Genomic DNA, 72,089 nt, shown 5'->3' on the forward strand with positions numbered 1-72,089 from the left:
GGTATGGTCTTAGACAGGTCTAAAGAAACATGATATGAAGAAAATGTAGTCTATTCAGAGGAACCGAACAGCATATTATGAGTTGTCCTTCTGTTTGGCCCTGATCTAACTATGCCATAAGGCTATGAGCAATACTAGTTCATTTAGAAGACAAGATTTGCTTAAAATTCTGTGCCACTATTTTATAGTATGAAGAATACAATTGAACATAAATGAAAAAAACAGAAAGGATATTTTTCCAAACAATGAGGGAGTGCGCACGTCCGGCTATTCTGTGTTGAGCGGTTAACAAAGAAACAGGTAGTCGTTGATCAAATCTTTCTCACAGGCTACAAGTGAAGACAGACCAATCGGGGACGCAACTGCGTGTGTCCTTATCCAATTCCGAGGCACATATTGAAGATATTCGAAGAACTGTCCACATTTACTTTTTGTCAGCCAGTAAGATGAGCAGGCCTAACGAACAGCAAAAGCACTAGCCTATGTCAATGTACTTTCCCCCATTTTTCCAAAAGTTGACCCATTTTATTCTGTGAGAGAAATACATTTTCCCAACATAGTCTGGAACAGGTTTGGTATACGATAGATCCCAAATTAATACAACCACTAGCATAAAAAAATCCTGTTTTAAGCAATGAGCCTGAGCAAAAGATGAGAACGTTTAGCTTAAAAATGTTGATAAACTATTAGGCTATTTCTTCACATTATAAGCGCAGCAATGCGCACACGGCAGTAGGCTATAAGCACTAATGTTCCATTAGCAGGAAAACACCATTCTCAAAAGTGAACACAAATGTGATTATGCATGTAATGCTTTTATTATAAAGATGCTTTTTTATGGTGAAAACGTTCTTCCCCAAACTTGAAACTCACGTATGTATGTATGTATGTATGTATGTATGTATGTATGTATGTATGCATGTATGCCAGTTAGGCAAAACATCCCTTGTAATGTGGATTAATGTGCTTCAATTTAAGAAGTTATTTGGCCACTTTAGTTGTGATACAAACTTTAGGCCTATGGGCTAGGCTACATGAGGTGTGCGTCTATGCACTTGAAAAAGTAGCCAAAATAAGCATGCGCTGTTTCTTGCCTTAAGCTGGGCATCATTCACAAGTGATAATACAGTATACCATTCACAAGTGATAGGCTAATATTGTCACCCATCACACTATTCTTGATTTAATCTTGTCTTTACATACACTAAATAACATATGTGTGAAATTTGTTTTGATTTAGAATGGACCATTATCATGCACCTGTCTCGAAACAGGGGCAGCGGGGAAAATACATGTCATCTATGCACTTAAATAGCGAACGAGGACACGTTTCCCGTGATTAATGTTCATGCCAGCCAGGTGAGAATCCCGAAGTGTGCAGTCCGGGGCCGGGCTCAATGTGGGCGGAGTCAAACGTCGGGCCGGGCTCAAACGCGTTTAACCCGAACCCTTCCCGTCTCCTTCAAGGTCACCCAAGTTGAGGTAAACGTTGAATCTTAATCGAACCTAAATGAATATAAATATAAACCATGGAAGTGAGACTGTCATTATGCATAATGTACTTTGTAATATTCATGTTATACCAGTGCAGCGGTATATTTTATATGACCAACTACCGCACTGATGTTAGCATAGCGTTAATTAGCACCCATTTGCACGTGAACTAGCTAATTGCTCACAATGAGGGAATCTTATTTGGACAAATCTGCCTACTTGAGCAGTAAGCCTAGGTTTACATATACAGTTATGTAATCGACTTGTTTCTTCAATGTATGCCTTGTTCTGTTTGGCTGGCTCTAAATGTGTATCGTTGATGCCATTCCCTTAGTTCGCTATAGAGAGTGTACACAGCCTACACATAGTATATACAATAATGAAATCACCTGGTCCCAACATACATGGCAAGTCAAGAAAAGTAATTGTAATTTGTCCACACTGCAAACTGAAGTTAAATAAGAAAAACTTCAAAACATATTTACGAAGAAAGCATACACATTGCTTTGAAACAGTGTCCAATGAAAGATTTTTGGCATGTGAGTACATTGATGTGAGAAATGGTGTGTTTTCAGTCAAAAATACATTTTCTGGTCCAGCAACACCCATACATGTTGTGAAAAATACTTGGGCTAATTCAGTTCCAACTGTGTTCAAAACTGTTATGCATGCTGAAGTATAAAAAGCTGTTGAATTGTACTTATTCTTTACTTTCACATACACCGTGTTCACAGAAACATTGCTCGGATCTCGTTTCCTGGACCTTGGAGGACTTTTGGTGTGGATGATGTTATTCCACTGAACTGTACCATTTGATTGTCATTCCTTTATTGAAAATTGTACCTTGTTCACACGGCACGGCCTACCAAAGCAAGGTTTCTCAAACAACTGTGGGGTGTTTGTTTTGATGGTAAGATGCTGCCTATTCAGTATATTATATTAGTCCTATTTTCTGTTATAACATATGAAAAGTTATTATTTATGTGCTTGCAGCATGCAAAGCACACTTGTTATTGCTCATACTTTTTCTTGTTTATTATTCTTGACACTTTTTGGGACCTATTTCCTACAGTTTTTACACTACATACACAATTCATACATCAAACTCCTGGAGAGCTGGATTCTGATGTGACAACTTGTTATTATTAATATTTACTATTACCATTATTGTTGTTATCATAACTATCCAACTTAACCTACTCTTTCTTAACTTACAGTACGCTCTGTACATTGCATGGTAGTATTGTGAAAGTGGGGTGTAATTTGTCTTGATCACCCAATGAGGCACGACTCTTAATATTTATTCTTCAAGGAAGCAGATGTTTTTCTAAGGGACACCCTAGAGGCAGCAAGGTGACGTGAACTCCAAACATTTAAAGGCACTGTTTCCCTCCCTAGTGTAATTGAAATGGACAGGGAAGACCACATTACAAGCCTTAAAGAACTACGGTTGTATAATGGCCTGGATGAAGAGGAAAATATTCTCCTCTAGGAACCATTCATGTTCCAGTTACAGAGAGATAAGATGTCCTATGTGGAGGCAGTTGACAACAAGACAATTACTGTCTTTGCTTCTTTTGAGGAGCAGGAGTGAAGCCATTTTTGAGGAATGGTCAAACCTTGTTTTTGTCTGCTGTGTTAATTGTTTCAATTGTTAATTGTGTTATGTTGTTCAGTAAAGATGACGTAGCATGAAGTGAAAAGTGTTACAACCCACCTACTGGTACTTTATATAATATTTCTTACGATCTTCAAAAATTAAATATGTTTGTATTCAACGTGTGCCTTACGCAAACGTGTGTGTTTGTATTCAGTGTGTGACTGTCAAACCTCAGATGGACAAAAAAAGGTGGGCGGGGTCAAACATTTGACCCCCCCCCCCCACATCGGCTTCCTATTTCGCAACAAAGCCTCCTTCACTCATGCTGCCAAACATACCCTCGTAAAACTGACTATCCTGCCGATCCTTGACTTCGGCAATGTCATTTACAAATTAGCCTCCAACACTCTACTCAACAAATTGGATGCAGTCGATCACAGTGCCATCCGTTTTGTCACCAAAGCCCCGTATACTACCCACCACTGCGACCTGCATGCTCTCGTTGGCTGGTTCTCGCTACATATTCGTCGCCAAACCCACTGGCTCCAGGTCATCTATAAGTCTTTGCTAGGTAAAGCTCCGCCTTATCTCAGCTCACTGGTCAGCATAGTAACACACACCCGTAGCACGCGCTCCAGCAGGTATATTTCACTGGTCATCCCCAAAGCCAACACCTCCTTCGGCCGCCTGTCTTTCCAGTTCTCTGCTGCCAATGACTGGAACGAATTGCAAAAATCACTGAAGTTGGAGACTTATATCTCCCTCACTAACTTTAAGCATCGGCTGTCAGAGCAGCTTACCGATCGCTGCAGCTGTACACAGCCCATCTGTAAATAGCCCATCCAACCAACTACCTACCTCATATATATATATTTTTTTTTGTTGTTGCTCTTTTGCACACCAGTATTTCTACTTGCACATTCTCATCTGCACATCTATCACTCCAGTGTTAATTGCTAAATTATTTCGCCACTATGGCCTATTTATTGCCTTACCTCCTTACTTCATTTGCACACACTGTATACAGATTTTCTATTGTGTTATTGACTGTATGTTTGTTTATCCCATGTGTAACTCTGTGTTGTCGCACTGCTTTGCTTTATCTTGGCCAGGTCACAGTTGTAAATGAGAACGTGTTCTCAACTGGGCCTACCTGGTTAAATATTTATTTTTTTTACTAAAATTGAGCCCGGCCCCGAATTGCACACTGCAGTCAGGGGTACTTGAGCCAGGTAGGCAATACTCCTGTTGTAAAGATAAGCAATGTGACTAATATTAGGAAAGTTGAGAAATAAATATAGTAGGCCTAGCCTATTGAAAGCTGATGGGATCCTCCTCTTTTTAAGAGGCCATCACTCTGTATTTTTCTGTATTTTTCATGCAATTTCATAACCTATAGAAATGTTGCGCATCATGAGCTCATAGGCTCTCATGAAGTGTTTGATTAGATTTTCGATTATATTTGCATTGATGTCAGAGTGATTAGAGGGACAATAGAGTGCCAAGAACCAGGCAGATAGCAAGTTTGGTAGGCTACTAATGACCATGAGCAGTATCAGAGCTTGGAGAAGCCGTGACTAAACGGTCACATGGAATTTGACTGTTGTCATGACTTGTGACTGCCATTGTGGTGGTAATATGGTCACCGTAACAGCCCTAGGCTTGGCTGTGCTTTTGGCGTGTTCTCTTCACTACTGTCTGCCTGGTGAGAGACAGGGGTGTCTATGGGTTTAATAGTGAGGTGTTAAAAAGGTTAGTCTTCCAGAGTTTCACCTGTGTTGGATGTAGCTTGTGAGACTTTCCACACATGGATCCTGTACATTGAGGGCAGAGAGAACCTCTGACTGAATGTGCTAAGTTTCTCCACATCTGACAGAGAAATACACAAGTAAAAAGGCACAAGGTAAGCAAACGACACAAGGAAGGCAAGGTTAATAGCATAGGCCTACATAACAATGAAGGTAGAAGGTGGAAGCATCAGTACTAACAGTAATAGTTATTGTGGTGCACTTGTTGTAACAGTAATACTGTGCTGTCACTGTGGTAATAATCCAATGTTTATGTTGCCCGTACCCAATGGGTTTTCTTTCATAAGTATCTCCAGTGATTTATTCTCCTCCACCTTCTCATAATAGGCAGAACAAAGTTCCTCTGGGGGTCTTCTGCCATACTGACACCTGGACAAATCACAGAAGGGTATTGACGTGTCTCCGGAAAATCACATCAACATCACAGCACAGTTAATCAGGCAGACTGATAAAGTTTATCAGGCAGGCTAGTTGACAGTAATGCTGCGTTTACATGGTACAAGGCAGACGGCGAACCGGATGTCATTGTTTTCAACGAGAGCACGACGTCAACTTTTGCCGTCTGCCATAGTAGTGTTGTTTTCTACCGGATGTAGATTTACACTGAAATCAAGATAGCAGCGCTTGCTTTTGCCGCCACCTTCTGCATATCGACTGGTATGGCGGTTTTGCGTCCCTCGTCTAAACGCAGCATAACGAACACTAAAGAAAACACTGATAAACATTGAATCTACCTCTACAATAAAAAGTGATATAGATTGCGAGACAACATCAACATTGATGATAATCAATCCAGGTTAGCTTTTTTGACAGGGCTATCAATGACAGTCAACAGTTACTATAGTTTCAGCAGGTGTTTATTCCACAAATTACCACCGGCTAAATCTATGAAGTTAAAATGTCTATTTACTCTGTTCCATCCCACTGCCTCATCAACACAGTCTGGCAATTTATACACTAAGATCTACACTGTAAAAAACATCTAGACATTATCTCTCTTTTCTTTTAAACTAGCATTTGTTTTTTAACAGCGGAAACTTATATTAACCTTACTGTGTGTCTTCGACATTTGCAATATTGAAATTAGATCTCCAGCTGTCCCATAATGAACGTGTCTGGGTTCGGGACGAGACAAGACAGGCCAGCAGCTTTTCTCAGCCATTCGAAATCATGAATCAGCTAGCATCATTTTTTATGGACATATACAAATAAATGTCAATAGAAAACACTTCAAACGAAACGAAATCCAGGTAGTTTGCGGTCTTTCCAGCTTCAGTTTGATTGTGTTAGCTGTGTTGTTGGCTAGCTCCTCTGAACATGTGTCCTGACGAGAGCACATGTTCTATGCCAGGTGAAATTGCGCATCATTACATTAGCTCATTGTTATGGATGTAAATTATCAAAATAAATGTCACTAGAAAACAGCTTAAACAAACGCAAATGCAGCTACTGTTTTTCGGATTGCACTGTTTGACGTGACTGTAAATTAACGATAGTTGGCTAGCTGGCAAGCGAGGAATAACAACGTTGCCAGTCAGTATGGCAATGGAACATTCAGAACGAACGACTGGGTCCGGTCCATACAAAACAAAAACCCTCAATGACTCGGTCGTGGCTCAGACAACCGAACCGATAGAATGAAACCTTAGATTTGTGTCGAGACTAGATGTCGTGGAAGGATAAAATATTATGAATACATTTATCAAAATAACACTAAAGAAAATGACGGTCAGTATTTGAGTATGTATAAAACGGATAATGCTGTTGTAGCCGGTATTTGGAAACGCCAGCTTCTCGAGCATTATCACTTAAGTTAAATGTAGCCACAGAACAATTGATGTAACTAGCTAAGCTTGCAGTTTCTAGTATTTTCTGTGACAGCATTAAAATGATAGTTTACCGACAACCATTGAAAACTGTGCGATGAATAGACCTACATACAGAAGTACAATTTATTGTTAAAATGTGCTTTCGGTAAAGCTCCTACAGCCTCCTACCCTGTTGCACCAGTGGGCCTCTGCATCCACGCCCTTTACAAGTTGCAGTCACTCTGAAGGCACGCGTCTTCAGCAAGCTAGCTAATTAGCTACGGTAACCACTATGGTGTATTGCTCATACCAATGCATAGCCGCGGAAGTAAGGGTGCTGCAACACCCCCTGATAAATCAAAATAAAATACATTTTTATTTTTAAGCAACAAAAAAAGTAGGGTACATCATATTATTTGCTGTAGTCACGTTTTGGTGTAGTGTAGCTGGGAGAAAAACTACTGCAGTGGTTCCCAAACTGTTTATAGTCCCGTACCCCTTCAAACAGTCAACCTCCAGCTGCGTACACCTGGGTCAGCGCACTCTCAAATGTTGTTTTTTGCCATCATTGTAAGCCTGCCACACACACACTATACGATACATTTATTAAACATAAGAATGAGTGTGAGTTTTTGTAACAACCCGGCTCACGTGAAGTGACAAAGAGCTCTTATAGGACCAGGCCACAAATATTAATATTATAATAATCAATAATTTTGCTCTTTATTTAACCATTTTACATATAAAACCTTATTTGTTCATCGAAAATTGTGAATAACTCACCACAGGTTAATGAGAAGGGTGTGCTTGAAAGGATGCACATAACTCTGCAATGTTGGGTTGTATTGGAGAGAGTCTCATTCTTAAATCATTTTCCACACACAGTCTGTGCCTGTATTTACACTGCTCAAAAAAATAAAGGGAACACTTAAACAACACAATGTAACTCCAAGTCAATCACACTTCTGTGAAATCAAACTGTCCACTTAGGAAGCAACACTGATTGACAATAAATTTCACATGCTGTTGTGCAAATGGAATAGACAAAAGGTGGAAATTATAGGCAATTAGCAAGACACCCCCAAAAAAGGAGTGATTCTGCAGGTGGTGACCACAGACCACTTCTCAGTTCCTATGCTTCCTGGCTGATGTTTTGGTCACTTTTGAATGCTGGCGGTGCTCTCACTCTAGTGGTAGCATGAGACGGAGTCTACAACCCACACAAGTGGCTCAGGTAGTGCAGTTCATCCAGGATGGCACATCAATGCGAGCTGTGGCAAAAAGGTTTGCTGTGTCTGTCAGCGTAGTGTCCAGAGCATGGAGGCGCTACCAGGAGACAGGCCAGTACATCAGGAGACGTGGAGGAGGCCGTAGGAGGGCAACAACCCAGCAGCAGGACCGCTACCTCCGCCGTTGTGCAAGGAGGATCAGGAGGAGCACTGCCAGAGCCCTGCAAAATGACCTCCAGCAGGCCACAAATGTGCATGTGTCTGCTCAAACGGTCAGAAACAGACTCCATGAGGGTGGTATGAGGGCCCGACGTCCACAGGTGGGGGTTGTGCTTACAGCCCAACACCGTGCAGGATGTTTGGCATTTGCCAGAGAACACCAAGATTGGCAAATTCGCCACTGGCGCCCTGTGCTCTTCACAGATGAAAGCAGGTTCACACTGAGCACATGAGCACATGTGACAGACGTGACAGAGTCTGGAGACGCCGTGGAGAACGTTCTGCTGCCTGCAACATCCTCCAGCATGACCGGTTTGGCGATGGGTCAGTCATGGTGTGGGGTGGCATTTCTTTGTGGGGCCGCACAGCCCTCCATGTGCTCGCCAGAGGTAGCCTGACTGCCAATAGGTACCGAGATGAGATCCTCAGACCCCTTGTGAGACCATATGCTGACACATGCACATTTGTGGCCTGCTGGAGGTCATTTTGCAGGGGTCTGGCAGTGCACCTCCTTGCACAAAGGCGGAGGTAGCGGTCCTGCTGCTGGGTTGTTGCCCTCCTACGGCCTCCTCCACGTCTCCTGATGTACTGGCCTGTCTCCTGGTAGCGCCTCCATGCTCTGGACACTACGCTGACAGACACAGCAAACCTTTTTGCCACAGCTCGCATTGATGTGCCATCCTGGATGAACTGCACTACCTGAGCCACTTGTGTGGGTTGTAGACTCCGTCTCATGCTACCACTAGAGTGAGAGCACCGCCAGCATTCAAAAGTGACCAAAACATCAGCCAGGAAGCATAGGAACTGAGAAGTGGTCTGTGGTCACCACCTGCAGAATCACTCCTTTTTTGGGGGTGTCTTGCTAATTGCCTATAATTTCCACCTTTTGTCTATTCCATTTGCACAACAGCATGTGAAATTTATTGTCAATCAGTGTTGCTTCCTAAGTGGACAGTTTGATTTCACAGAAGTGTGATTGACTTGGAGTTACATTGTGTTGTTTAAGTGTTCCCTTTATTTTTTTGAGCAGTGTAGTTTTCATGCTAGTGAGGACCGAGAATCCACTCTCACATAGGTACATGGTTGCAAAGGGCATCAGTGTCTTAACAGCCGATTTGCCACGGCTGGATACTCTGAGCGCAGCCCAATCCAGAAATCTGGCAGTGGCTTCTGATTTAAATTCAATTTTCACAAAACCGCTTGTTGCAATTTCGATGAGGCTCTCTTGTTCAGATATTGGTAAGTGGACTGGAGGCAGGGCATGAAAGGGATAATGAATCCAGTTGTTTGTGTCATCCGTTTTGGGAAAGTACCTGCGTAATTTTGCGCACCCAACTCACTAAGGGGCTTCGCTATTGAAAGAGATTTGCGTCAGTTCAAATCTGGTATCAGGACAAAATGTGATTCAGAGTCACCGAATATATTTTAAGTATTTTAATTAAAAACCCAAGCAATAAATGGTAAATGCAATTTTTGTATATACGGGTTCACTGTATCACCACGCAGGGTAAAGCAGGGAACTGACTGAAATAGTACAGACATCTTCTTTTATACTGTGTCAGTGGTAGTTCCAACTTCAGAGTTGGCCTGTCACAGTAGAGGCTTAGCGTGGTTTAGACGTGCTAGCCTATCGGTGGTGCCCAGACACAGCACTCAGGATTCAAATGTCCGGAATGTTGTTTGTGAAGATTGAACTGATTTGTTGGTTTCTACACATTCCTCAGTTCCTGTTTTCTTGTTATTCAGCATTTTTCCATCTTGTCTCAACCTTCTGGTTAGCACAGTCGACACCCTAGATTAACAACAGCTTTTCTGCAGTCACGCTATGTTTTGTGATTAACATGTCCTACTTCTATAAGGCATATATTTATGTTAAAAGAGAACAAAACCATCCTTCACACTATATCACATTTGACATTGTCCGTAAGCTTGAGTTCATTTGCACACAAAAAAATCATACAATGATGGAAAGACCTGTGTGATGTCCTTATTAATGCAGACAGAGAAGAGCTCCAACTTCTTAATCATTAGCTCAATTTTGTCCCGCACATTGAATATAGTTAATCCTAGATTCAAAAAACATTACCCAGATAGGCCAGTTGTGTGAGAAACTCGTCATCATGCAAGTGGTCAGACAAGTGAAAATGATGGTCAGTAAAGAAAACTTTAAACTCGTCTCTCAATTTAAAAAAAAAAAAAACATGTCAATACTTTGCCCCTTGATAACCAGCGCACTTCTGTATGTTGTAAAAGCGTTACATGATTTCTGCCCATATCATTGCATACTGCAGAAAATACCCAAGAGTTCAGGGGCCTTTCTTTAACAAAGTTAACCATTTTCACTGTAGTGTCCAAAACGTCTTTCAAGCTGTCAGGCATTCCCTTGGCAGCAAAAGCCTCTCGGTGGAGGCTGCAGTGTACCCAAGTGGCGTCGGGAGCAACTGCTTGCAAGCGCGTTTCTACTCCACTATGTCTCCCTGTCGTGGCTTTTGCGCCATCAGTAGAGATACCAACATGAGCAACAGCTACAGTGCCTTGCAAACGTTTTCATCCCCCTTGGCATTTTTCCTATTTTGTTGCATTACAACCTGTAATTTAAATGGATTTTTATTTGATTTTCATGTAATGACATACACAAAATAGTCCAAATTGGTGAAGTGAAAAAAAATATATACTTGTTTAAAAAAAATCAAAAAAATACAAAACGGAAAAGTGGTGTGTGCATATGTATTCACCCCCTTCGCTGTGAAGCCCCTAAATAAGATCTGGTGCAGCCAATTACCTTCAGAAGTCACATAATTAGTTAAATAAAGTCCACCTGTGTGCAATCTAAGTGTCACATGATCTCAGTATATATACACCTGTTCAAAAAGGCCCCAGAGTCTGCAACACCACTAAGCAAGGGGCACCATGAAGACCAAGGAGCTCTCCAAACAGGTCAGGGACAAAGTTGTGGAGAAGTACAGCTCAGGGTTGGGTTATAAAACAATATCAGAAACTTTGAACATCCCACAGAGCACCATTAAATCCATTATTAAAAATGGAAATAATATGGCACCACAACAAACCTGCCAAGAGAGGGCCCCCCACCAAAACTCACGGACTAGGCAAGGAGGGCATTAATCAGAGAGGCAACAAAGAGACCAAAGATAATCCTGAAGGAGCTGCAAAGCTCCACAGTGGAGATTGGAGTATCTGTCCATAGGACCACTTTAAGCCGTACACTCCACAGAGCTGAGCTTTACGGAAGAGTGGCCAGAAAAAATGTCTGGCGCAAACCCAACACCTCTCATCACCCCGAGAACACGATCCCCACAGTGAAGCATGGTGGTGGCAGCATCATGCTGTGGGGATGTTTTTCATCGGCAGGGACTGGGAAACTGGTCAGAATTGAAGGAATGATGGTGGCGCTAAATACAGGGAAATTATTGAGGGAAACTTGCTTCAGTCTTCCAGAGATTTGGGACTGGGATGGAGATTTACCTTCTAGCAGGACAATGACCCTAAGCATACTGCTAAAGCAACACTCAAGTGGTTTAAGGGGAAACATTTAAATATCTTGGAATGGCCTAATCAAAGCCCAGACCTCAATCCAATTGAGAATCTGTGATATGACTTAAAGATTGCTGTACACCAGCGGAATGCATCCAACTTGAAGGAGCTGGAGCAGTTTTGCCTTGAAGAAATGTCAAAAATCCCAGTGGCTAGATGTGCCAAGCTTATAGAGACATACCCCAAGAGTCTTGCAGCTGTAATTGCTGCAAAAGGTGGCTCTACAAAGTATTGACTTTGGGGGGGTGAATAGTTATGCACGCTCAAGTTTTCAGGTTTTTTTTGTGTTATTTCTTTGTTTCACAATAAAAAATATTTTGCATCTTCAAAGTGGTAGGCATGTTGTGTAAATCAAATGATACAAACCCCCCAAAAATCAATTTTAATTCCAGGTTGTAAGACAACAAAATAGTAAAAATGCCAAGGGGTTGAATACTTTCGCAAGCCACTGTACGTTTGGCTACATGGAATTCCCACGAGAGTAACAGTTAATGTGATTGGATGTTAATTATTTGACTAGGCTACCTGTATTTGACATTGTGATGTTATTCCGTTGAACACTAGATGGTTTAATTTTATTTTTGGCAGTGAAACGAGGCTACTCAGGTGAGAAAAAAACCTCACCCAAATGTATAGCTCCGTTGGAAAATATAAAGGGACTGTTTGAAAATGTGAAGAATTTAAAAAAAAAAAATAATAATAATTAAATGTGAATCACATTTTTATTGCGTATACCCGTTTTGGAATACCTGGTCTACTGCAATCCAATGTCCACTAGAATCCACTAGAATCTAGTGAGTTGAATTCAGAAATTCAAGTTTGACAGACTTGTATAGTTGAAAATTGGACGATTTATACGATTCATTATTTGAGTATGTTATTTATTCTCTAAACCAGATTTTGAAAACTCTCTGACCAGGAACATTTAGGTTTTATGTGAGAGCCATCTGGCACAGTCTAAACCAGGGGTGTCAAACTCATTCCATGGAAGGCCTAATGTCTGCTGATTTTTGTTTTTTCCTTTGAAATAAGACAACCAGGTGAGGGGAGTTCCTTACTAATCAGGGATCTTAATTCATCAATCAAGTACGAGGGTGGAGCGAAAACCCGCCGTCCCTCGGCCCTCGGTGGAATGAGTTTAACACGTATTCTAACCGATCATTAACAATTTCTGTGTTTATTTCACACAATATTTATGACTATGAATACATGTCATGATGCTCATATATTTGGCTTAGTGTGGTATTTTCATGTATTCGTACCAAAATCATCACAATCTTATTGACCATATGATATTATAGGCTATTTCACACAGACACACGTGCAATGATGTAACATTTTATTTGGAGAAATAGAAAAATTGTTACCATGTGTTAAAAGACAGCCCCATATTACACTAACAGTATAAACACTAAGCAATGTTATGACATCCCATGCAAGAAACACTACTGTACTTCCGAATTCAAAGTAAACATAACACCTATTAATGTTCTCCAAAACACACAAGACACTAACCCTCTCCCATCCAACCTTTTATACATTCATTACATTCTCTAATTATTGTCACCAAAATGAATCAAATTTAAACTGTAGTACTATGGAGTTTGGAAAAATAATGTCTGACAACGAAGTGGTCGTATCATGCTGTCAGAGTACAAAGCCAATTTACACTGAACAAAAATATAAATGTAATATGTAAAGTGTTGGTCCCATATTTCATGAGATGAAATAAAAAATCCCAGAAATGTTCCTTGTGCACAAAAAGCTTATTTCTCTCAAACTTTGTGCACACATTTGTTTACATCCCTGTTAGTGAGCATTTCTCCTTTACCGAGATAATCCATCTACCTGACAGGTGTGGCATATCAAGAAGCTGATTAAACAGCATGGTCATTACATAGGTGCACCTTGTGCTGGGGACCATAAAAGGCCACTTTAAAATGTGCAGTTTTGTCACACAACACAATGCCACAGATGTCTCAAGTTTTGAATGAGCGTGCAATTGGCATGCTGACTGCAGGAATGTCCGCCAGAGCTGTTGCCAGAGAATTTAATGTTCATTTCTCTACAATAAGCTACATTCAATGTCATTTTTAGAGAATTTGGCAGTACGTACAACCGGCTTCACAAGCGCAGACCACGTGTAACTACGCCAGCCCAAGACCTCCACATCCGGCTTCTTGACCTGCGGGATTGTGGGATTGTCTGAGGTCTTGTGTGGGGGGTTGCTGAGGACTATTTCTATCTGTAACAAAGCCCTTTTGTGGGGAAAAAAACTCATTGTGATTGGCAGGGCCTGGCTCCCCAGTGGGAGCACCCTTGCCCAGTCATGTGACATCCATAGATTAGGACCTCATTAATTTATTTACATTGACTGATTTCCTTATATATACTGTAACTCAGTAAAATCTTTGAAATTGTTCTGTTGCATTTTATATTTTTGTTCAGTATACATAAAATTTGACTTCAATTCAAACACCTACAAATGTGTTTTTCCATTCTTATCCATCTTTTACCACTTTAAACAGAAAAAAAAAAACATGTGATGGTACCTCTATCTAGGACAGGCACATTTCTAACTGACCAATAAGCAGGTTTTCCTTACATAAGTAAAGCAAAAGGTAATATGTCAAAACAAAAACTAAAAGTATGCAAAGTGTAAGACAACTAAGTTAATGAATTAATGAATAGTTTTCCCTCTTTCCCCTATGAAATGGAGCTAGAACTGAAGGAGGTGCGGCTGTAGGTGGAGCTGCTTATGACGCTGTATCGGCTGGAGGAGCTAGGCGACCCCAGGTCCACGCTGCCTCTCCGCGAGCCTGTCCTCGACCCGGTCCTGGAGCCCGAGGTGGACCCGGGAGCCGAAGAGAAGTTGTACGGACTACTGATCCCTCTGGAGGAGGTGGAGGCAGCCTGGAGCATCTTGACTCCCGTATTCTCCTCCAACAAGCAGTTATCCAACGCTTCTTTATAAGAGATCTTCAGCTTTGTCTTGGGACAGGTTAGGTTCTTGGCGTGGTGCCTCATGTCCTGGAGCTTCTGGGCTGCCCTCCCGTCCAGCCAGCCCACGTTGAGAGCTTCCTCGATGGTTCTCCTGCGGCCCAGCTCCGGGTCGTACAGGCCTCCAGTGACAAACTGGAACTCCAGGAAGCGGTGGCCCGCCTCGTAGGGAAGCCACTTCTCCCTCATGGCCTCGGCGGCGGACATCTTGCGTTTACACTTGACGTCTTCAAACCCAATGTAGGCCTTCTGGGCGGGCTTCAGCCTGGTAGCCATGTCACTCTCGATGATCCCCTGGCGGGAGGCCTCCTGGATGGACAGGCGCTTGCCATCGGAAGGGTTTACAATGCCTCCTGTGCAAGCCTGGGCCTCCAGTAGTCTCTGGGCAGAGATGCTGTCCACCAGGCCACGTTTGTGGGCCTCAGAGATGGAGATCTTCTCTAGGGCCTCCATGTCAAAGATGGCGCCCACAGGGCTTCGCTCCCCATCCAAGACCACAGCTTCAGCAGGGCCAGCCAGGGAGACCGAGATGCTGGCAATGTTCTTCAGGGAGCTGTGGGAGGGAGGGCCATCAGGCTGGGTAGAGGAGCTGATGGTGGTGGTTCTGAATGAGGTGGAACTGCCAAGGGAGCCACCAGAGGAGCTGCCAATGCTGGAGCCATTTATGGTGGAGCTGCCAGTGGTGGAGCCACCAATGATGGAGCTCGTCTTCTCAGCCTTGTTGGAAGTGATCCGCTGAGAGGTGGTGCTGGATGAAGACAGGGAGGATGCTGATGTTGCTGATGCTCTGGCTTTGGATGAGGATGTTGAGGAGGAGGATCTGGTGGAGTTGGTCTTGTTGGTGATGATTTTAGCAAACTGTGCGAGAGTGATTTTCTGGGATTGGTACTGGTCGTACACTGATTGGTCAATCACCTTCTTCTCTAGCAGCTCTCTGATGTCATACTGGATCTCAGTCTTCCTGTCGATGATGACCAACCGCGAGGATCCATCCTGGGCTGTGATCGTAATCTCCTCCCACTCACACTCCTGCTGCGACAGCTCCAGGAAGGTCTCGTAGTCGATGAGCCCCTTGTCGTATGCTTCCTTCACACTCATCTCCTTATTGGTGTCTGGGTCTACGATCACCACCCTCCTCTTCCTCAGAGTATTCTTCTGCGTCGTTGTCTGTGGAGGCTCCTTTTTCTTGTCCTTGATGGGCAGGAGAACCAGGCCAGTCTTCTGGTCTATGATGCAGCGTTTCTTTAGCTGGAGATAAGTCAGGTTGTCCTGGTTGTTGGGATCGAAAAAGCCCTTGGAGACATCCGCTTCGTCTGTCAGGATCTGGTTCATCTCCTTGCCGAAGTAGCCCTTCTTATAGGCAGTCTCCACCTCGATGCGGTGGCTGTGCCTGGGGTCGATGATGCCACCGCTGGCAATCTGAGCCTCTAGTAGACGGATCCCATGTCCCTTCTCCATCAGCCCCTTCTCTATGGCTTGGAACAAAGAGATGATCTTGTCTGTGCCTGGGTCTTTGTACCCGGTGACGGCCCTCTCTGCAGACAAGAGTTTGTCTTTGAACTCTGGCCCAGCCAGGCCGCTCTTGTAGGCATCGGCCACGGTCAGACAGAGGTTGTTGATGGGATCGATCATGAATCCCGAGGCAGCCTGGGCTTCGAGGAGCTCCAGGGTTGTGCCGGGCCTCAGTAACCCTTCCTTCATGGCCTGGTAAATGGATAGGGTCTTGTGGTTGGCCTCGTCATAGACCCCTGCGATGCAGGTGGAGCCTCGGAGGTACGACCTCAACTTGTCCTCGATGTCCTGGCTGGTCAGTTTTCCATCCTTCAGTTGGTCCATGTCTGATTTCTCCAAGAGGTTAGCATCCATCAGATCCTTGATAGACACCTCTCCCCTGAGACCCTTCACCATCATGGGCTTCTCTGGGGCAGGGAGGAGCAGGAGACCAGTGGTGGGTTCGGACTTGCATCTCCTCTTTAGGGAGACGTAGCTGGTTCCCATCTGGGTGTCTGGGTCCAGGTAACACTCAGGTCGTTGGTTTAAGGCCCTGTACAGGTCCTCGTCAATCAGGTCCCGGTCCATGGCTGCATCTTTAGGGAGGAAGACACTGAGGACAGGGTCTATGATGCCCCCAACAGACTCCTGGGCTTGCAGCATCCGTAGAGCTGTGTCTCTATTGATCAGGCCCTTCCTCATAGCCTGGCCTGCTGACAGGGGCTTGGTAGTATTGGGGTCGCGGTACCCCAGACAGGCGGCCTCTGCAGCCAGCAACCTCTCTCTATCCTCCTCATCTACCACTCCTCTCTTAATTGCCTCCTCCACCGACATCTTCTCGTTGGCTCTGGGATCCACTATGTGGCCTGTGGCAGCTTGTGCCTCCAGCAGCAAGATGGCGCTGTCTTCAGAGAGGATGTTGGCCCTCTTGGCCTCTGTGAGAGTCATTTTATCCTGACAGTCTCCAGCAACACCAGCAATGATGCCGGTCCCTTTCAGGTTCAGTTTGATGTCCACAGATACCTCACGGACCGTCTTCTGACCCTTCAACAACTGGCCATAGGTTGACTTGTCGATGACCCCACAATCTAGCAGCTGCTTGGCTGTCACTGTCTTACGGACACTGTCGAAAATCAGTGTGGCGGGGTCCAGGTCTTTCTTCCCGTTCTCGTCCGTCTGGGTGTGTTTTGCACAGGCGTTATGCCGCTCCTGGAGTTTCCTCAAATCTGCCTCCAGGGTGTCTCTGACAGAGGTCAATTCAGAGAGTTGGGTCTGCGTGATCAGCAGCCTGCTCTTATACCTGTCCTCCCCCTCCCTCAGCTCTCTCATCAGCCGCTCAATCTCAGTCTCAAGAGAGCTCCTCTCCCTCTCCAGTTTCTCCTTCACGGAGTCGAACTGCCTCACTGCACCATCCTTGGACTCGTACTGGCCCTTCCAGTACAGGAAGTCATTCTTGACCTGAATGGATGAATGTATGAAGGAATGGATAAAGGAATGGATGGATGAATTAATTTTATTTGACAAATTTAAAATAAATATATACATTAAAGTTGCTTCTAGACAGCAAAAGTGAAAACAACAATACAACACCTTCTCGTTCTCCTCCTGCAGACGCACTTTGAGGCGTAACTCGGACTCCAGAGAGAGTTTGATGCGGTTTAGTTCTTCCTCCAGCTTCTGGGACCTGGCCCTGTCCTGGTCTGTCTGTTTCAGCTTTAGCAGAAGAGCATCTCTCTCCACCACCATCTCACTGTACTGGGTCTTGGTGGACTGGATCAGAGAGGAGGTCTGGATGGGGAGAGATGGGGAAGAGGAGTTGAGGGATAAAGATGGGGAGGGAGAGAGGAGATAGGGGGAGGAGAGAGACAGAGGAAGGGGCAAAATATTAGTTGAACAATTTGTTTGAGAATAATAATTAATTATTGTTTAAAAATGTCAATATTTTGATTTGGCATTTACAATAGGAATGACATGTGACAGCATGCTTTGTTATTGAAGAAACACAACACAGCTCCAATAACTTACCCACACATGAGCATTTGTCAATTAAAATAAGAGTAAAGAGATTACCAGTTGAACCTCAACATGGATACATCAACACAATTCACACTCAATCAAGAATGAGTGCAATTAATGGCACATTTGTACATTGTAGGTTTCTAGAATGTACAAAGGAAATAGGCAGACAGTAGACTAGGACTGATATCTAGACTAGACAAAGGGACTTCAAGACTAGACAAGGACTTGAGGATGACACTAGAGAGACACAAACAGACACCACAGGACCAGTGATGATGTAGACACTGTGGATCATTGTAGACAAAACAAGCAATGGCAAAAAAGCATGCTGATTAGTCAATCACAGAAGACTCTTAAGAAAAAAAAGTGTTCTTTGGCTGTCCCCATAGGAAAACTCCTTTTAGTTACAGGAAGAAGCCTTTTTGGTTCCACGTATAACTCTTTTGGGTTCCATGTAGAACCGACTGTGAAAAGGGTCCTATATGGAACCCAAAAAGGTTCAACATGGAATCAAAAAGGGTTCTTCAAAGGGGGCCGAAGAACTATATTAGGTTCTAGATAACACCTTTTTTTCTAAGAGTATAGTTGTGGGCGGGACAACAGTTTTGTGAGAGAAGGCAGAAGGGGAAGCAGAGATTGCGTTTGCATGAGTTTTGTTTTTAATCTAACGATTGCAAATTCCATCACAGAAGAATACCTTGTATGTGTTTCACAATCTAATTAGAGCAAAAAACTAAACAAAGAACAATTAAAGGTATCAACAGGAGGTATTTCAGCATGCAAGAGAAAGCATTGTCCATAGCCAGCCTAAAGCCTATTCCACTAAGACTTACTGAAGGAGTATAGTTTGATTTAGAGAAACACAGAACAGTCCGACATGAACCTCTAAAGGTCCAAGACAAGTACCTCCATGGCCTGCCTCTGGACTTGATCTATCTCCATCCTGAGTTTCTCCCTCTCTGAAGAGAGCTCTGCCACGAGGATCTGGGTCTCCACGCTGCTTCTCAAGCTGCTCTTTAGCTGCAGCTCCAGAGCAGTGTTCTGGGACACCAGCTCGTCATCAGCCCCCTGCCTGGTTCTCAGCAACTCTTCTCTCTCGTGCTTCACTCCCCTCAGCTCCTCCTCGAGCCGCAGTCGCTCCTTGGTCAGTGTCTGGGTCAGGGTCTGGAGTCTCTCCTGTTCTACAGAGGTCTCGTTGAGTGCCAGGCTCTTTTCCTCGATGGTCTTGTAGAGTGTTTCATTGCGCATGTTTGCCTCGCGGACTTTAGCCCGCTCTTGGAGGAGCTGTTGTTGGAGAGACTTCAGCTCCGAGCTCAGGGATGTCAGGCGCTCAGTGGAGGCCTTGAACTCCTTCAACCTACTCTCCAGCTCCACTTGGAGCTTCCTGTGCTCCTCCTCTCCCCTCCTCACCGTGGTTTGGGCCTCCTCCTGGCTCCGGCGTAGGGTGGCGATGGTGCTGGTGTACTCCCGCATGGTGTGGGTGGTTTTCTGGAGCTCTGTCTCCACGTGCCTCCTCTTGGTCACCTCCTCCTGGTTGGTTCTCCTCAGGGCCTCCGCCTCCCCCTCTAGCCTATCAGCCGTGGCCTGCAGCTCCCTGACGTGTCCCTGTAACCTGGTTACACTCTGCTCTGCCTTATTCTTCTCACCATTCTCCTTCTTAAACTCTGTACTGATGCTAACCAGCTCTTCCTCCACCTCTCTCAGCCGGGTGACAGCCTGGGAGTAGGAGGCCTGCTTGGCCTGAATCTCCCCCAGGAGCAGCTCAAGCCTGATCCTCTCCTCCTCCAGGGCTCTCCTCCTCCTCTGCTCCTCCTCCAGGCTGTGTGTGAGGAGAACCTGCTGGCCGCTCCTCTCCTGCAGGGCCTTTGTGAGCTCTGACACCTCCTCTCTATACTGATTACTGTCCTCCCCTCTCTCCCTAACTAACATCTCCACCTGAGCCTCCAGCTCCCTCCTCCTTCGCACCTCCTCTGTGACCACAGATCTCTGAGCATGCGCCTCCTCATCGGCCCTCCTCCTCTGCTCTTCGGCCTGGCTCAGACACACCTTTATTCTCCTGAGCTGGTCCTCCTGGTCTCTCCTCTCGGCCTCTAGCTTGTCACACTGCAGTCTGATGCCCTGGTCCACCTCCTCCCTCTGGGCAGACAGGTGCTGGATGTCTGTCCTGCAGAAGGTGATCTGGGACTCGTAGTTGAGCTTTAGGTTACTGATCTCCACACTGCACTGGCTCCTTACCTTAGACAGCTCCTGCTCCAGGTCCTTGCAGCGTCGCACCTCCTCCTCCAGCTGCCTCCGTAGCCTCTCTGCCTCCCTATCCCGGTCCCCCACGCTCTTCTCCACCTCCATCTTTGCCCAGTTGGCCTCCTCCAGCTCCTTCTGCCTCCTCCTCAGCACCTGCTCGTGCTCCTCCTGCTGCTCCCTGTAGCGCTCCTCCGCCAGCATCCTCTTCCTCTTCTCCTCCTCGATGAGGGAGGTGAGGCGGGCCACCTGCTCCTGCAGCTCCTTCAGTTGGCTGTGGGTGGAAGCCAGGGAGTCCTGGGTGACGCTGCACTGCAGGGCCTTGCTCCTCTTCACCTCCTCCACAGTGTGGAGCTGCTCCTGTGATTGGGACAGCTCCAGCCGGTAGCGAGCTAACGCCTCCTCCAGAGAACTGTTCTTAGTGTTGCGGTACCTGATATCCTCTTTGAGGAGCCGTAGCTCCTCCTCCAACAGGTCGATCCTGGTGTTACGCATCTAGAGGAGGAGAAGGAAGGATTCGGGTCCAGGTGTGAGGTAGAGTGGAAGAAGTACATGCAGGGCTCTTAATTAAAAAAAAAAAAATCATTGGTAGCACTGGTGCTCCAAAATAGGGCTGTGGCGGTCATGAAATTTAGTCAGCTGGTGATTGTCAAGCAAATACTGTAACTGCCAGTCTCACAGTAATTGACCGATAAATTAACATAAGCACATCATACATGCTTAATTTAGAGTTATTTATGTAACTGTAGTTGTGATCCAAACATTGGGCTAAATGTTTTGAATTTTAATACATTCTAAGACTGCATGATGCAACTCTAATGATGATTTGAAAAAAAATTGCATGAAAGGCATGAGCTCTGCTTAGTTTTTTTGCAGGCTGTACACACTTCATCAGTCCCTCATTCACAATCTGACAAGCACTTGATAATGCCTAGAATTTCCCAGCGGCATCACTTTGTGTAAACGTAATGCCCCCTAAAACAATACATGCCTTTTGCGGCCAGTGGCCGTTGTGCCCTTGGGCTGAATATAATGATTATAATTCCCTTCTCCCGGCTGTATGCTCGAAGCACCTCTCACTCACATGGCTACCTGTCATGTGATCGGGTCTTTCTCACAGGCTACAAGTGAAGACAGACACATCGGGGGTGCAACTGTGAGCGTCCTTATTCAATTCAGAGGTGCATATTAAAGATATTGGAAGAACTGTCCACATTTACTTTTCGTCAACCAACAAGATGAGTAGGCCTAACGGACAGCAAAAGCACTAGCCTATGTCAATCTACTATCCCCCATATTATGAAAGTTGACCTATTCTATTCTGTGCGAGAAATACATATTGCAAACAGTCTGGGACAGTTGTGGGATGAGGTAGATTCCATATTAATACAACCACTATCATCAAAAACACTTTTTTATGCAGTGAGGCTGACACAACAGGTCAGAACTTTTATCTTAAAATGTTGATAAACTATTAGGCTATTTCTTCACATTATAAGTGCAGCAATGCTCCTACAGCAGTAGGCTGTAAGTGCAAATATTCCATTACTGGGAAAACACAATTTTCAAAAGTGACCACAAATGTGATGATTGCATGTAATACTTTTATCATAAAGGTGCATTTTCATGGTGAAAAGTATCTTCCCCAAACTTCAAACTCACGCGCCACATATGTATGCAAGATAGGCTCTACACCCGTTGTAAAGCCAATTTAATGTACTTAATTTATAGAAATGATTTGGCCACTTTAGTTGTGATACAAACCATATAGGCCTATGGGCTAGGCTACATGAGGTGTGTGACTATGATTAGAAAAAGTAGGGGGGAAAAGTATGCGTTTCTGGCCTTACTGCACACAAGCTGGGCATCAATCACAAGTGATAATATATCATTCACAAGTTATAGTCTGATGGGTGACAATATCAGCCTATTCTTGATTTAATCGTGTCTTTACATATACTAATTAATACATGTGTGAAATTTATTTTGATTTAGAATGGACCATTATCATGCACCTGTCTCAAATCAGGGAAAGGGGAAAAAATAAATGTAATCTATGCACTTAAATAGTGAATGGAGGACACTTTTCCCGTGGTTCATTTTCATGCCAGCCAGGTAGGCTATACTCCTGTTGTAAAGAGAAGCAATGTGCTTAATATTAGGAAAGTTGAGAAATAAATATAGTAGGCCTAGCCTATTGAAAGCTGATGGGATCATCCTCTTTTTAATAGAGGCCATCACTGTATTTTTCATGCAATCATAGCCTATAGAAATGTTGCGCAACATGAGCTCATGGGCTCTCATGAAGTGTTTGATTAGATTTTAGATTACATTTGCATTGATGTCAGAGTGATTAGAGGGACAATAGTGCTGAGTACCAGGCAGTTAGCAAGTTTGGTAGGCTACTAATGACCATCAGCAGCATCAGAGCTTGGAGAAGCCTAACTACCATGACTAAACAGTCACATGGAATTTGACCGATGTCATGGCTTGTGACCGCTGGTGTGGAGGTAATACGATCACCATAACAGCCCTATTCCCAACTTAAATAAGTTTAGAGCACACCATTAAATTTAGGAGCATCAGAAAATAGGATTTTTCTAATCAATTGAGAAACTAATAGGTAACCCTGTAAATGTATTTGTTTATTATGAAAAGCAAAAAAGTTGATAGAAATAACGGTCATTAAAATTTCAAAGTCATTTGTAGAATAGTAAGCTTTCTACATATAGTGCATTCAGAAAGTATTCAGACCCTTTTCCCTTTTCCACATTTTGTAACGTTACAGCCTTATTCTAAAATGTATTACATATTTTTTCTTCATTGTCAATCTACGTGCATACCCCATAATGAAAAACAGAAATACCTTATTTACATAAGTATTCTGACCCTTTGTTATGAGACTCGAAATTAAGCTCAGGTGCATTCGGTTTCCATTGATCATCCTTCAGATGGTTCTACAACTTGATTGGAGTCCACCTGTGGTAAATTCAATTGATTGACATGATTTGGAAAGGTACACACCTGTCTATATATGGTCCCACAGTTGACAGTGCATATCAGAGCAAAAACCAAGCAATGAGGTCGAAGGAATTGTCCATAGAGCTCAGAGACAGGACTGTGTTGAGTTACAGATCTGGGGAAGGGTACCAAAAAATGTCTGCAGCATTGAAGGTACCCAAGAACACAGTGGCCTCCATCATTCTTAAATGGAAGAGGTTTGGAACCACCAAGACACTTCCTAGAGCTGGCCACCCGGCCAAACTGACAAATTGGGGGAGAAGAGCCTTGGTCAGGGAGGTGACTAAGAACCTGATGGTCACTCTTGACAGAGCTCAATAATTCCTCTGTGGAGATGGGAGAACCTTCCAGAAGGACAACCATCTCTGCATCACTCCACAAATAAGGCCTTTACGGTAGAGTGGCCAGACGGAAGCGACTCTTCAGTAAAATGCACATGACAGCCCGCTTGGAGTTTGCCAGAAGGCACCTAAAGGACTCTCAGACCATGAGGAACAAGATTCTCTGGTCTCGTTGAAACCAAGATTGAAATATTTGGCCTGAATGGCAAGCATCACGTCTGGAGGAAACCTGGCACCATCCCTACAGTGAAGCATGGTGGTGGCAGCATCTTGCTGTGTGGATGTTTTCAGCGGCAGAGACTGAGAGACTAGTCAGGATCGAGGGAAAGATGAACAGAGCAAAGTAAAGAGAGATCATTGATGAAAACCTGCTCAAGAGCGCTCAGGATCTGAGGCTGGGGCGAAGGTTCACTTTCCAACAGAACAATGACCCTAAGCACACAGCCAAAACAGCACAGAAGTGGCTTTGGGACAAGTCTCTGAATGTCCTTGAGTGGCCCAGCCAGAACCTGAACTAACATCTCTGGAGAGACCTGAAAACAGCTGTGCAGCGACGCTCCCCATCCAACCTGACAGAGGTTGAGAGGATCTGTAGAGAAGAATGGGAGAAACTCCCCAAATACAGGTGTGCCAAGTTTGTAGCGTCATACCCAAGAAGACTCGAGGCTGTAATCGCTGCCAAGGGTGCTTCAACAAAGTACTGAGTAAAGGGTCTAAATACTTATGTAAATGTGATAAGAAAAATATAAATTAGCAAAAAAATTAAAACCTGTTTTTGTTTTGTCATTATGGAGTATTGTATGTAGATTGATGAGGGGGAAAAAACGATTTAATCAATTTTAGAACAAGGCTGTAACGTAAGAAAATGTGAAAAAAGTCAAGGGGTCTGAATATTTTCCGAATGCAATGTAGTTAGGGCCTTATAAAATCTGTGTTATTTTTTGCCTAATTCAATTTTGTCCCAAATATACATTTCAGTCATTTATTAGACGCTCTTATCCAGAGCGACAAAGGAACAATTAGGGTTAAAAGTGCCTTGCTCAAGGGCACATTGACAGAGTTTTCACCTAGTCGGTTTGGGGATTCAAACCAGCAACCTTTTGGTTACTGGCCAAATGCTCTTATCCATGCAATCCATTATCTTGGTTTTGTTTTTCCAGGTTTAGGATTTTCAAAAAAAAAATCAGGTTTTCGCTCTCTAAATAACACTTTTTTAAATCTGAAAATAACAAATTGGATGTTCTAAGTCTGAGGTCTGTGACAAATATAAGAAATGTGTATTTTTTTGTGTACTTTGGTCTTTCTATAAACTAGGGTTTATCAGTGAGGATTTCCTACACTGGACAACTTGTTACAGCTGTTGATAAGTTATTGATAATAACATGCCAATTTTTTTCTGTCATTATATTAAGATATATGGGGGGATCATAGCTATATTCAAGAAAATATACGAGTTGATTTAAACCATTATCATGGTTGGTGTCGTGACAAATTTGTCCAAAATCATGTGACATAAAACATTCCTTTTCTGTCCTTGCATTTACGGCAGTGTAAGTTGTCGTTACAGTTGATGTCGGAAGTTTACATACACTTAGGCTGGAGTCATTAAAACTCGTTTTTCAACCACTCCACAAATTTCCTGTTAAGAAACTATAGTTTTGGCAAGTCGGTTAGGACATCTACTTTGTGCATGACACATAATTGTTTACAGACAGATTATTTCCCTTATCATTCACAATTCCAGTGGGTCAGAAGATGACATACACTAAGTTGACTGTGCCTTTAAACAGCTTGGAAAATTCCAGAAAATTATGTCATGGCTTTAGAAGCTTCTGATAGGCTAATTTACATTATTTGAGTCAATTGGAGGTGTACCTGTGGATGTATCTCAAGGCCTACCTTCAAACTCAGTGCCTCTTTGCTTGACATCATGGGAAAATCAATAAAAATCAGCCAAGACCTCAATAATAGTAGACCTCCACAAGTCTGGTTCATCCTTGGGAGCAATTTACAAACGTTTGAAGGTACCACGTTCATCTGTACAAACAATAGTACGACAGTATAAACACAGTGGGACCACACAGCCGTCATACCGCTCAGGAAGGAGACACGTTCTGTCTCCTAGAGATGAACGTACTTTGGTGCGAAAAGTGCAAATCAATCCCAGGACAATAGCAAAGGACCTTGTGAAGATGCTGGAGGAAACAGGTACAAAAGTATCTATATCCACAGTAAAACGAGTCCTATATCGACATAACCTGAAAGGCCGCTCCACAAGGAAGAAGCCACCACTCCAAAACCGCCATAAAAAAGCTGGACTACGGTTTGCAACTGCACATTATTATTTTTTTACCTTTATTTAACTAGGCAAGTCAGTTAAGAACAAATTCTCATTTTCAATGACGGCCTAGGAACAGTGGGTTAACTGCCTTGTTCAGGGGCAGAAAGACAGATTTTTACCTTGACAGCTCGGGGATTCGATCTGGCAACCTTCCTGTTACTAGTCCAACGCTCTAAACACTAGGCTACCTGCCACCCCAGCAAAGCACATGGGGACAAAGATCATACTTTTTGGAGAAATGTCCTCTGGTCTGATAAAACAAAAATAGAACTGTTTGGCCATAATGACCATCGTTATGTTTGGAGGGAAAAGGGGAAGGCTTGCAAGCCGAAGGACACCATCTCAACCGTGAAGCACAGGGGTGGCAGCATCATGTTGTGGGGGTGCTTTGCTGCAGGAGGGACTGGTGCACTTCACAAAATAGATGGCATCATGAGAAAGGAAAATTATGTGGATATATTGAAGCAACATCTCAAAACATCAGTCAGGAAGTTAAAGCTTGGTTGCAAATGGATCTTCCAAATGGACAATGACCCCAAGCATACTTCCAAAGTTGTGGCAAAATGACTTAAGGACAACAAAATCAAGGTATTGGAGTGGCCATCACAATGCCCTGACCTCAATCCTATAGAAAATTTGTGGGCAGAACTGAAAAAGAGTGTGCGAGCAAAGAGGCCGACAAACCTGACTCAGTTACACCAGCTCTGTCAGGAGGAATGGGCCAAAATTCACCCAACTTATTGTGGGAAGCTTGTGGAAGGCTATCTGAAACATTTGACCCAAGTTAAACAATTTAAAGGCAATGCTTCCAAATATGAATTGAATGTATATTTACTTCTGACCCAGTGGGAATGTGATGAAATAAATAAAAGCTGAAATAAATAATTCTCTCTACTATTATTCTGACATTTCACAGTCTTAAAATAAAGTGGTGATCCTAACTGACATAAGACAGGGAATTGTTACTAGGATTAAAATGTCAGGAATTGTGAAAAACTGAGTTTAAATGTATTTGGCTAAGGTGTATGTAGACTTCCGACTTTAGCTGTATGTAATATATTAAGCATTAATCAGTTAAATTAGACATTGAACTTGAACCTTGTAAGAATCCTGGATCTAGCTGTCTTACGTTTTTTTGTATAGAGATCTCAGAAATGCAGTGTAACTACGTAACATTTTGTGTCCTTATGTTACAGGGTGAAAACAGTTTATGGGCTTCTAAAATAATATATGCATTGCAAAATCAAATTCTTCTAACCGAAAGAGTCGCCTTACCTTGATACTTAACACCTAAATCAATACTGTTATAAATGTGGTTCTTTAATAATTATGCATAATACTTGTTGGATGCACATTTGGTGTTTTAAGTGACGAACAGCTGTTTTGATAGTGCAGGCAAGTGCTGGGGAATTTTTTTTTGAATATTTTGTGGTCTCATTTGTTATGCCAGGGAAGACAGTTGTGACTGGATCCACGTTGGATCTAATATCCCTAGTGAATTGATGTTGATTATCTGTTGTTGTCTGTTTGATTTACAGCAGGGTCTCCTTTGATTTAATAGAGAAAGCATCAAGGTACTGAGTTCATGTTTTTGTGCCTCTGAGTTTACTGTGCACAATTGTGTAGGATAGACTATTGTGCAACACCCAAAGCTATTCCTATTAAGTATTCTGGATATAACGACAACAAATTACACTGCCTAGTGGGCTTATTGACAATATGATCTGGTAATGAAATAACATGACAAATACATTTTGACCTGCAATTGTAAACAATACAAGAGGCTTGAAGTAGCCTACTTGAACTTGAATTTAGAGTTCAGAAATTCAATTCAAGTACTAGAATAGGATTACCTTGAAAAACTGACATTTCCTTAATTTGGTGCTTGAAAAGTTATTGTAATTATTGTAGCCAATTTATAAATTCTCCTGCTCCCTTATAATTATCTGTAATTTTATTTTTGATTCGTTTTTGTAAGAGATGTAGCCACTTTCGTTTGTTTCCCGCCGCTTCAATTGAAGGGTGTTGCAGTACTCTGCTGAGGTAAAACCAGGTGTGGTTATTATGAGAACAACATCTAATGTTGGCTTCAACTTGGCTTTCCATACAAATCCTTCCACTAAAACAATTACCAGTTCTTTGGTCACTTTCTCATGATAAAAACAGCAATGGTGAGATTAATGCTACCGCTATTCATGGTTTTATTATGTGTGCCTGCGTCGGCCACATAGTCTACAGAAAAATCGCCATGCATCCAATCTATTTAGTCAGGTGATGTCCACATTCTCACATATTTTAGAATGTAATAATAATTTAAACTTCAATTCATTAGCAAGGCCTAAAAAAGTAATTATTCCTGAAGTGGTAATGGCCTCCTTTTACATTTTTTACACTTTCTGCATGTTTTTGGGTGGGGGAGGTATACTTGGGTAAATAGTATTACTTTAGATGCCTTAGTACAGAACTAATATTTTAGATTTAATATAATAATAATGCAATGTTAGATTTACCAGTTATAAGGCTGAATAAGATTTCCAGTGTATTCATTACAACATGGAAAATAAACTAGAAATTATAATGCAGAAGGTCTAAAAGCTCATCGTTGTAAAAACAGCTGAACAGATTGATTCTACAGGCAGTCAGTGTGGTTCCTCTCAGTACCTTGAGCTCTTCCATGTTCTTGTGTAGTTCTCCCAGGTATTTGTAGTAGTCGCCAGACAGAGTGAGCAGCTCGATGTAACGGGTCTGCAGTAGAGTAGCCTGGGAGAGGGCATACAGCACACAGTTAATAACGGAAACATACAAACTACTTAGTAACACAAAGTTACCTAACCACACAATCAACTCAGTGGTAACATTGTTAACATACTGGGCACCGAATACACCGGACTAGGGACGCAGGTCTACGTGTTTACTGGGTATCTAACCTGGGGTAAAGCAGAGTTTGTATGTATGAGGCTATTCACCTTGACACTGAAGGCACTCAGTAACACAGATATACAGGTACATACACTACATGTACAAGTAAACAGTATATGTTTGAGTGACTTGGTGGAGCTATGATTGTTACCTCCTCTGTGAGCTGAGTAGAAGGAGACTGTGGCATGGTCCTCTTCATAGGGATGTTCAGTAGAGTCTCTAGACCAGCACTGTATGAAGCCAACTCCAGCTCATAATCCTGAAAACAAATATATCTTAAATTCACAGGAATAGAAGGCATGAAAAGCAGTACATTACTATACTATGACGGGTATAGTAATACATGGGCCGGATGTGAAAGCCCTTACCTTGATGGAGTTCACACAGGCGTCAGTGTCTCTCAGAACACTGTCGACACTCTCTCTCTTCACCTTGATCTCAGAGTTCAGAGCCTAGACAAACACACAAAAACCTCCATATGTTGATTATATTGCCCTGAACAATTATACTGACTGACTGACTGACTGACTGACTGACTGACTGACTGACTGACTGACTGACCTTCTGCTGGTTGAGGTGTTCGTCCAGGGCTGTGATGCTGTCTATCTTGGTGGCCTGCAGGGCGTCCTGTTTCTGACGCGTAGTACCGATCCACTCACTGAGGACTGAGCTAGTGGTGGTGTACTGCTGGAGTCGCCCCTGGTACCCCTCTAGGTCCCTTAGTCTGAGAGAGGAAAAGCAAGAGATACAGGTCAAAAAAATGTTGGGGTATATATATAAAAAAGAAAAAAAATGGTCACCAATAGTAAATGTTTGAAGTCATCACAAAGTAAAGGAAGGAGGTACAGCACATCACAAGGTGGATAGGTATGAAGAACAGGACTCTATATACAGAAGTCAGAGGGACAACAAAACAGATACAGCTAGAGACTGAGATAAATGTTTGAGTGAGATATGGAACCAAAAAGGTGTGCATAGATAAGATATAGAGAGGTCTGTATACCTGAAGTCTATCTGGCTCTGGAGGCGTCTCCAGCGGTCAGACAGCTGGGTGACTTGTTCACTGTATCTGGACAGGTCCACGTCACACCTGTGGAAGGCTCCGCCCACCTGGCCGTTCCAGTGGACCGCCTTCCCGAGCTCCGTCTCCATGGAGACCAGGACGTCCCTCTTCCCCTCCAGCTCCGCCCTCATACTCTACACATACAACAGAACATCTGAGATTTGAATCACAAAGCTAACTGGCCTTTACATAGCACATACCGGGAATAGTAATAACCACAAAACTCACTGACTTCAAAGCATTTACACACAACGGAACATTTAGCCTAGGAGCACCACACACAGCTAAATGACCGACTTAATCATTGCTGTGACAGTCACTCCCATTCCCAAAGTTTTGGGGCTTGTGTTTCAAACAGTAACCGTAACCTTCAGAGTGGACCTGTAGTCCTCCACCTCTGCAGGATCCAGGGATGTGGTCTCCTTCTCTGTCAGTCTGGCCTCATGGACCTTAATGATGTCCTCAGCCCTGGATTCACTCTCCAGGAGGGCCCTTAGAGCCCGCAACCTTGGAGTGGGAAAGGGCGGGAGGACCGAGAAGAGAAAGAGAAGGGGAAAGAGATGCAAAGAATGAGAGAGAATTCGTCAGAACAAATTAGTTCAATTTGAGCAATGAGTGTTGAGTGTGTGTATGGATGAGTTTGTCTGTGTATGGAGTAGTTATATGGGTATTCTGCAGAGAACCCTTTCAGGCTGTGTGTATGCTCATACAGCATAATGTTTACCTCTGAAGGTAGGCGGTGGAGCACCCGTCCAGACTGCCCAGTCTCTCGTTGATGAGGTTGAGTTGGCTGCGTAAGAACGTGGCCTTGTCAGAGTCAGTCATGCCCTCTAGTTCCTTCAGAACATGCTCATTCAGACGCTGGTACTCCTCGCGGATAGAGTTCACATCCCTCTGTACAGACTGGAGAAAAACCACGCACATTTAGTCACATGCACAAACCTAACCCTACATACACTGTAGTACTCCTAGGATGTACAGTATATTGTATCCGTGTGTGCGTGCGTCCATGTGTGTGTGTACCTCTAGTTGGCTAATCCTCAGGCCACAGTCGTGCGCTCCGTCCTCTCCCAGACAGATATGGATGTGCTGGGTAAGCCCCGCCTCCGCCTCCTCCAGGCGCTGTCTGAGCGTGTGCAGCTCCGTCAGGCTTTGTGACGTCACCACCACTTTCTTCTTCACCTTCTTAACCACCCCCTTTTTCACATCCTGTTGCTTAACCTCCACTATCTTGGTCTCCTCTATCTTCTTTGCCTCCTCTTGATTGACCACCAGAATCCTGGCCTCCTCCTCTGCCTTGATCCTCCCTTCGTTGGCGGTCTGTTGTGCAGCTAGGGACAGAGATATAGAGAGTTAGAGGTCATATGCTGTATGGTAAAGGTACATCTTAGATTAATGACATGCACTCAGAGTACATAGGTGCGCAGAGACAGCAGAATATAGGAGCAAACTGTCCCCTACAGTGAGAGAGATGCTCTACTCACTGTAATGGACCTGATGCTGTATCTCTACTATATACAGTTGAAGTCGAAAGTTTGTTTGACTTTGTTGTCCTTAAGCCAATTTGCCACAACTTTGGAAGTATGCTTTGGGTCATTGTCCATTTGGAAGACCCATTTACGACCAAGCTTTAACTTCCTGACTGATGTCTTGAGATGTTGCTTCAATATATCCACATAATTCTCCTGCCTCATGATGCCATCTATTTTGAGAAGAGCACCAGTCCATCCTGCAGCAAAGCACCCCCACAACATGATGCTGCCACCCCCGTTGTTCACGGTTGGGATGGTGTTCTTCAGCTTGCAAGCCTTCCCCTTTTTCCTCCAAACATAACGATGGTCATTATGGCCAAACAGTTCTATTTTTGTTTCATCAGACCAGAGGACATTTCTCCAAAAAGTACAATCTTTGTCCCCATGTGCAGTTTCAGACCGTAGTCCGGCTTTTTTATGGCGGTTTTGGAGCAGTGGCTTCTTCCTTGCTGAGAGGCCTTTCAGGTTATGTCAATATAGGACTCGTTTTATTGTGGATGTAGGTACTTCTGTACCGGTTTCCTCCAGCATCTTCACAAGGTCCTTTGCTGTTGTTCTGGGATTGATTTGCACTTTTCGCACCAAAGTACGTTCAACTCTAGGAGACAGAACGCGTCTCCTTCCTGAGCGGTATGACGGCTGCGTGGTCGCATGGTGTTTATACTTGCCTACTATTGTTTGTACAGATGAACGTGGTACCTTCAGGCATTTGGAAATTGCTCCCAAGGATGAACCAGACTTGTGGAGGTCTACAATTATTTTTCTGAGGTCTTGGCTGATTTCTTTTGATTTTCCCATGATGTCAAGCAAAGATGCACTGAGTTTGAAGGTAGGCCTTGAAATACATCCACAGGTACACCTCCAATTGACTCAAATGATGGCAATTAGCCTATCAGAAGCTTCTAAAGCCATGACATAATTTTCTGGAATTTTCCAAGCCGTTTAAAGGCACAGTCAACTTAGTGTATGTAAACTTCTGACTCACTGGAATTGTGATACAGTGAACTATAAGTGAAATAATCTGTCTGTAAACAATTGTTGGAAAAATTACTTGTGTCATGCACAAAGTAGATGTCCTAACCGACTTGCCAAAACTATAGTTTGTTAACAAGAAATTTGTGGAGTGGTTGAAAAAAAGAGTTTTAATGACTCCAACCTAAGTGTTTGTAAACTTCCGACTTCAACTGTATCTACACTATATCTCTACTGTAACTATGTATCTACTATATATCTACCATCGCTCTACTGTATCTACTGTCTCTACTGTATATCTATTCACTGTAATGGACCTGATACTGTATATCTACTCAGTCTCTACTATATATCTACTGTATATATACTATCGCTCTACAGTATATCTACTGTGTCTCCTATATATATCTACTATATCTGTACTCTCTACTATATATCTACTGTATCTACGGCCTCTCTACTCACTGTAATAGACCTGACTGTATATCTACTATCTCTCTACTGTATATCTACTCACTGTAATAGACCTGACTGTATTTCTACTATCTCTCTACTGTATATCTATTCACTGTAATGGACCTGATACTGTATTTCTACTATCTCGCTACTGTATATCTACTCACTGTAAGCAGGTAGCTGGACCACCAGTTGGTCGTAGTGAGCCTGGGCTCCAGTGTACTGGCTCTCGATGCTCCTCTTGTCCTCGTCCTTGAACATCTCAGAGCCATGGCAACAGTGTATGAACTCTGAGTAGTGGGTCTCCAGACCCTTCAGGATGCTGCGGTACTCCTCAGGACGCATACGGGACAGCTGAGAGGACACACACATATTAAGAAGAAAAAAAATCAGACATTGTTTTTGTGTCCTCGTTTTAGTGAATGTAGTTTTTTGTAGTCAGGTCATTTGTAATCTTAGTAATAATGGACTCAGCTGCACCATAAAGTCAAACTGACATTTCAGTCAGTCGTGGACCTTGTAAGTGAAACTGTAGTGACAGTGATGACGTGAAATGGTTACGATGGCGATAGGTTCTTACCATGGTGATGGTGAGGGAGTTGATGCGTGTGATGTCCTGGACACAGTACTGCCAGGAGATGAGACTTTTGATGTTGATGTAGAGCTGGTTCCACACAGACAGGATCGCCTCATAGTACTGTTCATTCCTGATGGACCACACAACACAGACAAGGATTTAGTCTGTGTGTGCGTGCGTGCGTACATGTAAACGTGCGTGCGTACATATACAGTACCAGTCAAAAGTTTGGACACACCTAATCAGGGTTTTTCTTTATTTTTACTATTTTCTACATTGTAGAATAATAGTGAAGACATCAAAACTATGAAATAACACATATGGAATCATGTATTAACCAAAAAAGTGTTAAACAAATGATGTATTTTAGATTCTTCAAAGTAGCCACCCTTTGCCTTTGACAGCTTTGCACACTCTTGGCATTCTCTCAACCAGCTTAATGGGGTAGTCACCTGGAATGATGTTAAGATGGCGCCGACAGAGATGGTCACCTCGCTTCGAGTCCTTAAGAAACTATGCAGTATTTTGTTTTTATGTATTATTTCTTACATTGTTACCCCAGGAAATCTTAAGTCTTATTACATACAGCCGGGAAGAACTATTGGACATAAGAGCGGCGTCAGCTTACCAACATTACAACCAGGAAGACGACTTTCCCGAAGCGGATCCTCTGTTTGGAGCATCACCCAGGACAATGGATCTAATCCCAGAAGCCGACCCAAGACAACGGCGCCGCAGAAAGGGTAGGCCTCCTGGTCAGGCTCCATAGACGTGCATATCGCTCACCACTCCCGAGTATACTACTCGCCCATGTCCAATCTCTTGACAGCAAGGTAGACAAAATTCGAGCAAGAGTTGCCTTCCAGAGAGACATCAGAGACTAACATTCTCGGTTTCATGGAAACATGGCTGTCTCGGGATATGTTGTCAGAATCGGTTCAGCCACCGGGCTTCTCCATGCATCGCGCCGACAGAGATAAACACCTCTCTGGGAAGAGGAAGAGCGGGGGTGCATGATTAACGACTAATGGTGTAATCATAACATACAGGAACTCAAGACCTTCTGCTCACCCGACCTAGAATTCCTCACAATCAAATGCTGGTCATATTACCTTCCAAGAGAATTCTCGTCAGTTATCGTCACAGCTGTGTACATTCCCCCTCAAGCAGACACCAAGATGGCCCTCAAGGAACTTCACTGGACTCTATGTAAACTGGAAACCATATATCCTGAGGCTGCATTTATTGTAGCTGGGGAATTTAACAAAGCAAATTTGAGAGCAAGGCTACCTAAATTCTATTAGCATATTGATTGCACTACGCGCGGGGGTAATACACTCGACCACAGCTACTCTAACTTCCATGATGCATACAAAGCCATCCCCCGCCCTCCCTTCGGCAAATCCGACCACAACGCCATCTTGCTCCTACCGTCTTATAGGCAGAAACTCAAACAGGATGTACCAGTGACTAGAACCATTCACGCTGGTCTGACCAATCAGAATCCATGCTTCAAGATTGTTTTGATCACTCAGACTGGGATATGTTCCGGTCAGCCTCAGAGAATAACATCGACCAGACTGAGTTCATCAGGAAGTGCATTGGAGATGTTGTACCCACTGTGACTATTAAAACCTACCCTAACCAGAAACCGTGGACGGATGGCGGCATTCGCACAAAACTGAAAGTGCGATCCACCGCATTTAACCATGGAAAGAGGTCTGGAAATATGGCTAAATATAAACCGTGTAGTTATTCCCTCCACAAGGCAATCAAACAAGCGAAATGCCCATACAGGGACAAAGTGGAGTCGCAATTCAACAGCTCAGACACGAGATGTATGTGGCAGGGTCTACAGGAAATCACGGACTACAAAAAGAAAATCAGTCACGTCACAGACACCGATGTCACACTTCCAGACAAAACTAAACACCTTCTTTGCCCGCTTTGAGGATAATACAGTGCTACCGTCATGACCCGCTAACAAGAACTCCCCCCTTCTCCATGGCCGATGTGAGTAAACATTTAAACGTGTTAACCCTCGCAAGGTTGCAGGCCCAGACGGCATCCCCAGCCGCGTCCTCAGAGCATGCGCAGACCAGCTGGCTGGTGTGTTTACGGACATATTCAATCGCTCCCTATCCCAGTCTGCTGTCCCCACATGCTTCAAGATGGCCACCATTGTTCCTGTACCCAAGAAGGCAAAGATAACTAAATGACTACCACCCCGTAGCACTCACTTCTGTCATCATGAAGTGCTTTGAGAGACTAGTCAAGGATCATATCACCTACCGACCACCCTAGACCCACTTCAATTTTCTTACCGCCCTAACAGGTCCACAGACGATGCAATCACCATCAAACTGCCTTAACCCATCTGGACAAGAGGAATACCTATGTAAGAATGCTGTTCATTAACTACAGCTCAGCATTCAACACTATAGTACCCTCCAAGCTCATCATCAAGCTGGAGGCCCTGGGCCTCAACCCCGCCCTGTGCAATTGGGTCCTGGACTTTCTGACGGGCCGTCCCCAGGTGGTGAAGGTAGGAAACAACATCTCCACCTTGCTGACACTCAACACTGGGGCCCCACAAGGGTGCGTGCTCAGCCCTCTCCTGTACTCCCTGTTCACCCACGACTTCGTGACCATACACGCCTCCAACTCATTCATCAAGTTTGCAGACAACACAACAGTAGTGGGCTTGATTACCAACTACGACGAGACAGCCTACAGGGAGGAGGTGAGGGCACTCGGAGTGTTGTGTCAGGAAAACAACCTCTCACTCAATGTCAACAAAACAAAGGAGATTATTGTGGACTTCAGGAAACAGCAGAGGGAGCACCCCCCTATCCACATCGAAGGGACAGCAGTGGAGAAAGTGGAAAGTTTTAAGTTCCTCAGCGTACACGTCAACGACAAACTGAAATGGTCCACCCACACAGACAGTGTGGTGAATAAGGTGCAACAGCGCATAATTTGGCTTGTCACCCAAAACCCTGACTAACTTTTACAGATCCACAATCGAGAGCATCGTCGGGCTGTATCACAGCCTGGTACGGCAACTGCTCCACTCTCAACCGCAAGGCTCTCCAGAGGGTGGTGCGATCTGCACAACGCATCACCGGGGGCAAATTACCAGACATCTACAGCACCCGGTGTCACAGGAAGGCAAAAAAGATCATCAAAGACAACAACCACCCGAGCACCTGTCTGTTCACACCGCTACCATCCAGAAGGCGAGGTCAGTACAGGTGCATCAAAGCTGGGACCGAGAGACTGAAGAACAGGTTCTATCTCAAGGCCATCAGACTGCTAAACAGCAATCACTAACTCAGAGAGGCTGCTGCCTACATGGAGACCCAATCACTGGCTACTTTAACAAACGGATCACTAGTCACTGTAAAAAATGCCACTTTAAATAATGCCACTTTAACAATGTTTACATATCTTACATTACTCATATCATATGTATACACTGTATTTTATACCATCTATTGCACCTTGCCTATGCTGCTCGGCCATCGCTCATCCATATATTTATATGTACTGTGGCGTACAGCAGGTCAGCCACCAGGGGGAGACTCGTCGAGGCCTGGTGACAGACGGTGTATACATCACGAGGCGATGGCTCCATCTGCTGGACGTGCCAGGTTCAATTGGGGCTGATTGGGAGTTGGTGAGTAATCAAGGGCTGATTGCTCACCAGCTGTGCAAGGCCCATAAAGCTGCCAGAAGGGCAGCACACAGGGAGAGTGGGGGAAGAAAGGACTTCCGTAGTGATGGGGACGGTTACAGAGATAACAGCGCCCAGAAGACGGTATCCCGGCGAGGGTCTCAGGGGGGAGACCTATCCTTTTTGATTTATTATTTAAATAAACACCCTTGAAACCGAGCTAATCCTACTCTGTCCGTGTCTGATCTGTGTAAACATCTTGACCAAACCCCCTGGTCTGCCACAGTACACTTTCTCATTCCCCCCTTTTAGATGTGTGGATTGGGGAATTGTTACATATTACTGCACTGTTGGAACCAGAAGCACGAGCATTTTGCTACACTCGCATTAACATCTGCTAACCTTGTATGTGACAAATAAAGTGTTGATTTGAATGCATTTCAATTAAGAGGTGTACATTTGTGGAATTTTTGACTGGTACTGTATGTGTATGCAAGTGTTCTTACTTGTTGGCCAGGTTGATGCCCAGGGAATTGGGTGGTGGCACCAGCAGACAGACAGAAGGCACCAGCATGTCCAGTCCTCCTGGTCCTGTTACCTGCCACTTACTACGCTGGGAGTTGTCTTTCAGGATGCCCTCATTGCCCTTCAGAATCACCTTCTGTAGAGCACAATACATACAATGTGAGGCAAGAATGTGTACAAGAGAAGAGACCCTTATTTGTGACCTAAATAATTAAAATCGCCCTATTTCTACTTTCTTGCCCAGCTAAAATATTACAATCCTTGATTAATTCTCAGCTAAGATCTTTCTGATATTTGAAATGTATTCTAAATGTACATCAGTCAGGTTTTAGACCAGGTCATAGCACTATCTCTGCTGCAACCCTAGTTATAAATGATGTGGTTAACTGTATGGATGAAAGGCAACATTGTGCTGCCCTCTTCATTGACCTGTCAAAGGCTTTCGATACTGTTGATCACTCGCTGCTAATTCAGAGGCTTTCCTTAATTGGCCTAGACCAGGCTGCATGTAACTGGTTGAAAAATGACTTGACTGATAAAACTATCTACTGATGGTGTTGAATCAGATTTCCTAGAAATTACGAAAGGTATCCCCGCAGGGGTCGATTCTGGGTCCTGTACTTTTTACTGTTTACATTAACAATCTCGACTTGTCTGTAAAAAATTGTAACCTGCACTTGTATGCCGATGATACTGTTGTGTATGCTATTGCCCCACGGTTGACCAGGCTCTATCTGAACTACAGTCTGCATTCATTGTATTACAGAAACACTGTACTGACCTGAAATGAGTATTGAATGCTGGTAAAACGTAAGTATAAGTCGTTCTCTAGCGTGCATAAAAGTGAAGCTGATGATTTAAACATGTATTTTGGATGGTGTGCATATTGATTGTGTCCCTGCTTACAAATATCTGGGCATCTTGACAAATGAAAAGCTGTCTTGTACAAAACATAATGATGAGTTAGTTAAAATAAAAATGGGCTTCTTCTACAGAAATAGGTCCTGCCTCTCCCTAAATAGTAGAAAGCAGATTATTCAGTCAACGTTTCTGTCGGTCCTAGACTATGGTGACATCATCTATATGAACGCAACTGCCACCTCATTAAAGCCGTTAGATGCAGTTTATCATAGCACACTGCGCTTTATTACGGATGACAATTTTAGTACTCATCACTGCATTCTCTACCAGAAAGTTGGTTGGCCCTCTTTGATGTCTTGTAGGTTGATACATTGCTATGTTTTCATTTATAAAGCCTTTTTACAAAAAGTCCCACTGTACCTAACATCATAACTAAACTTTAGACATATGAGTTACCACACCCAGTCTCAGGAATGGTTAACTCTGGGAATTCCTTTGGTCTCTACTGAGTTAACTAAAAGCGGATTTACCTTTCTTGCACCTTATTTGTGGAACAATCTTCAAAATGTTCTTACATTTTATGTTTTGGTACCTCTAGGACAATTCAGTAGGCTGATTTAGGACCTTATTACTGACGAATGTGCTTGTTTTTCATGACCATGTTGTTCTTTCTGCTTGCATTTTGTATTTATATTGATGTGTGTATTTTCTGTAATTTCTGTAATTCAGGGCTCATCTGTAAAAGACCTTGGTCTCAGTATGACTCCATGATAAATCAAAGGTTAAATAAATACATATCTGACCTGGTCCTGTTTGAAGTCACACAGGGCCTGTACCATAACAGGACTAGTGCTCTTCTCTTCCTCAGGGTTACGTGGTCTCAGCCTCACGATGCTTTTGGACATGTTGACCAGGTGCTGCACCTGCCTCTTATTCTCCAAGATCCACTCTTTCTCCTTCTGTTGGACACAGAGGTTAGGGGTCAGAGGTTAATATCCATTTCAGAGGACAAGGGGAGCAATTGAACTTTGGTATCTTCACAAATTACTGCCTATTCTCCATGTAGTGCACAGTTGTTGTTTTTTTATCGGAGTGACTACAGTCAAACGTAGTGCACTATATTGGGAATTGGTTGTTTGAGATATAGCCTTGAACTGTCACGCCCTGATCTGTTCCACCTGTCCTCACTATTGTCTCCACCCCCTCCAGGTGTCGCTTATTTTCCCCAGTGTATTTATCCCTGTGTTTCCTGTCTCTCTGTGCCAGTTTGTCTTGTATGTTTCCAAGTCAACCAGTGTTATCCCATTTTCCTTTTTCTAGTCCTCCTGGTTTTGACCCTTGGCTGTTTCTGGACTTTGTACCTGCCTGCCTGACTATTCTGCCTGCCTTGACCACGAGCCTGTCTGACGCTTTGTACCTCCTGGACTCGGATCTGTTTTTTACTTTTTTGCCTGTCCACGACCATTCTCTTGCCTACCCCTTTGGATTAATAAACATCGTAAGACTCCAACCATCTGCCTTCTGTATCTGCATTTGGGTCTGGCCTTGATGAACAGCATCTGTGGTGCTGATAAACATGTCTTACCTCCAGGCCGTTGAGTAGTTCCAGCAGATTTTCCAGAGGTGTGTTCTTGTCGCTGGTGAACTTCCTACGGATGTTCTCATGCTCCTTCTGCAGCTTGCTGTACGTCTCATTGGCCTCCTTGAAGAACTGGCTGTATGCAGCATTCTCCTTCAGGTGGACATGAATACACTTGGTTATCTGGAGGAGCCAGCTCCACTGGGTCTGCAGAGTGTCCATGTAGGCCTGGAAGAAATAAAAACAGAAGGATAGAGGGGTTAAAGGATGAATGAATCAAGATAACCATCACAACAAATGACACTGAACAAAAATATATTTGCATCATGTAAAGTGTTGATGTCATGAGCTGAAAGAAAAGATCCCAGAAATGTCCCATATGCACAAAAAGCTTATTTCTCTCATTTTGTGTAGAAATGTGTTTACATCTCTGTTAGTGAGCATCTCCCCTTCACCGAGATAATCCATGCACCTGAAAGGTGTGGCATATCAAGAAGCTGATTTTATTTATTTATTTATTTATTTTATTTATCCATTATTTTACCAGGTAAGTTGACTGAGAACACGTTCTCATTTGCAGCAACGACCTGGGGAATAGTTACAGGGGAGAGGAGGGGGATGAATGAGCCAATTGTAAACTGGGGATTATTAGGTGACCATGATTGTTGAGGGCCAGATTGGGATTTTAGCCAGGACACCGGGGTTAACACCCCTACTCTTACGATAAGTGCCATGGGATCTTTAATGACCTCAGAGAGTCAGGACACCCGTTTAACGTCCCTTCCGAAAGACGGCACCCTACACAGAGCAGTGTCCCCAATCACTGCCCTGGGGCATTGGGATCTTTGTTTAGACCAGAGGAAAGAGTGCCTCCTACTGGCCTCCAACACCACTTCCAGCAGCATCTGGTCTCCCATCCAGGGACTGACCAGGACCAACCCTGCTTAGCTTCAGAAGCAAGCCAGCAGTGGTATGCAGGGTGGTATGCTGCTGATTAAGCAGCATGGTCTTTACACAGGTGCACCTTGTGCTGGGGACAATAAAAGGCCACTCTAAAATGTGCAGTTTTGTCACACAACACAATGCCACAGATGGCTCAAGATTTTTAGGAGGGTGCAATTGGCATGCTGACTGCAGGAATGTCCACCAGAGCTGTTGCCAGAGAACGGAATGTTAATTTCTCTACCATAAGCCGCCCCCAACGTCGTTTTAGAGAATTTGGCAGTAAGTCCAACCGGCCTCACATCCACGAGTAACCATGCCAGCCCAGGACCTCTACATCAGGCTTCTTCACCTGCGGGATTATCTGTTACCAGCCACTCGGACAGCTGATGAAACTGTGGGTTTGCACAACCGAAGAATTTCTGCACAAACTGTCAGAAACCATCTCAGGGAAGCTCATCTGCGTACTCGTCGTCCTCACCAGGGTCTTAACCTGACTGCAGTTCTGGGTCGTAACCGACTTCAGTGGCAAATTCTCACCTTCGATGGCCTCTGGCATGCTGGAGGTGTGCTCTACACAGATGAATCCTGGTTTCAACTGTACCGGGCAGATGGCAAGCAGTTGGCTGACGTCAACGTTGTAAACAGAGTGCCCCATGGTGGCGGTGGGGTTATGGTATGGGCAGAAATAAACTATGGACAATGAACACAATTGCATTCTATTGATGGCAATTTGAATGCACAGAGATACTGTGACGAGATCCTGAGGCCCATTGTCGTGCCATTCATCCACCGCCATCACTTCATGTTGCAGCATGATGATGCACGGCCCCATGTCGAAAGATCTGTACACAATTACTGAAAGCTGAAAATGTCCCAGTTCTTCCATGGCCTGCATACTCACCAGACATGTCACCCATTGAGCATGTTTAGAATGCTCTGGATCGACGTGTACGATAGCGTGTTCCAGTTCCTGCCAATATCCAGCAACTTCGCACAGCCATTGAAGAGGAGTGGGACAACATTCCACAGGCCACAATCAACAGCCTGATCAATTCTATGTGAAGCCAATGTGTTGCACTGCATGAGGCAAATGGTGGTCACACCAGATACTGACTGGTTTTATGATCCACACCCCTACCATATTTATTAAGGTATTTGTGACCAACAGATGCATATCTGTATTCCCAGTCATGTGAAATCCATAGATTAGGGCCTAATGAATGTATTTCAATTGACTGATTTCCTTATATGAACTGTTACTAAGTAAAATCTTAGAAATGGTTTTAGGTTGCGTTTATAATTGCGTTCAGTGTAGATAGCTACAGTAGATATTGCTAGATATCATGGGCCACAGGAAGAGGAGCTGTTGCGACTGTAACAGCTAATAATCAAATAGATATTCTCCTCACCTCGATCTTGTCAGAGGCAGGGTGATGGTTCTTCAGAAGGCTGTCCACTTTCAACTTCAGTTTATTCAGGTCTTTCTCCTTCTCCTCCAGGGTACTCATCAGTTTCTGTCAGAGAACAACAACACAGTTAGGGCAGAACTGGAGAGACAGAAACAGTGTTAGGACCTGGGGACCCATTGGGACTGGAAGAATGATCTGTGGTTTCATTGCACAACTCCCAGTGGTTTGTCATTATAGTTCCCTAGGGAACAGAATGCAAAACAGATGAACAAGACATATTGACATGCAGATACACAATAAACTAGATGTGTCAGTCACGGGACTAGAGATTACCAAACATTACCAATCATCAGGAATGATCGGTAACAATCAGGAATTAGTACAGCTAGCATGCACCCCAAATGGCACCCTATTCCCTACATTGACCAGAGTCCTGGTGAAAAGTAGTGCACTAAATAGGTAATAGGGTGCCATATGGTACGCAGACATCCTGTATGGCCTCTATGGGAATAATCAACTAGCCTTTCCCCCCTCCCACTGTGACACTTCCCCTCTGACCCTTGACCTTTAACCCTTGACCCAGTCCTTACCGAGTAGCTCTCCTGCTTCTTGGGAATGTAGAGGTCGATGTTTTTCTCCCCCCAGTCAAATACCAGCTCCTCCTCCTCTCTCTCATTCACCCACATGATTTCTCTGCTGATCTCCTCAATGATTTGCTGCAGCTCTCTCAGCTGGCTGCTACGGCCATGAGACATTTTCTGACACACAAAACATGGTGAGACATCTATAGTTAGGTACAACCAATAAAGTTAAACATCCATTGTTACCAGTGGTGTAGTGCTATTCTTGGGGGCTTTGCGGTGGCCACTGTGGTTTGGGTGTCCTCGGCAGAACGGTGTTGCCGTAACCAAGTGGTCACATATCATTCTGGGTTCCACTGCGCACGAGGGGGATCCATGGAGTTTTATGAACATCAAGGCAGACACACGTTCTGATTGACCTAAGTGGTCAAGCCACTGACGGGGCTTAGCAGTACACACATAGCCTATAGTTCTATAGTCTTTCATGGAATGTTATTGGTATTTATTTAAATGTATCTGAATTAATTTTCCCGAAAGTTTTACCAGCTCTGTGCATTCTCAAATGTAAAAAAGTGAATGGGCGCCGCTGCTCCACGCTCTGGCAGCACTACACCCCTGGTTGTGACATGACTAACTGACAGACAGATGGACCACAACATGTTAAATACAACACAAACATACAGACAGATAAGATATGGTACAACAACCATATTATAAAGTAACGCAGGGTGTGAGAGAGTTTTCCCCAGAGCCCTCTCACACCTGCAGCGTGTCCCATTCCTGATCCAGAGCATGCTGGTTGGCCTTGTCTCCTTTCTTGAACTGTAGGGAAAGACACACACGGAGCTAGAATCACACAAACTCAGAATCGCACACACAGAAATAGAATGTGTGAAAGTAACTGTGTTTGTGATAGGTTTGTTTGTTTATATATATATATATCCTACACACCAGTTCATCCTTGGCTCTGTCCACCTCTGCACTTCTCTGTATGGAGCTGTGAAACTTGTTGTGGCTGATCAGCTGCTGCTCGATGGCTGCAGAGTCGTCTCCCCAGGGAGAGGTTTCTATGAGACGCTGGAACACAAAGATATCACAACCATGTAATAACCACATATCAACCCCTTCTCACACACAACATTAACACATCTCAACCAACGCACAGAGGCAAGACATATTGAATACACACAACAGCAACTAACCTGTCCATGAATACCCAGTTTTGACCCAATGTTTATTTGTAACATAAGCATTTCGTTGCACTGCAATAACACCTGCTAAACTCTATACGCGACCAACAAACTTTGATTTGATTTTACTATTGTGAAGACAATGCTGCATATTGCCACTAGGTGGTGATAGAGAAACATGAGGTATGACACTTAATGGTTACCCCTGTAAGGCTGTAATACACCACAAAAAAACAACCAAGGATGAACAGTATGTCAGGAGTTCACCAGCAGACATGGAGTTTGATGCACTGAAGACCACAATAACATAGTCTCACTTTCACCTCGGTTTGTGGGGAGTGTGGTTGCATACAAGTGTGGGTGTGTGAGAATGTTTTTGTCCTTCTGTGTCTCTGGTCTCCACCCCTCCTAATTGAGATTTATGTCTGACAGTGGCAGAAGGACTCTAAAGCATTCTTTACAACTTAAAAAAACTCTAATTACAGCATGTGCAAATAAGAAGAATGCTTTCAACTTGGCACAACAATTGACATACATTTCTAAACGGGTAACCTCTAACATGACATTTGGATATTTTCTGTTAATACATAAGTGGCAAAGCTGCAGTTGTAACCGATGTGAAATGGCTAGCTAGTTAGCGGTGGTGCGCGCTAATAGCATTTCAATCGGTGACGTCACTCGCTCTGAGACCTTGAAGTAGTTGTTCCCCTTGCTCCGCAAGGGCTGCGGCTTTTGTGGCGCGATGCGTAACGACGCTTCGAGGGTGGCTGTTGTCGATGTGTGCAGAGGGTCCCTGGTTCGAGCCCAGGTAGGGGCGAGGAGAGGGACGGAAGCTATACTGTTACATTGATGCTGTTGACCCGGATCACTGGTTGCTGCGGAAAAGGAGGAGGTCAAAAGGGGGGTGAGTGTAACCGATGTGAAATGGCTAGCTAGTTAGCGGTGGTGCGCGCTAATAGCATTTCAATCGGTGACGTCACTCGCTCTGAGACCTTGAAGTAGTTGCTGGCTTTTGTGGCGCGATGGGTCGTTGCTTCGTGGGTGTCAGTTGTGGATGTGTGCAGAGGGTCCCTGGTTTGAGCCCAGGTAGAGGCGAGGAGACTGTTACACAGTCATAACCTTCCCCACCAGCTGCTCTGTCCTCCCTGTTCACTCTCCAGTCATCATTCTCCAGAGTGTTGCGGGAGCTGGCAGAGGAAGGTGTGCAATAGTTCAGCAGGCAGGGATGACGTACGTCACCGGCGTACGTGGGAATTGTCAGAGAAGGGCTATGGTTATTTTAATTACTGCGTGCGTGTGTGTGCGTGCATGTGTGCATATGCGTGCATTTGTGTGTGAGTGCGGTGTGGGACTTCCTGTGTATTCAGATCTAGATTAGAATGTCAGTGTCAGTGTGTTATCTACACTGGCCTCTCCTACACACCCCAGCCCTTCAGGATCAGAACGTTATGTGTGGGAGGGAGAAATTCCTAAAAGCGTCAAAGGGTCAAGTGTCTCACAATGATGACCTAAATATTCTAAATATCACTGGGAATGTTTTGCAAGAAGTTGTCAGCACCACTTTTGACTCACAACTACATGCAGTTATCATGATATATTTTGAAGATGTACAGGTGGCAGCAATAATATTATGCAATCCTATAGCATATGCCTTCCTACACAGCATTACACATCTGTCCTGTATCTCTGGGTAGGGTGTGGTTTTCTGTACCTTCTGCTGTCCAATCCAGGCAATGGCCTCGTTGAAGCCCCTCCCAGCTTCCTCCCATGCACCACTCCCCCTGCTCCCCCGGCTCCGCCTCTGCATGGTCCCGTATACGGCCATGTGGACTCCCTTTAACTGGTCCCTAAACAGCTCAATACTATGGAGGCAGGGGGGAGAGACAGACAGAGAGTTAAACAACGCCTATACATAACCCTAACAGTTTGGAGGACGAAGGGAAAGTGAAGACGGTAAGGGATTTCTAAGATATTAACACAGAACTGGGCCCGTATCCACAAAGATTCTCAAAGTAGGAGTGCTGATAATGATGAGTGAGAAAGTTAGACGCACAAATATTATACCCCACCAAATCTCCCCTGTTATTGTAATGGTGAGAGGTTAGCATGCCTTGGGGGTATGATATTTGTGCGTCTGTAACTTTCTCATTATTCACGATTCATTCAGGATTATCCCTAACAATGGTAGCATTCACATTAATGTAGAAGTGTTTACAAACATATACTATTCTTATTTACAATAAAAGTGACTCCAGAATGCACAATACATTATTTATCATGAATTTCTATTGGGCACAAAATTATCTGAAACACAAGCAAAACAAATAGCAAATGAATCCAAATAATTTGTGGTCACAAGCTTGATGTAGTCATTGCGTGCTATGAATATGGGACCAAATACTTAACTTTTTACTACCTCAATAGACATAAGTGAATTTGTCCCAAAACTTTTGGTCCCCTAAAATGCAGGGGGACTATGTACAAAAAGTGCTGTAATTTCTAAACGGTTCACCCGATATGGATGAACATACCCTAAAATTAAAGCTGAGATTCTGCACTTTAAACTCATAGTTGTTGTATCATTTCAAAAGAGCTGGTGTTCTATTGGAAGGACAACAACATTGACCAAAACAACAAAAAATTGGTCACTGTCCCAATACTTTTGGAGCTCACTGTATTGATAAGAGCTAGGTACATGAGTAATCCATTTGGAGATTGTAAATATAAATGCCTATTGTTTTAGATCTATTTTATCTTATGATCGCTGGAGACAAATGTGAAATCAGTCATAAGACTGCAAACTGAAAAGCATATCAACATAACAGTGAAGTATGACATGCTGTGCCGTTAAGCAGAATTTAAATTGTATGGCCTTATAACTTTATTTAGAGTTAGTTCCCTTCAGCTAGTTCCCTTCAGTCACTACATTCTGTATCATTCCATTAGGCCACATTGTTTGATTTAGCCTACCTTTATTTGTTTCCTCTGTAAACACTGTTGTGAAATCATTTGGTATCAATATGGAACGCAGACAGTTTAAACCTGGAGCCTGGAGTACGGTTCACAACGAGTGAACCTTTGTCATCACAGTTCCATGATCAGTGATTAAGGGAGATTTATATGACTATTGTTCAACAAACTTTGTATACTTTTCTCCCCTTCCAATATTCACGAATTGAACAACTGAATATGGCAACTTTCAGGATGAATCAAACCTCTGCATTTTTGATTCACCAATATATCTTGTGCGTAAAGGCTTTCCAAACCTGTTTTTTTTTAAAGAAGTATGTAAATTTATTAATACTTTCCTAACCCTTAATAATTTATAAGATCAGAGTATTTTTAATTCTACTAAACAGAGACGAATATGCATATTTTGATGGTGTTCTTCATTGATCCCTAATACTGAACCCATTGAACCCATTCTCTTCATATATTCTAGTTAGTCTTGTTAAAGGCTTTGACATTCCCATTTATAGTTCGAGGTTGGACGTTAGCACATGTGGCACACCGATTGGTGTCACCTCGTTAGTCAGTATATGTTACACCTGTGCTGGTTTGTCATCTCGTTAGTGGGTAGGTGTTTCACCTGTGCTGGCCCGAGTGATATTACAGAGTGGCTGGCCCAATATTCCAGTTGTCTTGAGTTGGAGCTCCCTATTTGATTTCTAGAAGGACAATCCTTTATCTGATCTTCCCTGTTTTTGTTTTGCTCCACTCTTTCGTTTGCTTCCTGTCTTTAACTTTGATGTGAGTTTTAATATAGTTTGCCTGTTCTTGGGCAAATTTTGTGGGTGTTCATGGTGGGTGTCTTTTAGGCCCCAGTTGTTGTTGCTGGTCAACTTTCAGTTGACACCCCCATGAGTATCTTTGAGAACCCCTGCTAAAACCCCACCTGTTTCATTTTGGTTGTGGTCAGTGACTCTGTTAGTTCCCCCTTCTGTTTGAGCAACATTATTTGGTTTTCTTGCTGGGGAACATCTGTCGGGAATTCAAATTAAAAAAGGTACACTATATTGAAAGGGATTGCTTTAGATAAATGTACTGAAAACCCGATTTCTGTTGGCCAATAAGTGGGAGGTTCTTTGGTGGTTGAATTACATTTATTCAGTGTGCATAAGGGAGCCACTCCCAAAGAGCTCGTTGCACACCTAGATAAGGTAAGTCTAAATACCAAATACTGAGAAGTACTTACATCAAAACATGTAAAGAAATAAATTGATTTCCTAAATCTAAAATCGGCACCAATGAGAATAACCTGTACAAATAAAAATCTGTAGTAGTGATCATTTCTCTGTATATTTTACCTCTTAACCTTGACTCCAGCCTTTCTAGGTTTCAAACAAGAATATGGTGTTGAGGTTTGGTACCATGAGACTACTGACCTTCGGAACACGTTGTCGTTGGATTGGCCCATGTGGCTCAGGTCCCGAGCACATGCCTTCAGCTGCTCTATGTTCTCTTTGGCCATGGCCATGAAGCGTTCTGCCTCGGCTGTGGCACGCCCAGAGTCGCCGCCCTGTAGGATCAACAGGGAAATGTCAGGAAGAGACGCACATTATGGATTTGTACATTATGTTCAGTCTAGCTTTGACTTGGTGTTCTAGGTTTCTCAAATGAGAATACGGTAGACTATGTTCAGTCAGGTGAGTCCTTCAGGTCAAACCCAGTTAACAACAGGACCCGAATGTATAAATCACCTTTCTGTCCAGACAGCTTCTATTACTTCTATCAGATTGTAGTCGTGTACAATAAGTAGTGTACTATAATGGGACAGGTCACGGCCAAATTAGCACTTTCTCTGGGTGTGTGATTAAAGATAATCCCTGGGTCTGCTGCAGACTGTGTACCAGACAAAAGCTGACACTGCCTTCTTTCATACCATTCATAATCAAAAACACACTTTCATTCCAAGCAGATTTAATCAAAAACTCGCGCACGCACTCATGCTTGTGCTCACACACACGCGTTGAGTCAGCCATACCTGCATGAACATGTCAAACATAACAGGGACAGATGAGACATATAATCTCACTGGTTATGATGACTTAAACAAAGACATGATTCTGATAAAACCTGGTTTGACAGACAAATATCTAAAGCTGTTTTAAGCTCATTTGAGAACATAAAATGAAAGGGTGGAGTCGCATCTGACAGAGCATATTTCACATGCCATGTGTGAGGATTCATCATGTGTGAGTGTCTACCAAAGATAATGACCTGTTATGGATCATCTCACAATAGACCTAACTTTTAAGAAACCTCATGTTCCTACTACTTGTACTTACACACAACAAATCCACTAAAGCAAGTCAAGGGTGATTGGTTGTAGGATTAGTACAGTACTATCTCAGCTTTCATACCTCACAGTCAGGTACGGTACATATCTTAGTCAGACTGTCTGATTACATGTAGTTGTCAGACTAACTGTATTTAGACTAAAACAGGAGCAAAGCAGGCATCTCAAAGCAGACAGGATAGGAAGTGACTCACAGAATAGAACACTTATTCTATATCTCTATGGTAGGTAGTGACTCAGAATAGAACACTTATTCTATATCTCTATGGTAGGTAGTGACTCAGAATAGAACACTTATTCTATATCTCTATGGTAGGTAGTGACTCAGAATAGAACACTTATTCTATATCTCTATGGTAGGTAGTGACTCAGAATAGAACACTTATTCTATATCTCTATGGTAGGTAGTGACTCACAGAATAGAACACGTATTCTATATCTCTATGGTAGGTAGTGACTCAGAATAGAACACGTATTCTATATCTCTATGGTAGGTAGTGACTCAGAATAGAACACGTATTCTATATCTCTATGGTAGGTAGTGACTCAGAATAGAACACTTATTCTATATCTCTATGGTAGGTAGTGACTCACAGAATAGAACACTTATTCTATATCTCTATGGTAGGTAGTGACTCAGAATAGAACACTTATTCTATATCTCTATGGTAGGTAGTGACTCACAGAATAGAACACGTATTCTATATTTCTATGGTAGGTAGTGACTCAGAATAGAACACTTATTCTATATCTCTATGGTAGGTAGTGACTCACAGCCTGTAGGCAGTGTTCTGCCTTCCTCAGGTACTCCTGACATTGGCCCTGCAGGATGTAGGCCTTCTGTTGGAGGGCACTGGCGGTGGATTGGCTGTAGGAGACATGGAAGACATCATCACCATCATCATCATCATCATCATCATCATCATCATCAGCCTACTATAAACATCACTATAGCACATTGTAATCATCATCCTCATCACCGTCAACAACCCTATAAACAACTGGCCCTTCTTCTGACCTCAATGTGACTTCCTCGTTAAATAAATGTATAACATTGATCAATGATTTACGTCAATGATCCCAGTGGTTTCCTGTTATGAATTGTGGTCTTATTGCAGCAACTAGCAAGTATTTAGTTATCTAAGGATGCTTCCGATGTGCCTTAATTGAATAGACTATGTGCAGGGATGGGCAAAGGGGAAACATGAATCAAGAGTGACATGCGTTTCCTGGGAAGTGGTTTTCAAGAGTAGTGACATGCGTTTCCTGGGAAGTGGTTTTCAAGAGTAGTGACATGCGTTTCCTGGGAAGTGGTTTTCAAGAGTAGTGACATGCGTTTCCTGGGAAGTGGTTTTCAAGAGTAGTGACATGCGTTTCCTGGGAAGTGGTTTTCAAGAGTAGTGACATGCGTTTCCTGGGAAGTGGTTTTCAAGAGTAGTGACATGCTTTTCCTGGGAAGTGGTTTTCAAGAGTAGTGACATGCGTTTCTTGGGAAGTGGTTTTCAAGAGTAGTGACATGCGTTTCCTTTCCCAGTAGTGACATGTGTTTCCTTTCCCAGTAGTGACATGCTTTTCCTTAGCCTACAAACACAACAACACAGAGTGGCAGAGAGACTAAAAACTTCACATATAAAGAGAATGCAACTGCTAAAGAGCGACTGAAACTTGGCCAGAGGATCTGTTGGTCTTTGTTTGTTGTCATATGAATAGTCTTTCTACAGGTATTCATACTGTAATCATCAACTATGACCTCTATACTAGTATAGACTCTATAGAATGTTTAAGATTCCTACATAGGTCTCAGGAATGGAGTAAAAGTGTGTTAGAGCTGGTGTCTAAAGATCGCCTCACAGTTTCCTATGCGAGGTATAATTAAAGTTTAAGTCTCCCATCAGTTTGTCCACAGAGAGGCACAAAGACAGATGGTTTCAGTTCTGTTTACTACATACATAAACTAACGTCGGTGGGCGTGGCATAGCGTTTGGCCAGAGCAAGGCGTTTAGGTAGCCAGGCAACAGTCAGCAGTGATCTCTCTAGTGAAAATATTCCCGTGAAAACAACTCCACATATCTATTTGGATGCATGCAAACACGTTCTCAGTGCTCATAATATGCATGTCGTGACATGTTAACTAATGTAGGCTGCAATAAAACGTTTTATTTGCATTTAGTGTAATGTTTTTAGCAGTCTGCTTCGTCCTTCAAAACAAATACCTCTCAATGCAGGGTAATAAATTATGAAATGGGACTGCACACAGAACAAAATTACTGTGTGTATTACTAGGCTTTGTGGTAATACAAATATTCCTCCCAGTCAATAGACAGACAACTATACATTTCCCTCAAGAATTCCATTATCTTGATATCAAGTTATTAATGAACTAGATGGAAATAAAACATGTGTTTGATGATTTCAGTTGGAGATAGAAACACTTTGGACAATGCATTTTCTCTCTGCAGGAATGTAGCCTACTAAAAGAGGTATTCGGTCAAGTGAGAGCAACAGTTGTGTAATACGGCATAATGAATGGCCTTTAGAATAAATAAAAAACCGTCATACCCCTGTACTCCTCCACCACCTCCCATTGAAGTCTTTGAGTAGCTGTATGTATTGTATCCTGCGCCGTCTATGTACTCCTGTCCGTATCCATTACCACCGTGCACTTCACTCCGGTCATAGTGTTGAGTTCCCCCACTCAGGTCGGGCCTAGAACCGGATTTGCGGTTTCTCTGGGACGTGTGTAGACTCATCTTTGGATGCAAAAAGTTATGAAACTCCGGTGGAAGAAAAAAAATGATGGGACGAAGACTTACAAATCCTGGCTGCAGCGCGGTAGCTTTGAGCGGAGATGCTGCGAAGCGAAGCGGTTGGTGGTGACGCTTTAATTCTCTTCCCTCGCACCTTTCAGCGGAGGAGCGCAGACTGGATCTACAACACGGAAGATCATCTGTTTTGTTTAAACTAGACAGACCACACCTACCATCAACCTGTTTGCCTCGCAAACGATTTTAATGTTCTCCTTTTTTCTTTCCATGTTCCCACCCCCTCCTCTTTCTAGACTAGGGAAGAATGTGTGTGTGTGCGCGCGCATGTGTGCGTGCTCTGTGAGAGGGTACGCTATTATTGTGTTTCTAGTGACCAGCCTAATTATTATTGTCTCAGTGTCTCAGTGTGTCACTCAAGTTTAAGAAGTCTCGACACTGAAATGTTTACTGTTCCTTTCCCCTAGATCACTATTGACAGACCGAATGCAGCAAGAGTCTGAACCACAAAGGCACCCTGGATAAGCTAATAAACATCTTAAAAAGTGCTGTATGTTGCACACAATTATGACAGTTCATCTCTAATGAGATATTCATCACAGCATTAATTACAATAACATTTATTACAGCATTCATTGCAATATTTTTTTTAATACTTTTCACCGCAACAATTTTTACACACTAACAGTATACAAACTCTATCCCTCATCCAAGACAGTGGATGCGGTCCACAGGAAAAACCATTTGGATTGCATAATGCCACTGGCAGAGACAACCTGCCGGTGAAGCATACTGGTGTCAATCAGCACCAGGGCCGGCTCTAGCCTTTGGGGGCCCTAAGCGTCAGCTTATGAAGTTTATGCTCAGCACATTATATAAAGAGTTATTATAATAATTTCCATCTTATCACCTTACAGTAGTCTTTAAAGATAATATCAAGATAATATGAAGACATTCAGTCTTCAGCACTAGGTACGAGCTCTTCTAAAAGGTTTACACTAATGTGTATTGCTCTCAAATGTTTCCAGCTCAGAAGATAATGTTACAGTAATGCATTGTTTAGCATAGGGTATAGCGTATCTTGCACTCTGTACAGACTGAACAGCCTTGGGCATCGGAGGGTTGGCGATAAGATCAGAATTAATGATTGATTGGCCGCTGTGGGTGAAAATCCAGCACTTGAAGAAATGTATAATATAAACTCGGCAAAAAAAGAAACGTCCTCTGACTGTCAACTGCATTTACTTTCAGCAAACTTAACATGTGTAAATATTTGCATGAACATAACAAGATTCAACAACTGAGACTTAAACTGAACAAGTTCCACAGACATGTGAAATAACAGAAATTGAATAATGTGTCCCTGAACAAACAGTCAGTATCTGGTGTGGCCACCAGCTGCATTAAGTACTGCAGTGCATCTCCTCCTCGTGGACTGCACCAGTTCTTGCTGTGAGATGTTACCCCACTCTTCCACCAAGGCACCTGCAAGTTCCCTGACATTTTTGGGGGAATGGCCTTAGCACTCACCCTCCGATCCAACAGGTCCCAGAAAAGCTCAATGGGATTGAGATCCGGGCTCTTCGCTGGCCATGGCAGAACACTGACATTCCTGTCTTGCAGGAAATCACGCACAGAACGAGCAGAATGGCTGGTGGCATTGTCATGCTGGAGGGTCATGTCAGGATGAGCCTGCAGGAAGGGTACCACATGAGGGAGGAGGATGTCTCCCTGTAACGCACAGTGTTGAGATTGCCTGCAATGACAACAAGCTCAGTCCGATGATGCTGTGACACACTGCCCCAGACCATGACGGACCCTCCACCTCCAAATCGATCCCGCTCCAGAGTACAGGCCTCAGTGTAACGCTCATTCCTTCGACAATAAACGCGAATCCGACCATCACCCCTGGTGAAACAAAACCGCGACTCGTCAGTGAAGAGCACTTTTTGCCAGTCCTGTCTGGTCCAGCGATGGTGGGTTTGTGCCCATAGGCGACGTTGTTGCCGGTGATGTCTGGTGAGGACCTACCTTACAACAGGCCTACAAGCACTCAGTCCAGCCTCTCTCAGCCTATTGCGGACAGTCTGAGCACTGATGGAGGGATTGTGCGTTCCTGGTGTAACTCGGGCATTTGTTGTTGCCATCCTGTACCTGTCACGCAGGTGTGATTTTCGGATGTGCCGATCCTGTTTAGGTGTTGGTACACGTGGTCTGCCACTGCGAGGACGATCAGCTGTCCGTCCTGTCTCCCTGTAGCGCCATCTTAGGCATTTCACAGTACGGACATTGCAATTCATTGCTCTGGCCACATCTGCAGTCCTCATGCCTCCTTGCAGCATGCCTAAGGCACGTTCACGCAGATGAGCAGGGACCCTGGGCATCTTTCTTTTGGTGTTTTTCAGAGTCAGTAGAAAGGCCTCTTTATTGTCCTAAGTTTTCATAACTGTAACCCTAATTGCCTACCGTCTGTAAGCTGTTAGTGTCTTAAGGACCGTTCCACAGGTGCATGTTAATGAATTGTTTATGGTTCATTGAACAAGCATGGGAAACAGTGTTTAAACCCTTTAAAATGAAGATCTGTGAAGTTATTTGGATTTTTACGAATTATCTTTGAACGACAGGGTCCTGAAAAAGGGACGTTTCTTTTTTTGCTGAGTTTATATGTATAATTATTTAACTACAGGTACCATAACTGTGAGCAAAAATAGCGGTAAATAGCAGTAGAAGTATTGTTGACTGTTAGCTTACTCCAGTCAGGGTAGGGATGGTAGGGTAAGGGGAAAAACTCTAAAGAAAATAACAAAAAATAAGGGGGATTCGATTTTATGTTTGTACTTGGCCTATATACTGTATTAACCAGAACAACTCTACCCCTACGATTTCAGCAGGCTCTGAGGAATCTCACAGCTCTTTCTGTGTGTGTGTGTGTGTGTGTGTGTGTGTGTGTATATGTGTGTGTGCGTGTGCGTGCGCGTGCGTGTGTGTGTGTGTGTGTGTGTGTGTGTGTGTGTGTGTGTGTGTGTGTGTGTGTGTGTGTGTGTGTGTGTGTGTGTGTGTGTGTGTGTGTGTGTGTGTGTTTATGATGATTGACTGTCAGGGTACAGTGGGTGTTTGTGTGTGCGTGAATGATTTATTGAAAGACTGTGTATTTTCTGTTAGCTCAAACATATAAGTGCAGAATGTTGCTCCTTGGTGTGTGAGCTAGGCCTATTGCTCCGAGTCAGAGACCAGGGTTAGTACACCTATGTTTGTTGTCATGGAAATGCAGCGTGACAAACCTACAAACCACCCCTTCTCTATCAACCCCATTCCTCCCTTCCATCCCCCAACATGTTCAGACTTTTAATAGCAGCAGTATGGGTGGATTGATTCATGAAAGTAATAAACTCGGAGTTGGAGTTTTTCTCAGATAGAAGACCAATGTAGTCCCACCCTTATAATCACTAGGCTATATGCCTGTTGGCGCATTTCAGTTTTCTGAAACACGTCCCTGCCTGTGTGTGCACACAGATGAACACACACACACACACACACACACTGACACACACACACACATTCTGCCAAACCAACATTCCACGGCTGGTCTTCATTCTACCACCATGGAAAACAAGCAAACAGATCAGTGTGTGTTGGAATATATTGGAACACATCAGTGTTCTTGTCTTTAAAAGAAATACAATCTTCCATGGGCTTAAATGTTTCTTTGACACTTTTATGATGATGCATAGCAGACATGTACATGTTCACATGTGTGCGTGGCTCAGGTAGGTTATATAGTATGTACATTTTATAAGGTCTAAAGTGCATTTCTGTACAGTAAACACAGACGTCTGACCCAGTTGTACATGGAGACATCTTTACGAGATGTAAGGATCACCATCAGCATCCCAATTGAATGACATTATGTGTGTGTGTGTGTGTGTAATTGTAGTGTGTGTATACTTGGGCTGAATCAGGTGTGGCATTGGATAGGCTCTCAGTTCACACATCACATCACACTTCACTCATCTCCAGACGTCAGACAGGATGAGACATGAGGGCTTGTAATGGGCATCTAATAAGTCTCCTTGTGTATGTGGGTTGACCAGAAAAACTGTGTGATTAGCATTTTATAGTGACACTCTTTGATTTAAATCTCTCGAAATTGTTCCCATGGTAGTGTGATAAAACCGGTCGTTCATCACACTTCCAACAGACCACGCCTTAGGGGTTACGCCCTAGTCTCACAATAGAGGGGCAACCACCAACACGTACACCTGTCCCATCGTGCCTCATCAGGTGAGCTGAGACGAGTGAGCCCTGGGAGGCTCTGTTGAAGCACAGACACACCTAAAACTCCACCAAAAACCACAAAAACCAACCCCTATCACACCACACCCAGCCCTGGTATCGAGTACAGAGTGCCTGCCAATTCCCACTCTCTCTCTGTCCTACATCTCTACATTACTTTCACTGTCTCTCTCTATTTCTCTACCTGTCTTTCCTCCAACCCCCTATCACACTCTCCCTCTCTTTCTGCCCCTCTCTGTGCTGACTTTGGGAGGCTGTGTTCAGACACTGTCTTCTGAAGAACACTGGGTAGAAGCCCCTTCATTACTTTTGCCCCTTTGACTCTCCCCAACCCCTGTCTTTGAACTGTCAACAAACTGTCACAACTCTGCCAATTACCTGTCACCTTATATTTTTGCTTATCAATCATTGCCTGTGTTTGCACAGGTACAGTTGAAGTTGGAAGTTTACATATGCTTAGGTTGGAGTCATTAAAACTCATTTTTTCAACCACTCCAGAAATTTCTTGTTAGCAAACGATAGTTTTGGGAAGTCAGTTAGGACATCTACTTTGTGCATGACACAAGTCATTATTCCAACAATTGTTTACAGACAGATTATTTCACTTAACATTCACTGTATCACAATTCCATTGGGTCAGAAGATGACATACACTAAGTTGACTGTGCCTTTAAACAGCTTGGAAAATTCCAGAAAATTATGTCATGGCTTTAGAAGCTTCTGATAGGCTAATTTACATTATTTGAGTCAATTGGAGGTGTACCTGTGGATGAATTTCAAGGCCTACCTTCAAACTCAGTGCATCTCTGCTTGACATCATGGGAAAATCAAAATAAATCAGCCAAGACCTCAGAAAAACAATTGTAGACCTCCACAAGTCTGGTTCATCCTTGGGAGTAATTTCCAAACGCCTGAAGGTACCACGTTCATCTGTACAAACAGTACCACGTTCATCTGTACAAACAATAGTATGCAAGTATAAACACCATGGGACCACGCAGCTATCATACCGCTCAGGAAGGAGACGCGTTCTGTCTCCTAGAAATGAATATACTTTGGTGCGAAAAGTGCAAATCAATCCCAGAACAACAGCAAAGGACCTAGAGAAGATGCTGGAGGAAACAGGTACAAAAGTATCTATATCCACAGTAAAACAAGTCCTATATCGACATAACCTGAAAGGCCGCTCAGCAAGGAAGAAGCCACTGCTCCAAAACCGCCATAAAAAAGACAGACTACGGTTTGCAACTGCACATGGGGACAAAGATTGTACTTTTTGGAGAAATCTCCTCTGGTCTGATGAAACAAAAATAGAACTGTTTGGCCAAAATGACCATCGTTATGTTTGGAGGAAAAAGGGGGAGGCTTGCAAGCCAAAGAACACCATCCCAACCGTGAAGCACGGGTGTGGCAGCACCCCCGTGTTGTGGGGTGCTTTGCTGCAGGAGGGACTGGTGCACTTCACAAAATAGATGGCATCATGAGAAAGGAAAATTATGTGGATTTATTGAAGCAACATCTCAAGACATCAGTCAGGAAGTTAAAGCTTGGTCGCAAATGGGTCTTCCAAATGGACAATGACCCCAAGCATACTTCCAAAGTTGTGGCAAATTGGCTTAAGGACAACAAAGTCAAGGGATTGGAGTGGCCATCACAAAGCCCTGACCTCAATCCTATAGAAAATTTGTGGGCAGAACGGAAAAAGCGTGTGCGATAAAGGAGGCCTACAAACCTGACTCAGTTACACCAGCTCTGTCAGGAGGAATGGGCCAAAATTCACCCAACTTATTGTGGGAAGCTTGTGGAAGGCTACCTGAAATGTTTGACCCAAGTTAAACAATTTAAAGGCAATGCTACCAAATACAAATTGAGTGTATGTAAACTTCTGACCCAGTGGGAATGTGATGAAATAAATAAAAGCTGAAATAAATAATTCTCTCTACTATTATTCTGACATTTCACATTCTTAAAATAAAGTGGTTATTCTAACTGACTTAAGACAGCAAATTTTTACTAGGATTAAATGTCAGGAATTGTGAAAAACTGAGTTTAAATGTATTTGGCTAAGGTGTATGTAAACTTCTGACTTCAACAGTAGGTGGAGGTAGGTGTGAGTAGGTGGGTCTGTATGTACACAGGAAATGTTGCTCTGCCTGTAAAATACATAACAGGAGTGTCAATGATGATGGAGGAATGTGGGTAATGAGTGGTGTGTCAGTCTGTCTGATAGAATGGTATTCAGGCTTCAAGACGCTTGCAGGAATTCAGTAACATGCCAAACATAGAGCGGTTAGCTTTGGTCTCACTCTTATGTGTTTGAACCGGGTCTCAGCTTGTCCTCCTTTCACAAAGGAAAGAAAGAGAGATCTTTACACCAGAGGTGGAACCAAGTCATTCTTTGACAATTCACAAGTAAGTCTCAAGTCTTAGCACTCAAGTCCCATGTCAAGTCCCAAGTCAAGACAGGCAAGTCCGAGTCAAACCTCAAGTTAAGACCATCAAGTATCAAGTCCTAAACTTTAAGTTTCGAGTCCTAAACAAGTCATAATGTGCTCTTCACCAAATGTAATACCATTTCCTATTTTTAACAAGAGTAATAGATAGTATATTACATTTACGCAAATCATGAATGCTTTATATATATTTATTACTTTCCAAATAAATGTTATATTTCCATAGAAATACATGGGTAGCCATGAGAAAGACCCCACCCCCCTCCAATAGTGATATCGAGGATCGCTATCGGGCGATGTAGGCTTGTACAGTCGTGGCAAAAAGTTTTGAGAATGACACAAATATTAATTTCCACAAAGTTTGCTGCTTCAGTGTCTTTAGATTTTTTTGTCAGATGTTACTATGGAATACTGAAGTATAATTACAAGCATTTCATAAGTGTCAGAGGCTTTTATTGAGAATTACATGAAGTTGATGCAAAGAGTCAATATTTGCGGTGTTGATTCTTCTTTTTCAAGACCTCTGCAAACTGCCCTGGCATGCTGTCAATTAACTTCTGGGCCACATCCTGACTGATGGCAGCCCATTCTTGCATAATCAATACTTGGAGTTTGTCAGAATTTGTGGGTTTTTGTTTGTCCACCCGCCTTTTGAGGATTGACCACAAGTTCTCAATGGGATTAAGGTCTGGGGAGTTTCCTGGCCATGGACCCAAAATATCGATATTTTGTTCCCCGAGCCACTTAGTTATCACTTTTGCCTTATGGCAAGGTGCTCCATCATGCTGGAAAAGGCATTGTTCGTCACCAAACTGTTCCTGGATGGTTGGGAGAAGTTGCTCTCGGAGGATGTGTTGGTACCATTCTTTATTCATGGCTGTGTTTTTGGGCAAAATTGTGAGTGAGCCCACTCCCTTGGCTGAGAAGCAACCCCACACATGAATGGTCTCAGGATGCTTTACTGTTGGCATGACACAGGACTGATGGTAGCGCTCACCTTGTCTTCTCCGAACAAGCTTTTTTCGGGATGCCCCAAACAATCGGAAAGGGGATTCATCAGAGAAAATTACTTTACCCCAGTTCCCAGCAGTCCAATCCCTGTACCTTCTGCAGAATATCAGTCTGTCCCTGATGTATTTCCTGGAGAGAAGTGGCTTCTTTGCTGCCCTTCTTGACACCAGGCCTCCAAAAGTCTTCACCTGACTGTGCGTGCAGATGCACTCACACCTGCCTGCTGCCATTCCCGAGCAAGCTCTGTACTGATTTTGCCCCGATCCCGCAGCTGAATCAACTTTAGGAGACGGTCCTGGCGCTTGCTGGACTTTCTTGGGCGCCCTGAAGCCTTCTTCCCAACAATTGAACCGCTCTCCTTGAAGTTCTTGATGATCTGATAAATGGTTGATTTAGGTGCAGTCTTACTGGCAGCAATATCCTTGCCTGTGAAGCCCTTTTTGTGCAAAGCAATGATGACGGCACGTGTTTCCTTGCAGGTAACCATGGTTGACAGAGGAAGAACAATGATTCCGACCACCCCCCTCCTTTTACAGCTTCCAGTCTGTTATTCGAACTCAATCAGCATGACAGAGTGATCTCCAGCCTTGTCCTCGTCAACACTCACACCTGTGTTAACGAGAGAATCACTGACATGATGTCAGCTGGTCCTTTTGTGGCAGGGCTGAAATGCAGTGGAAATGTATTTTGGGGATTCAGTTAATTTGCATGGCAAAGAGGGACTTTGCAATTAATTGCAATTCATCTGATCACTCTTCATAACATTCTGGAGTACTTGCATATTGCCATCATACAAACTGAGGCAGCAGACTGTGAAAATGTATATTTGTGTCATTCTCAAAACTTTTGGCCACGAATGTACACAATCGCTCAATCTTAACACACACACACACACACACACACTCTCTCTCTCTCGCTCGCTCGCTCTCTCGCTCTCTCGCTCTCTCTCTCTCTCTCTCTCTCTCTCTCTCTCTCTCTCTCTCTCTCTCTCCCTCTCTCTGTCTCTGTCTCTGTGTGGTTACAATAGGCTAACGTATGTCAATGGTTTTAGGAACAGCAGTAACATCAGGCAGGATTTAGGCTACCAACTACCTAGCCAGTTGTGGCTCCATCTTGGGTGCAATGATTACATTGCCACACTGTGACTGTGTGAAGGCTCATTGATTTAACGCTATGTTAGCCTACATGATAAACTAGTAAAATAATAAAAGATATAGCTGTTGACTATATTAGCCACGACTTACCGTTCTTTGTGCAGCTTCAAATGTCAAACAAAGTTAGAAATTGTTGTGCCTCCGTCAGTAATTTTCTTCCCACATGTTTTGTAAGTTTCAAACCGTTTTTTGTTGACAGAGCGTCGTCTTCATATCCAAAAATAATAATTTTGGGTATCATCTTTTATAAGGGCGCCATCTGATTTCACTCGAAGTCCCTCTGCACTGCCACGCACAACTTTTTCTCAGCTGGCACAATTTGATTGGCTGCTGTCCGATTCAAACTGTAATCCGTTAAATGAAGAGTTGATGCGCTGCACACTTTTTTTAATAGCATCATTTTTCATATTTGGGCTTGGGGAGGGTATCAAGTCAGGTCGAGTCATAAGGCTCAAGTCCAAGTCAAGTCACGAGTCATTGGTGTTAAAGTCAAAGTCGAGTTGCAAGTCATCATATTTGTGACTCGAGTTTGACTCGAGTCCAAGTCATGTGACTCGAGTTCACACCTCTGCTTTCCACACAATTGTTCTCTCAGATTATGTAGCTAAGATCTCTATGGAAGAATCTGAGTGTACAGTAAAATGATGATGAGGTAGTTCTGTATCCCAGCGGACATTATATAGTCCCTTGTGGCTCAGTTGGTAGAGCATGGCGCTTGCAACGCCAGGGTTGTGGGTTCATTTGCCACGGGGGGACCAGGATGAATATGTATGAACTTTCCAATTTGTAAGTCGCTCTGGATAAGAGCGTCTGCTAAATGACTTAAATGTAAATATACTGAACAGAAATCTAAATGCAACAATTTCAAAGATTTTACTGAGTTACAGTTCAAATCAGTCAATTGAAATTAATTAATTTGGCCCTAATCTATGGATTTCACATGACTGGAAATACAGATATAAATCTGTTGGTCACAGATACCTTTAAAAAAAATGGGCCTCAGGATTTCATCACGGTATTTTTGTGCATTCAAATTGCAAAATGCAATTGTATTCTTGTCCATATCTTATGCCTGCCCATACCATAAACCCGCCACCATGTGGCGCTCTGTTCACAAAGTGGACATCAGAAAACCGCTCGCCCACACAACGCCATTCACGTGGTCTGCTGGTGTGAGGCCGGTTGGACGTACTGACAAATTGTCTAAAATGACGTTGGAGGCAGTTTATGGTAGAGAAAATAACAAATTATCTGGCAACAGTTCTGGTGGAAATTCTCGAAGTCAGGATGCCAAATGCACGCTCCCTCAAAACTTGAGACATCTGTGGCATTGTGTGGTGTAACAAAACTGCAGATTTTAGAGATGCATTTTGATGTCCCCAGCACAAGGTGCACCTGTATAATGATCATGCTTTTTAACCAGCTTCTTGATATGCCACACATGTCTGGTGGATGGATTATGTTGGCAAAGTAGAAATGCTCACTAACAGGGATGTAAACAAATTTGTGCACAAAATTTGAGTGAAATAAGCTTTTTGTGCGTATGGAACATTTCTGGGATCTTTTATTTCAGCTATTGAAACATAGGACCAACACTTTACATGTTGAGTTTATATTTTTGTTCGGTGTAGGTTGTGATGATGAAGCTTGTCTTTCAATGTTTTCAGATAGTGAGTGTGTGGGAAGGAGGTCAAATTAGTGATTGTCACTGTCACACCTGGGAGGCTGACACAGTCACTCTCTGTTTGCAGCTCAATCACATCTTTGTTGTCTCAGTCAAATGACACTTGGCATGAGAAATAAACACAAATCACAATACTTGAGGGGACATCCTGTGATTATCTGATTCCCTTCAGCAGGGTTTGTTTTATTTAAAAAATTATCCTGTGGATAGGCAACGCTTTGTTGGGTCACCAGGGGCACAGTGATGGGAAGAGGTGAGAGGGATGGAGGGAGAGCGATGCCTGACAATAGAGTACCTGTGTGAGCCGTGTGACATGGATACTCACCCAGGGGGTGAGACAGAGCAGGGGAAGGATGGAGGGGGAGAGGGAGAGAAGAAAAAGGAGGATCAGATATCTGTCACCTGACATCTGAGCCCAACTAGGCCACTGACATCACTTTTACCTGCTGTAAGAACTGATGTGGCTCCGCCCACTAATGGACCTGTCATTATATTTAGCATTTTTTAAATTACAAGCACCCTACATGACCAAAAGTATGGAGCTGTTCCCCTCTTTGCTGCTATAACAGCCTCTACTCTTCTGGGAAGGCTTTCCACTAGATGTTGGAACATTGCTGCGGGGACTTGCCTCCATTCAGGCACAAGAGCCTTAGTGAGGTCGTGCACTGATGTTGGGCGATTTGGCCTGGCTCGCAGTCAGCGTTCCAATTCATCCCAAAGGTGTTCGATGGGGTTGAGGTCAGGGCTCTGTGCAGGCCAGTCAAGTTCTTTCACAATGATCTCAACAAACCATTTCTGTATGGACCTTGCTTTGTGTACAGGGGCATTGTCATGCTGAAACAGGGAAGGGCCTTCTCCAAACTGTTGCCACAAAGTTGGAAGCACAGAATGTCACTCTATGCTGTAACGTTAAGATTTCCCTTCACTGGAACTAAGGGGCCTAGCCCAAACCATGAAAAACAGCCCCAGACCACTATTCCTCCTCCACCAAACCTTACAGGCAGGTAGCGTTCTCCTGGCATCTGCCAAACCCAGATTTGTCTGTCGGACTGCCAGATGGTGAAGAGTGATTCATCACTCCAGAGAACGTGTTTACACTGCTCCAGAGTCCACTGGCAGCGAGCTTTACACCACTCCAGTCAACGCTTGGCATTGGCCATGGTGACCTTAGGCCTGTGTGCGGCTGCTCGGCCATGGAAACCCATTTCATGAAGCTCCCGAATAACAGTTCTTGTGCTGACGTTGCTCCAGAGGCAGTTTGGAGCTCAGTAGCGAGTGTTGCAACCGAGCACAGATGAGTTTTACACCTTATGCGCTTCAGCACTTGGTGGTCCCGTTCTGTGAGCTTGTGTGGCCTACCACTTCACGGCTGAGATGTTGTTGCTCCTAGACCCCCCATACTCAACTGGAGAACTGCAGACCGCACCCAGACCCAGAACAGGGTCAATACAGACCGTGGGTCCAGAAAAAAAAGAGAATTATTATTTATTTTACTCTGGCTTCGACCCCTGGTATCATGTTAACACACATAAGACATGGAATAATGTGTAGAATTGCAGGAAATTTACTTTAAAACTGCAAAATTTGCTCAACACAAGAGGGGTGTGAACAGTCTGGGTTTGCATGGGTTGCGAGGTGGGGGTTTGTTACTACGCCGATAAATAACATTATCCATCCAGACCTTTGCCACCTAGTGTAATGAACACGAGGGGAGACAGAGAGCTAGTTTCAAGTGCAGGGCGCAGCAGGTGTTTATTGCAAAGCACCACAGGAGGAGGCAGGTAGCTGGGTCCAGGGGCAGGCAGAAGGTTATACACAGGGGGTCCAAAAGGGCAATAGTACAGGCAGTGAGAAGGTTAGTAATGTAGTCCGGGAGATCAGGCAATCGGTAGATAACAGGAAATTCGATAGGCTAAAGTACAGGCAGGGAATAAGCAAAAGGCATCGTTAGTGAGGCAGGCACAAACTATCATACACGGCAGGAGTGACTCACAGCATAAACAAAGAAAATTACATATAAAAATATATATATATATATATATAAAACCAGCGCTCAAAAAGATGTGTGTCACAAAACAAACAATACCTCACAGTGATGGGGTGCAAAGACTTGAACTAAATAGTGTGTGGTAATGACATACAGGTGTGTGAACAGGTGATTAGAATTCAGGTGATTGGGATCTGGAGAGTGAGCTGCGTTCAGGGGATCTAGGTGTTTGAGAGTGTGAGCTGGAAAGTGAGCTGTGTTCATCTACGTGTTTGAGGGTGTGAGTTGGAAGCAGACGTTACACCTAGGAAATTTGTGTGACCGGACCTTCTCAAATAGTACTTGAGTACCCCTGTCCTAGACGTTTCCACTTCACAATAACAGCACTTACAGTTGACCGGGACAGATCTAGCAGGGCAGAAATTTAACGAAATGACTTGCTGGAAAGGTGGCATCCTATATCGGTGCCACGTTAAAAGTCCCTGAGCTCTTCAGTAAGGCCATTCTACTGCCAATGTTTGTCTATGGAGATTGCATGGCTGTGTGTTCTATTTTATACACTTGTCAGCAACGGGTGTGGCTGAAATAGTCGAATCCACTAATTTGAAGCGGTGTCCACATACTTTTGTATATATAGTGTATATATTTTATGAGATAGCACAATAGTTTTTCAACAGTTTCCTCAAACCTGTTTTAAAAGGCAAAAGGCAAGTTAAAACTTCACAAGAGAGATGAATCAGTCTGTTGGCATCTTTATTCACAAAGCATATCAAATAAATAACTGTAATTAAAGTAGATTGTAAGTGTATGATGACCAATCCTTTTGGGTTTCAAAAATCCTCACAAGGATAGTAAAACAAGGAACATTCTGATAAGTGGGGACATTTCGCAGGTCCCCAAAAGGAAGAGGCTATTTTAGGCTTAGGAGCTAGGTTTAGGGTTAGGGTTATTAGTTATGGGTCCCCACTTGGATAGTAATACCAACATTGTGTGTGTGTGTGTGTGTGTGTGTGTGTGTGTGTGTGTGTGTGTGTGTGTGTGTGTGTGTGTGTGTGTGTGTGTGTGTGTGTGTGTGTGTGTGTGTGTGTGTGTGTGTGTGTGTGTGTGTGTGTGTTGTTGAAATCTAAATTCTTGGCCCCCCTTAAATCTGAACTCAGCCCCTGAGTGACTTCCAAGAGGTTAGGAATCACCATAAAGGAGGACCTTGTATCCTAGGTGACCTCTAGGTGACCTTCCTGAGGCCAAGGGCCAATTGCTGTAAATTCAGCCAATAGTGGTTTCAAATGATAAAGACATCTAATATACGGCTCACTCTGACCCAAGTGGTCTCGACAACCTTGATTAACGTTTTGACCAGGGGCCTGGAACGCTTGGAGAACGAACAGATAAGTATGAGTATTTACGCCTGCCTGCCCTTGAGGAGGTTGGAAGATTGCTACGAACCTCTCAGAGGAGCGTGTCTGTCTTCCCATATGCATATGTCTGTCTATTGTTTGTCTATTGAACCTTTAAATATAGAAGTCTTTCACCTTATTTTTTCATTCAGCAATTTCCACACCTTGGGCAAATTCACGATTCCTGACAATGTGTGTGTGTGTGACAATTCACAAGTAAGTCTCAAGTCTTAGCACTCAAGTCCCATGTCAAGTCCCAAGTCAAGACAGGCAAGTCCGAGTCAAACCTCAAGTTAAGACCGTCAAGTATCAAGTCCTAAACTTTAAGTTTCGAGTCCTAAACAAGTCATAATGTGCTCTTCACCAAATGTAATACCATTTCCTATTTTTAACAAGAGTAATAGATAGTATATTACATTTACGCAAATCATGAATGCTTTATATATATTTATTACTTTCCAAATAAATGTTATATTTCCATAGAAATACATGGGTAGCCATGAGAAAGACCCCACCCCCCTCCAATAGTGATATCGAGGATCGCTATCGGGCGATGTAGGCTTGTACAGTCGTGGCAAAAAGTTTTGAGAATGACACAAATATTAATTTCCACAAAGTTTGCTGCTTCAGTGTCTTTAGATTTTTTTGTCAGATGTTACTATGGAATACTGAAGTATAATTACAAGCATTTCATAAGTGTCAGAGGCTTTTATTGAGAATTACATGAAGTTGATGCAAAGAGTCAATATTTGCGGTGTTGATTCTTCTTTTTCAAGACCTCTGCAAACTGCCCTGGCATGCTGTCAATTAACTTCTGGGCCACATCCTGACTGATGGCAGCCCATTCTTGCATAATCAATACTTGGAGTTTGTCAGAATTTGTGGGTTTTTGTTTGTCCACCCGCCTTTTGAGGATTGACCACAAGTTCTCAATGGGATTAAGGTCTGGGGAGTTTCCTGGCCATGGACCCAAAATATCGATATTTTGTTCCCCGAGCCACTTAGTTATCACTTTTGCCTTATGGCAAGGTGCTCCATCATGCTGGAAAAGGCATTGTTCGTCACCAAACTGTTCCTGGATGGTTGGGAGAAGTTGCTCTCGGAGGATGTGTTGGTACCATTCTTTATTCATGGCTGTGTTTTTGGGCAAAATTGTGAGTGAGCCCACTCCCTTGGCTGAGAAGCAACCCCACACATGAATGGTCTCAGGATGCTTTACTGTTGGCATGACACAGGACTGATGGTAGCGCTCACCTTGTCTTCTCCGAACAAGCTTTTTTCGGGATGCCCCAAACAATCGGAAAGGGGATTCATCAGAGAAAATTACTTTACCCCAGTTCCCAGCAGTCCAATCCCTGTACCTTCTGCAGAATATCAGTCTGTCCCTGATGTATTTCCTGGAGAGAAGTGGCTTCTTTGCTGCCCTTCTTGACACCAGGCCTCCAAAAGTCTTCACCTGACTGTGCATGCAGATGCACTCACACCTGCCTGCTGCCATTCCCGAGCAAGCTCTGTACTGATTTTGCCCCGATCCCGCAGCTGAATCAACTTTAGGAGACGGTCCTGGCGCTTGCTGGACTTTCTTGGGCGCCCTGAAGCCTTCTTCCCAACAATTGAACCGCTCTCCTTGAAGTTCTTGATGATCTGATAAATGGTTGATTTAGGTGCAGTCTTACTGGCAGCAATATCCTTGCCTGTGAAGCCCTTTTTGTGCAAAGCAATGATGACGGCACGTGTTTCCTTGCAGGTAACCATGGTTGACAGAGGAAGAACAATGATTCCGACCACCCCCCTCCTTTTACAGCTTCCAGTCTGTTATTCGAACTCAATCAGCATGACAGAGTGATCTCCAGCCTTGTCCTCGTCAACACTCACACCTGTGTTAACGAGAGAATCACTGACATGATGTCAGCTGGTCCTTTTGTGGCAGGGCTGAAATGCAGTGGAAATGTATTTTGGGGATTCAGTTAATTTGCATGGCAAAGAGGGACTTTGCAATTAATTGCAATTCATCTGATCACTCTTCATAACATTCTGGAGTACTTGCATATTGCCATCATACAAACTGAGGCAGCAGACTGTGAAAATGTATATTTGTGTCATTCTCAAAACTTTTGGCCACGAATGTACACAATCGCTCAATCTTAACACACACACACACACACACACACACTCTCTCTCTCGCTCGCTCGCTCGCTCTCTCGCTCTCTCTCTCTCTCTCTCTCTCTCTCTCTCTCTCTCTCTCTCTCTCTCTCTCTCTCTCTCTCCCTCTCTCTGTCTCTGTCTCTGTGTGGTTACAATAGGCTAACGTATGTCAATGGTTTTAGGAACAGCAGTAACATCAGGCAGGATTTAGGCTACCAACTACCTAGCCAGTTGTGGCTCCATCTTGGGTGCAATGATTACATTGCCACACTGTGACTGTGTGAAGGCTCATTGATTTAACGCTATGTTAGCCTACATGATAAACTAGTAAAATAATAAAAGATATAGCTGTTGACTATATTAGCCACGACTTACCGTTCTTTGTGCAGCTTCAAATGTCAAACAAAGTTAGAAATTGTTGTGCCTCCGTCAGTAATTTTCTTCCCACATGTTTTGTAAGTTTCAAACCGTTTTTTGTTGACAGAGCGTCGTCTTCATATCCAAAAATAATAATTTTGGGTATCATCTTTTATAAGGGCGCCATCTGATTTCACTCGAAGTCCCTCTGCACTGCCACGCACAACTTTTTCTCAGCTGGCACAATTTGATTGGCTGCTGTCCGATTCAAACTGTAATCCGTTAAATGAAGAGTTGATGCGCTGCACACTTTTTTTAATAGCATCATTTTTCATATTTGGGCTTGGGGAGGGTATCAAGTCAGGTCGAGTCATAAGGCTCAAGTCCAAGTCAAGTCACGAGTCATTGGTGTTAAAGTCAAAGTCGAGTTGCAAGTCATCATATTTGTGACTCGAGTTTGACTCGAGTCCAAGTCATGTGACTCGAGTTCACACCTCTGCTTTCCACACAATTGTTCTCTCAGATTATGTAGCTAAGATCTCTATGGAAGAATCTGAGTGTACAGTAAAATGATGATGAGGTAGTTCTGTATCCCAGCAGACATTATATAGTCCCTTGTGGCTCAGTTGGTAGAGCATGGCGCTTGCAACGCCAGGGTTGTGGGTTCATTTCCCACGGGGGGACCAGGATGAATATGTATGAACTTTCCAATTTGTAAGTCGCTCTGGATAAGAGCGTCTGCTAAATGACTTAAATGTAAATATACTGAACAGAAATCTAAACGCAACAATTTCAAAGATTTTACTGAGTTACAGTTCAAATCAGTCAATTGAAATTAATTAATTTGGCCCTAATCTATGGATTTCACATGACTGGAAATACAGATATAAATCTGTTGGTCACAGATACCTTTAAAAAAAATGGGCCTCAGGATTTCATCACGGTATTTTTGTGCATTCAAATTGCAAAATGCAATTGTATTCTTGTCCATATCTTATGCCTGCCCATACCATAAACCCGCCACCATGTGGCGCTCTGTTCACGCAGTGGACATCAGAAAACCGCTCGCCCACACAACGCCATTCACGTGGTCTGCTGGTGTGAGGCCGGTTGGACGTACTGACAAATTGTCTAAAATGACGTTGGAGGCAGTTTATGGTAGAGAAAATAACAAATTATCTGGCAACAGTTCTGGTGGAAATTCTCGAAGTCAGGATGCCAAATGCACGCTCCCTCAAAACTTGAGACATCTGTGGCATTGTGTGGTGTAACAAAACTGCAGATTTTAGAGATGCATTTTGATGTCCCCAGCACAAGGTGCACCTGTATAATGATCATGCTTTTTAACCAGCTTCTTGATATGCCACACATGTCTGGTGGATGGATTATGTTGGCAAAGTAGAAATGCTCACTAACAGGGATGTAAACAAATTTGTGCACAAAATTTGAGTGAAATAAGCTTTTTGTGCGTATGGAACATTTCTGGGATCTTTTATTTCAGCTATTGAAACATAGGACCAACACTTTACATGTTGAGTTTATATTTTTGTTCGGTGTAGGTTGTGATGATGAAGCTTGTCTTTCAATGTTTTCAGATAGTGAGTGTGTGGGAAGGAGGTCAAATTAGTGATTGTCACTGTCACACCTGGGAGGCTGACACAGTCACTCTCTGTTTGCAGCTCAATCACATCTTTGTTGTCTCAGTCAAATGACGCTTGGCATGAGAAATAAACACAAATCACAATACTTGAGGGGACATCCTGTGATTATCTGATTCCCTTCAGCAGGGTTTGTTTTATTTAAAAAATTATCCTGTGGATAGGCAACGCTTTGTTGGGTCACCAGGGGCACAGTGATGGGAAGAGGTGAGAGGGATGGAGGGAGAGCGATGCCTGACAATAGAGTACCTGTGTGAGCCGTGTGACATGGATACTCACCCAGGGGGTGAGACAGAGCAGGGGAAGGATGGAGGGGGAGAGGGAGAGAAGAAAAAGGAGGATCAGATATCTGTCACCTGACATCTGAGCCCAACTAGGCCACTGACATCACTTTTACCTGCTGTAAGAACTGATGTGGCTCCGCCCACTAATGGACCTGTCATTATATTTAGCATTTTTTAAATTACAAGCACCCTACATGACCAAAAGTATGGAGCTGTTCCCCTCTTTGCTGCTATAACAGCCTCTACTCTTCTGGGAAGGCTTTCCACTAGATGTTGGAACATTGCTGCGGGGACTTGCCTCCATTCAGGCACAAGAGCCTTAGTGAGGTCGTGCACTGATGTTGGGCGATTTGGCCTGGCTCGCAGTCAGCGTTCCAATTCATCCCAAAGGTGTTCGATGGGGTTGAGGTCAGGGCTCTGTGCAGGCCAGTCAAGTTCTTTCACAATGATCTCAACAAACCATTTCTGTATGGACCTTGCTTTGTGTACAGGGGCATTGTCATGCTGAAACAGGGAAGGGCCTTCTCCAAACTGTTGCCACAAAGTTGGAAGCACAGAATGTCACTCTATGCTGTAACGTTAAGATTTCCCTTCACTGGAACTAAGGGGCCTAGCCCAAACCATGAAAAACAGCCCCAGACCACTATTCCTCCTCCACCAAACCTTACAGGCAGGTAGCGTTCTCCTGGCATCTGCCAAACCCAGATTTGTCTGTCGGACTGCCAGATGGTGAAGAGTGATTCATCACTCCAGAGAACGTGTTTACACTGCTCCAGAGTCCACTGGCAGCGAGCTTTACACCACTCCAGTCAACGCTTGGCATTGGCCATGGTGACCTTAGGCCTGTGTGCGGCTGCTCGGCCATGGAAACCCATTTCATGAAGCTCCCGAATAACAGTTCTTGTGCTGACGTTGCTCCAGAGGCAGTTTGGAGCTCAGTAGCGAGTGTTGCAACCGAGCACAGATGAGTTTTACACCTTATGCGCTTCAGCACTTGGTGGTCCCGTTCTGTGAGCTTGTGTGGCCTACCACTTCACGGCTGAGATGTTGTTGCTCCTAGACCCCCCATACTCAACTGGAGAACTGCAGACCGCACCCAGACCCAGAACAGGGTCAATACAGACCGTGGGTCCAGAAAAAAAAGAGAATTATTATTTATTTT

The 72,089-nt window shown here is 43.6% G+C and overlaps 1 protein-coding gene across 1 annotated transcript; it reads right to left on the reverse strand.

Moving 5' to 3' along the window:
• Positions 1 to 14,134: 14,134 nt before the first annotated feature.
• Positions 14,135 to 52,495, reverse strand: LOC120054298 (desmoplakin-like). Its single transcript, XM_039001712.1, has 26 exons — positions 52,305 to 52,495; positions 50,520 to 50,613; positions 48,832 to 48,965; positions 46,158 to 46,308; positions 44,208 to 44,333; positions 44,019 to 44,078; positions 43,255 to 43,433; positions 42,676 to 42,769; positions 40,328 to 40,549; positions 39,546 to 39,701; positions 37,863 to 38,017; positions 33,684 to 33,810; positions 33,271 to 33,457; positions 31,167 to 31,474; positions 30,868 to 31,046; positions 30,512 to 30,650; positions 30,084 to 30,277; positions 29,642 to 29,804; positions 29,449 to 29,532; positions 29,232 to 29,339; positions 28,823 to 28,921; positions 20,057 to 20,953; positions 19,127 to 20,011; positions 17,792 to 17,989; positions 15,447 to 17,659; positions 14,135 to 15,263 (listed from the first exon to the last, which is right to left on the reverse strand). Exons 1-26 carry the CDS (start codon positions 52,493 to 52,495, stop codon positions 14,417 to 14,419), a joined length of 8,190 nt encoding a protein of 2,729 aa, XP_038857640.1. The 3' UTR covers positions 14,135 to 14,416.
• Positions 52,496 to 72,089: the final 19,594 nt, after the last annotated feature.

The sequence above is a fragment of the Salvelinus namaycush genome, chromosome 10 (genome assembly GCF_016432855.1).
Source record: "Salvelinus namaycush isolate Seneca chromosome 10, SaNama_1.0, whole genome shotgun sequence".
NCBI classification, from domain to species: Eukaryota; Metazoa; Chordata; class Actinopteri; order Salmoniformes; family Salmonidae; genus Salvelinus; species Salvelinus namaycush.

Excerpts from the sequence above, each read along its gene's own strand:
- LOC120054298 (XM_039001712.1), bottom strand. The coding sequence starts at position 52,495 with ATGAGTCTACACACGTCCCAGAGAAACCGCAAATCCGGTTCTAGGCCC. Across the intron at positions 33,811-37,862 it reads GGCATCAACCTGGCCAACAA|GAATGAACAGTACTATGAGG; the intron begins GTAAGAACACTT and ends GTGGTCCATCAG. Across the intron at positions 29,805-30,083 it reads CAGAGCCAGATAGACTTCAG|ACTAAGGGACCTAGAGGGGT; the intron begins GTATACAGACCT and ends TTCCTCTCTCAG.